Source organism: Amphiura filiformis, chromosome 16, assembly GCF_039555335.1.
Source record: "Amphiura filiformis chromosome 16, Afil_fr2py, whole genome shotgun sequence".
Taxonomy (NCBI): Eukaryota; Metazoa; Echinodermata; class Ophiuroidea; order Amphilepidida; family Amphiuridae; genus Amphiura; species Amphiura filiformis.
The window spans coordinates 64,340,025-64,412,113 of NC_092643.1; the positions used below are offsets into that span (position 1 = coordinate 64,340,025).

Consider the following 72,089-nt stretch of genomic DNA (forward strand, 5'->3'; position numbering starts at 1 on the left):
TCGGTATGCTGCCCCTAACTCCAAGTGCGATGCCGTGAATCTCAAGCTTCGAGATGGGGACTCCCGTTAGACGCGCCACATCTGCGACGCACCCATGGTATTTTCTCGTCTTTTCCCAGGCACTCTTTTGCAGATGGCCAGCCATCTTCTCAAAGCAGACGGTGGGGTCGAGGATAAAGCCGCAGCTTTTGTCCCGACTGACAAGAATGATGTCAGGCCGTAAACGGCTTCCATCGGTGTGCTTTAGGTATGTTTCCTTCTGTACATCCAGTGTCCGTGCCAATTCACTTGCTATTCGGTCACACACCGCATGGTGCCGGTTTCTAGTCAGCGGTTTCCCGTGGTCACACGGGCCTAAGACATGGCCCAGCGTTTCCTTGGCTGGCTGTGGAGGCTCGTCCTTTTCCACGCTGGGTTTTACACAACCATATCGACAATTGTCTGTGGTCACGCCGGCGAGACTTTTGACATCGTGCTGCCTCGTATTCGTTGGGGCAATATTTACTCGCAGTAACAGACCGGTTTTCCATACCTCACCGTTCATCAGCTTCCGTGGCGGGTTCATGATCCACTTATTGCTCATAGAGGTCTCGCCGAAGCACAGCACCCCTTGGCCAGCCACCTCCTTTTGGCTCCACTCGGCCCTCTCGGTCTTACGCCATTGACCTGTTTGGTAAACCTGCCTTGCAACAGGTTCACTCAGAGCAAATCTTTCAACTTGCTCGGCGATCAGCCCATCCACGTTAGCTTCCACACACAGTGAGGCAAGAGTCAAGTCCTCATCCTGTTTTGCAATTCGAAGTAACATCCCAACACGCAGTGAAGGGACCTGCTTAGCCAGACGGCACACGTCTAGCCCACCCTCCGCGGCTGTTGTATAGAGCAGCCCATCGGGCGTGCACATGGGAAGATGGCACCATTTCTTCACACTGTGCTTTATGATTAAGTCCATCTCATTCAGGGCGGCCTTTTGGCCTTTGAACCCTTCCACAAGTCGGAACATGACCTTCGGCAACAGATAGACATTCAATAGCTCCACTCTTTCGTGCATCACCAAGGGACATTGGTCCACCCTATCAAGGAGAGTTTCAAGCTGTCTTTTTGACGTCAATATGGCCCGCACCGAAGTGGGACCCAAGATACTGCGTGTACTGATCCTGCTCCAGAACAGGGATCCGTTCACCCTCAATGTGGTGTATCGCTTTTCCAGCATTATAGCTACCTTTCTTAAATGCCATTGCTGCACATTTGCTCACATTGAACTTCAAGCCACTGTCACAGAGGTAACGCTGGCAGCGAACGCGAGTACGGAGAAGCATCGTCATTGGGTGTTTTGCCCCAAGACAGTCCTTTCATACCAGCAAGTGTCTCAACCAAGGGGTCTAAGCAAATGTTGAAGAGCGTTGGACTCAGCGGGCAACCCTGCCGACCCCCCGCCGGATCTCAATATCCTTGGTGAATCCGGCAGCAGTCTTGACCTTAGTAGTCGCAGACTGATACAGTGACATGATGAGCCTAATGAAGTGGGGGAGGACCCCCCTATTAACAAGAACTTCCTGAATCAGGGTGTGGGGCACCTGATCAAATGCCTGAAGGAGGTCGAGAAAGACTATTTGCATCTCCGATTTCCGCCCTCTTACCAGCCTAATGCCCTTCCTTAGCATAAACAAATTATTGGCACAGCTGGTACCTTTCCTAAAACCCCTATCAAGCCTTCTGGCGAGGATCCTGCAGAACAGCCGATTAGCTAGAGGTCCGATGGTAAGTGGCCTCCAATTTCTTATTTTGCTTCGATCACCCTTTTTGGGAATAAGGATCGTGCGGGCATGATTAAATTCTGCGGGAACCTCCGCTAATAGGAGCCAGGCATTAAATACCGTGGATAGTACTGATAGAGCCTGTGGGCCCTTGTGGAGAGCCTCTAATGTTAACCCGTCAGGTCCGGGAGCCTTACCCTTGCCGGCATGATCAATTGCTTCTCTGACTTCGGCGGTAGATATGGGCTCCGGCAAGCCCGAGTTGTCAGCTACCACCATTTGACGCCATGCACTTGCGTCTATTGGGCGGAGGCTGTCCCAAATCTTTCCCGGAACTCGTGCGCTACCTCCTCTGACGGAATTTCACATTTACCTTCATCACTGCCCGACAGTATTTCGTGGGCATATCTCGACCTGACACCTGGCCGATTGCTACTCCATCGCTTCGAGTCCCTTACCTTCTCAGCACTCCGCTGCTCCGTTGCTGTGCCAGCCGGCCCCTTTTTGGTTTCCTTTCCCTTCTGTTGAGATTGATCTGTACCAACCTGTTTGACCTTGCTATGGTCGGTAACTAGGGCCAAAGCATCCAAGCTAAACTGCCCCAGTGGTGAGGGTGGAGTGCCCTCGCCGATTATACACTCTAGGTACTCTCAGACCTTCGGTTCAGGACAAGCAGCGGCAACCTTAAAGAAGGCAGGTTTAGCCTGTGGCGTAGTCTCGAGGGTGCCAAATTCTAGATTACCAATGGGGGATGGTACACCTCCATCCCTGTGCTTAATAGCATCCGCGATCAAGGTACGCAGCTTGCAAGCAACAAGCCGGTCCTGTCTATGATCTCCAGCACTCAACCACCTTGACTTTGTCTCACTCTTCCGCCGTTTTTTCGGAGGAGAACGGTTTGTCATGCCGTTTTCCTGTTCAATGTGCCTCGGCCTAAGACAAAACGTGCGATGCTGGCGCCATGAGGCAATGCATCTATTCTGCCACAAACACATGCTTCTAATCCCGCAAACCACCTCGAAGTCTTCACGGTTATGCTTCGTTTTGAGATGCGCTTCGCACTTCTCAAGACTCGATAGTGCGCTCCCACCGCAGGTACTGCACTTGTACGAAACTGTCAGCAGCGCGAAGCTGGAAAGGGCCCAGCTTCTTCGATCGTTCAGCGTCTACCATTATGCACCCTTCTTCCCCATCGTGCATATATTAAACAAGGTTGGACTGAGTGGGCAGCCCCAGCCTGACAAACACCGGTTTATTTTGATTTCCCTTGTGTACCCTGTATTGGTCTTTATCTTTGTGTACAAAGATTCTATTAGTTTAATTAAGTGAGGGTCGGCACCTCTGTTTGCAAGAGTTTCTAGGATGAGATGATGTGATACACTATGAAAGGCAGATTTGAGATTGAGGAATATTATGTGTAGATTGTTGTGTTTTTTCTTCGCCACCTTAATTGCTCCCTTTAGTAATTCAATGTTGTCGCCACACCCCGCTTCCTCTAGGAAGCCTTTCTGGCGGACGTTAAGGTTTACACAGCTGTTGATTCTGTGTGCCAAGATTCTGCAGAATAGTCTATGATGGCGTGACCTACACTTATGGGTTGCCAATTCGCCAGGTTGTTGAGATCATCCTTCTTGGGGATAAGCTTAGTGTGGGCTTTGTTCATGGATATCGGCACATAATATACTTATAGAGACTTGGGGTCTTTCTTAATATCCTCCGTCTTGATTCCATCAGGGCCGGGGGCTTTGCCCTTTTTCGCCTGGTCTAGGGCTTCTATTTCTTTTTTGGTTATAGGCGTCATGAGGCTGGCATTGTCAGCGTGACTCATGCCCCTCCATGTTTCGCTCTTACATTGGAATGAGTTAGTTTCCAATTTTTCACTGTATGCATTCTCAATTTCCTCCAACGGTATCTTACATTCGGCAGCTTCCGATTTGTTCAAAATTGTATGGGCTATCTCAGTTCTGGACCTTTGGTTTTTATACCACTTTTTCTTGGTCACTGCATATGTTATTCTCTTGGGTTTCTTTTTGCCTTTATTGGTGGTGCTGGCTTTCTTTCTCTTGCCATCTGGCTTTACCTCCTTTATTTTCTCGGAGGGTGGGGCCATGTTTATATTGTTTACCGTAGCCAGACTGAATTTGTCCAGTGAGTAAGCACAAGAGCCTTTTCTTAATATATGTTTCAGGTACATGTAGTCACCTGTTTGTTTTTCGGAGCAATGTTTGCCTATATCTAGGAATTTTTTCCTGTTCGCTTCGCTTCTAATGGTGCCATTTGCTGGCTGAGGTTGACTCTCTTGCCTGTTTGATAAGACGTTTCTAATTTTCATATTAATCTCGTCTTCGTCTGTCCCTTTAAGGGGGTAACTTGGTTTGAGTTTCTTGGCCGTTGTGGGCCAGAGTCAGTTTGTTTACATTTGAGTTCATTGGTAATTTCAATTGCAGGTGTGGGCCACTCCTGTTTGGTGAATAACTTGTTCGGCCGTTTAAGCATCCATTGATTTGTTTGCTTGCATGTGCAATATTGCAGTACCCATTGCCCCATTAGTTTAATGGTTGCCCAGCGTTTGTGTTCAGTCTTCCTCCAGTTTGAGGTCCTATATTTCTTGCTGGGTTGGGGAGTAGCGAGTTTGTGTTTCCTGGTAACAACACTGTTGATTTTTAGCTTAGCTTAGACAACCTCCACCACTTAATGCAGAATAGGGTTGTTATCGTTGTTGAGTAGTTGATGTGAGAGGCCTACCTACAGGGCAGGGATGCCTGTTTGGAATTTCAGGATGTTAAAACCTGATTTATTGGAAGCATAGAGAATTCCATCAGGAATGCAAGTGGGTAGATTGCACCATTGCTTTACCTTGCGCTTGATCCTGTCAATGGTTACAAAATCTTTTTCTGTCCCTTCGCCACCTTAACCAGCCTAAAGAGTAGCTTAGGAGTAAGGAATGTGTTAAGCAATTTTATCCTCTTCTCATTGCTTTAGGTGGCAGTTTACATTCTTAATAAGGGTTTCCAATTGGTCTATGACTGAGATATTTTCCATATGTTTGGGCCGAAGGAAGCCCCCAGATATGTGTAGATTTCATCCCTACGTAATGTTGGGATATTTGCTTCAGAAAAGCTATAAATTGTGGTGCAGCTTATGGATAAGCCATGTGCGAATTCCCACGACTTGCTTCATTTAATACGATACCATGGTACACTCATTTTGACGCACAATAAGTTGTTTTCTTCACCTGATATGGGCAACGATTTATTTTTTCACCTGATATGGGCAGCATCAGGCTCTTATCTTTCCTAGATGTACCACACCACTTTTGGCTGTCACAAGGGAACGATTCGGTTTCCAACCGACTTTTCAGCTTCTACATTGAGCTTTTTATCTCTCTGTGATAATTTTGTGGGATCTATCTCAGTTCTGGATTTATTGCTCTTGTGCCATTTCATTTTTTTGCTCATTTGGAGATGGGGACGCCAGTAAGCCTTGCGTTGCGACGCAGTACCTGTACTTTTTGCTTTTTGCCCGTTCCCGCTTTTGCCTGTTTCCAGTTTCTTTGAACTGTTATCACTTGAGCTTTCTGCCTTTGGTTAAGATGGGAGTCAAGTACCTCCCTAAAGTTATAGTGCTCCTGGAGTAACTATTTTTTTACAATTTCTGAAATTCATGGCTGAATTACTAAAAAAAATTGCATGATAGGACCTTTGCGTGCCCATATGAACATGTTACAGTAACGATTTGTGTTTGCTGGGGTTTATAAAGATCAGTGGCGGTGCCAGGAATTTTTTCGGAGGGGCATTGGGGGACAAAGTAATTGCACCCCTATCACTTTGTTTTTTTGTTTTTTTTGGCTAGCGTTGCAATTATCGCTAATTTACATAGACTCTATACACTAATTATATGCTAATAGCGTGATTAGCAAAATTGCGCTAATACGCTAAAGGTCCAATCCCGCACCTTCCTCTATAATTTAGGTACGTGACAAAAAATTTCAACTCCATCCTATGCCTTTGAAGTTTGTATTGGAAAGAGCATGAAAACTGATTTAAAATGACACCTCAACCAATGTCATAGGACAAGTAGAAGCTAAATTATGGATTTTTGAAACACCAAATTTACGTCGAAAATTGGCACCTCGTAACGTACATGTATGGGAAACCACGAAAAAGGTGGTACCATTTTAACCAAATTTTACATAAATTGTTGTAAAATCTTTATTTTAAAAGATATTTAGATGGGATAAAAAGCAAACTACTGTGTAATATTTGAGGAACAAAGCTAACATGAAATTATTTTGACTGCTATTAATTATCAATTATTAAAAAATCAATAATTAATAATTAATAATTGATAATTAATAGCTGAATTCGCGAATTTGAATGAAAATCTCATCGGAAATGTGTAAAAATGACTAAAAAAAGTGTTAGCAAATCAGATTGGATTTTTACAACTAAAGGAAAGATAAAATAAAATTTATGTATATTTGAGAATTAAAAAATAGTAATTAATATAGTAATTAATAATTAATAATTCAAATCTGCCAATGACGAGTCCTTTTGAAAATGCATAGATACAACAAATGAGTTCTGAAAAATCCAACCCGATTTGTAAACACAAGTAGATAAAATTAATTAATCTACATGTACAATCTTCATTAACAATCAATTATTAATTATTTTAAATTAACTGCTTCCATTAGATTAAGAACTCTCTTATTTTGGTTTTGTACAACTTTGTAAATAACCATACCAACTTGCAACGAAAATACTTTCAGAAATATTTATTTACTAAATTGCATTATTCTGTTTCTTCACACATTAACACAAGTTTGAACAAATCATAATTGTCTTTTACAAAACATTTATAGTTAAAGGATTAACCTTGACACATTTTACATTTTTTTTACTTGAGGATTGTGCCAACATTTGTATTATAAAGCAATTCCCAAATTTTGCAAAGCTTTTTGTCAAATAAATAAACTATATTGATCTTTGAATTGTACACTGCAGAATGTTATATTATTTTGTTAAGGTTATCTTTCTGCATCACAATCTTGAATTTTATGAAACATATTTATATGCAATTTGTGGAATACGCCGAAAACTTGTACATTGCTTTAACTGGGACATGGTCAAATCGCCACAAATGAGATCGGCTGCCAATTCTGTGGCGCGCACATCAAACTCCTCTACATCACGTTCATACGTCTCTCTCTCTAACCAGTATGCAATTTGGTACTGTTTGTAGGTGTAGGGGTTCTTGCCTCTTGTTGCTACTTCTGAACATTCTTCAAGTTTTCCGAGGTACATTGTCTTGGTTTGTGTGTCGTCGTCATACCAAATGTGGTATATGGTCTGCCCAGTGACTTTGCCCATCAGTAGGTCGGTGAGTTGTTGTTTCGTTTTCTCCTCCAAATCAGGAAAGACAGTACCGATATCGGCAACCTTACACCCATTAACCTGCTTCTCCACTCTGTTGCGGTCTGTCGTTCTCTTCTTCTGAAGTTTCTGCTTCATTCTTGTGGCTATTTCCTCCTGTATTTGAGCAGCTTTCTTTCTTTGCTTCAGTGTGTCTTTCCGTCCTCTTGTTACAGCTACTTTAACAACTTTCGTTCTCTCTTCTGTTTCCAGGTTGTCAAGATACTCTACCACTTTATTTTTTCGGGCCCGGATTGAAGCTGACAGGAAAGACATAGTGGCGTTGGGGGCATGGTCTTTCGCTGCCGAGAACATCCCCATGACAGTCTCTGCGTCAATGTTGTGGCATCTTGCTGACTCGGTTTCCGCTCAGAGCACCTCCGACACATCAATGCCAAAATACCTCTCATACTGTCGCTCCAACACCTCCACCATCTTCAGTAAAGAGGCTTTCATCATCTTGCCAAACAGTTCAGCATCACACGGTGATTCCTGAAGAGACTTAAGTGTGGCATCATTGGGCAACTGGTCTCCAAAGAAATTGACAGTGGTAGTCAATGCGTCTTCAGGTTTAGATGCAAAATCCTTTGCTACCGACACGACGTCTCTTACCAGGCCGATGCCATCTACGTGGCTTATCTCCGACTTGTGAGAAGTGTAAAACTTGTGCATCCACGGGCCGGTCACAAGCTTCCCAAGAAGCCCAAACACCTGAAATTCAATTTTAGCAACAGGTGACTTAAAGTCGTGTAGCACATCTGGTATCAGCCCTCCACAGGTCAGCGGTGATTCGGTCAGGAGACTGGTGAAGAACTTTTCATGTTGGATTAGCTTTCCACTGATGTCGAACATGATGTGGAGTCTGGTTACCCCGGTATTTTGGCAGTGATCCCATCGGGAGCTCATGGCTTCTTAGTGTGTTTTTAAATCCTTTCGGATCCCCTTTACCATCTTTGAATCTCATCTTATCCATGTTCAAGATACACTGATGTGCAATGCATTCGTGGCCATACTGCTTCCGTGTCATGTCAGCTGGTTCTGTCTTCTTAAGGGAACTACGAACTGAACTTGCGATTGTGAAATCTGTACTGTAATATAGGCAATATGTATCGGTCAAATTGTTTATAGTGTCGTTGATGTGGGAGAAATAGTCATCTGCTGTTCCACCAGCCAACTCATCTACTGCTAAAACATGGCACTTGTTCTGTGTGGTGATGTGAATTTCATTCACATGTACCCCTTCTTGAGTTGTGGCATCAAAGCCCAAGGTTATGTTCTCCCCGTTGACAAGAACCTCTGCACTCATAAGATCGGACACGGTACCCAGTTCTTTTGCCATGAATTCAACCGTGTTTCTGTGTGGTATTTGGTTTACCAGACAACCTGCTCTTTTAGCAAAGTTTTGAATTAGTCCAGGTACTTTGTTGGTTGGGACATTACTGGTGATACAATCGTAAACAAACATTCTGGTAGGTACTGAGTAGGACTTGCTGTCTTTCTGAAATTGAGATGGGTGAGATTCAGCAAATTCAATTTGATCTTTCAATTTACAATTTTCATCCTCTAACCCTTCAATTTTGTCTTTCTTTACCTGTACTTCATTCTTCAGTTTCTCAACTTCACTTTTGAGTTGTAACATAGACTCTTCATGGTTCTTCTTCAGATTTTTCATACTACGTTTCTGTTTTTTCCTCTCATTTTTTAGCTTCTTTGTCAGTTCATTGATTTCTTTAGCTTGTTCTGTGCTGTTGAACTTTGATTTCAGCTTATTAATTTTTATGGCCTTCTTTTTTTACGGACTTATCTTTACGTGCAACTTTCCGATTCAGCTCTTTTACTGTGTGTATTTTTGGGTAATCAATTTTTGATTGAAACTCTTCAACCTTCTTTGTATGTTTTGCTTTCATCTCAGATTTGGTTTTAGTTACAAAGTTCAGTCTTCTCTTAAGCTGTTTCTTTCGTGGAGTGTCTGGCTCTGTTCGCTTGGATGAACGGATTGATAGCACTTCTTTCTCAGTCCTGGTACCTGTAGATTCTTCATTGAAGTCTGAAACATAATAACAATAAATTGTAACCAATTTACATTGGTTAAATTGTGCAAAATATTTGGTTTTAGCCAAATATTGTGTTAACACTGATTTTTTTGCAGGATCACCAAAATATTTTATTTTAAGGTAGGAGCATCGGATAATAGCAAATATATAACCAATTTAAGATAAGTCTTTACTCCACTTATTTTTAATGTTTCATGAAAATTTAAACATTTCTTATGTTTTTCATTATTTTTGAAAATTCCCTATTTTTTTCCACAAATAATTATTGCTAGCCTATAGGGAATGTGCTATGGTTTCCATAGTTTGTGGGGTGGTTAATAAGCCTAATACCTAAATTCTCTCGCCAGATTTTTTTGATAAAGTGGGTTTTTTTTGAGAAAAATTATTTTTTCTATTTGTAAATTAGGGAAATCCAGAAACACCCATAACTTAAAATAGAAACAATTTGTTTTAAAAAGTTGGCGAAAAAGTTTCTAAATTTAATAACCTTTCATATGACACCTTATTTGTTTAAATTGGCCCTATGGTTAGCTCATCAGACAATAATTATGAAATTGGGTCATTCAGTGTGTCTAGATCAAATTAAGAAAATTTGAGCAAGTACTAACATTACCTTCAAATATCCCCTTTATTACCGGCCAATATGTAGGAAAAAAGTCTCTAATAATATTTGGTAACATTTTTGTAATAAAAAGATCCAAAAAGCAGTTCTGTAAAGGGATAGAAAGGAGAAAAAATAATATCGAAACATAGTATCGATTTTCAAACTTTTACGAATTTTAGTGAACAAGGCTTAGTGTCAAAACCACTTTATGTACAAAGTCAATGGGGTTTCCTAATGATAAAAAATGGCATAACTCAAAAACGATTTGTTGGCAAAAATTTAAATTTTGCAGGCAAGTTTTTCTCACCCAGCTACACATCCTGTATCATTTTAAACCAAATTTGTGCATGACACCATAGCCGATGTTTCTACCTTAAATAACATAAAACATATACCTCAACCCCCCCCAACAAATGTATTTTTAAGCCAAAATAAGCACAAGGGATGGTCTGACAATTACCTATAGGCATAACAAACAAATCTTGGTCAAGCGACCACCCGCCAATCCATAAGGGTCCCCCCTGCCACTGCTTCACCAGCCGTATCAACAGGAATGAGCATTTTGCGGATGTTTCCCATTTCACCTATTTCACCTATTTTTGCTTGTGTGTCTGTTTCTAGTGAATCCCAGTTGGCCATAACTTTGAGAAGTAGTACAAGAGCATTGAATATGGGATTTATAGCACCTCGATTTGTTGGAGATTCCTTTATAAGATAGGGGGAAACATTGTCAAAAGCAAAATGCAGGTCCAGAAGATAATGTGCATATTTTTTGGTGAGAGTAATACAGCATGCATCTGCATGTATGAGTTAAAATATAATGGAGAAAAATATATTAGCAAAATAATTTGACTTCCAAGCAAATTACCATGATTTTGACTCATAACAATGGATTAATGTGATGAAAAAAGGTACAATGATACAATACAAGAGCAACTCCATTGTGTAAAATGTAATGATCATTGAAAGGCAGAAAGAAGGGAAGAAAGGAGGATTATCACTGTCAATGAAAAAAAAATGTGGCTACTTCAGTTAATTTTGAAAGTTAGTGAACATAACAATAATAACATTTAATTCAACAAAGTGCTGCACAGGTCACAATAAAACAATTCTTGGTCCATGTATATGTTCTGTAAATGATCTATGTAAATAAAACCAAATATCATCAGGAATGAAGCACCCACCTGATTTGGTTGCTCAAAAAAAGGGCATGGTGATTTTCAGAAACAGAGGATACAATTTGGCATTGGGATTCTTGAGTTGCTCATATATTAGCTCAGACTTATGCTTCTGGGGTTCAGGTTCTTTGTTTGCTTCTTTATCCCGGTTGTTACTTGTCCACTACTCTTGCTTTGTTGTTTCAGTTTCTTTTTACTTGTCATATATACTACTGTGCAATAATTATTTCTTCTTGGCGAAACATGTGTCCAGAAAGATCAAACTGCTTGGTCTGTGACTTGGAAGAACTGCTGATTGTGGACATAGTTGTACTGATCTTCTGATGTCAAGGATTACTTCCCCCAAGTTTGAGCTCAATCAGAGTAATTTCAGGAAAAAATGGACAGAGCTTTGCCATGTACAGGGGCTTTTGAGAAAGGGCCCATGGAAACTAAGTGCAGAAGGTAATCATATATGCTAAAGTCCCAACTCTTTCTGGTGTAGAAAGAATTAGGAGAATATACCATATGCCCTTCCACTAAATGTACACTTTACATGAAACCATTATATTGCAAAGATTTTAGTAACATTGTCATATTAGTTAGAGTTTATGTCTACACGCACTCCACATTTGACCCCTTAATGACCTTTGATATCTACCGTCTCACCTCCAATGTAATCGGTACATGAAGCCTATATTGCAGCTATCACCCAAGTTTTAATTTCATAGGGCATCCTTATTTCTAAATGGCAGCAAAACTTTTACCTATAAACTTGACCATAAACATTGTTCAAGCGAGACAAGAATTGCAATCAATATAGATTTAATTTGTTACTCACCTTGTGGCTACATCATTAGAATATTCCTTGTTTTAAGGCCATACTCTTCTTGCAGCTTCCTAACATCTGACTGTCTAAGGCTACTTTTCTCCAGATAATACCACACGTCTGTTAGAATGTCATCAACTTGGATGGCCAAGCATTTTGCCCCTTTTCTATAGCCGACAAGTTTATCAAGTGACATGGGCACCCCATTATGTATATATTTGCATTGTGACGCTTTATATGTTTGGTAACACCATTAAACCGTCCTACCATTACCGAGGCATTATCAGTCCCAAAACATAAACAATTGGACCATGGATCGTTCAGAAGACAAAAATATTTTCTGCTGTAGATCGATCCTTGCACTCTTTCAAAGAAAGAAATTCGCATTTTACCATGCCTGTGCTATTATTAAAAGTCTTTACAAGCACTGGGTATAGTTTAACTGTGTCCGTACTTCCATCTGTTGCAATGCTAAACGGATCATTTCTCATTCTTGATGCAAGGCCTCTTGATAATTTGCGTAGTTTTCGTTCTTGCACACAATGTACCCCGACACCCAAGGTGCCGAGCAGACTCCAGTCCGCTCACTCACCATATAGGGATGTCTGGTAAACCTATCCTGCTACAGGCTCACTAAGTTGAATGTGATTCACCTGCTTCTCTATCAAACTACCCACATCAACTCTCTCTGTCAAAGAGTGTAGGACAAGATCTTCACACTGATCCCTGATGCATAACAACATTCCCACAGGCATAAGCCAAGCCCATCCACGGATGCCGCTGTGTACAGAAGCCCGCCAGGTGTGCATTGAGGAAGGTGACACACTTTTTGACCCGATTCCTAATTATCCAGTCAAGTTCTGCCAGCTGGTTCTTCAACCCACACAGCCTTCTACAAGGCTACCACAAGGGCCGCACAAATGGTGTCAGTATCTCTGGCACCCTCCAATCCAGATTCAGAAAGGTGTTCTAAATAGAAACAAAAATAGTCTTATAGTCTGTTGCACCCACACAATAGGTGCACAAGGTAGAAAAGACTGCTCAGCCAGGAGCACAGCTAGAAGCACAGCTAGAAGCACAGCTCAGCTAGCAGCCATTGGTAAATATTATTTCGATCAGATACAGGTACTTTATTGTTTTGTAAAATGTTCACCATTTGCTCATATATATTTCTTGGTACACCGTGGAGTGAACTTTCTGTGGCCATGATCGACATCACTATCCTCTCCATGACTGTCTTCTTCACTTTCATCTTGATGACTTTTTGCAGATGCACACCTTGAGAGTACAAGTATGAGTATCAAGAGAGATTCCAATTTGCACTTTCTCCCGAGCCCAACTAAAATCAAGAAGATTGAGAAGTATTGGGAAATCCAGTTGACTTCATAAATGGGTCCACCTATAAATATATAATTGAAGAAATATTTAATTAAATATTGTTGGGCAAAATGATAGGGTCATAGTATGATCTGGAAGAGTCAGTCCATTTTTGAAAATATTTATTATTTATAACTGATGTGATAAAACAAAATGTGGTACATTTAAAATACTTATAATAATATGAAGTGTAGCAAAAAAAAATTAGTATTAATTTAAAGCATAGGCTTTGTTTAAAATGTTGATATTAGAAGCACAGCGGGAATCAATGGGAATCCTAAGTTCTGTGCATTTTTTTAAAGTTAATTTTTAGTGTTTTTTTGTTGTTAAATAAAGTGATATTTGGCCCATAATTTTCTTAACATTTTTTTTCATAAGAATCAGAATCAGATTTTATTGACAGTCATCTTACAACATGATATGGTCAAACAACAGATACAAATAAGTATACAAATAAAGTACAAGAACAATAAAGTTTACAACTATCAAGAATAGTACGGATATTGTTATCTAAGGAACATTTCATAGTGAAGTGAAATTTGTCCTCAATTTCATTGAGATCACAATATTTACAGATTCTCCGTTCTGGAGGCAATTTAGGTGAAACATATCTATCCATTTCAGTCCTTAATTTATGACAACTAATTCTTAATTTACAAAAAGTAGATCTCTGCTATAATGTAACTTAATTTTCAAATAAAATGAACGTTTGAATGCAAGTTTGAAGTTAAGTAATTTTCTAATCTGTGTATCAACTTGGTAGATAGAGGCAATAAAAAATGTTTTATCCTTCTCGTCACAAGGCAATTTTCAAATTTTGTGCCGTACTGCCGTTATCGTTTTTCAAGCAATAGTCTTGCTTTTTTCATGTTTAGGGGTACATATTCTTCAACATTTGAAGTCCTACCAGTAGATGCTTAAGCTTTTCTTCTTCTTTTTCTTTGCTGACATGCTGACACCTTTTATTCTTTTGAAAAATAATATTCAAGGTTGGTCTGAACCCTGGAATTATGGAAACTTTTGGGCCTCATAACTGCTAAATTGTTAGTCTAAAGTATATAAAAGTATACATATTTAGAATGGCAAAGACTTCATAAGTTCATCTGTGAGGTCAAATTTGGACCAAAATGATTATTTTTGGCCCGAAATCCCCAAAAACATGTTTGTTTTTTTGTTATTAATTTTTAAAACTAAATAAAAATAGCTAGGAGCCGCTTTTTTATTTCTTTGAATTTCGACCAACTTTGACAAATTTGCACCAAAAATGGCCAAAAAATGCTGAATTTTCAAAAAAATCATAAAAAAGCCAGATTTTTGCCCAAATTTCAAATATTTTTTTTTTCAACCTGCCAATTTACAGCACTTTCAGGGATGCTTTCTGCATTTGCTCTCTGGTTCACTGTCACCAAAAAGACGCCCAACATATGCGTCCATCTCTTCATCCGATGAAGGATTGAAGACAGCATTGTATAGTACTACTCTAGACTCCATACTGACTTGGAGAAGAATGAGAGGAACATACCTTAACCCCCTGGACACTACTGGTCATCTAACAGCATTTCTGATTGGTTGATAACTTGAAATGCTCATTTCAATTACCAATTATGACTTGGGCTTTAAACTATTTATGTTCAAACTTGCATTTGCAGATGATCTTATTAATACCCTCCTTGATTGGTTCAAAATTGGACACAATATTCATTTTGGCCAATCAGTAGGTAGTTCTCATGGGTTAATAAAAGAGCTTATAAAGTTTATCACTCTTATTGTCATGCAAATTACTTAAGGAACTTTGGTGCAGAGTGCTGATGATATCTGAAAATATACACCAGTCCCACACTCTGTTACTCACCAACATGCTTCCAGGGTTAAGAGGGTACATGTGCGCCCCCACAGAGAATCAAAGATAGGGGTTTCTGAAGGCTCTGGGGTTTGCGCTAGTGTCACAGCGAATTGGGAGGATGTGGTACTTTCCTGTAAAAACTTGGTGGGCAACAGCATTAGAGGTTTCAGAAGGATCTAGTACTCTAGTAAAATATTCACCATTGGCGTGTAGGGTTATGCTCATTTTGTGGTAGCAGGTCACAGTTGCCAAATATAAGCCAAACAAAGATAGAAGTGGACCTTTTCAAGTCTTCCATTTTGGTTTAAATAATTTTCCTCTATTGTTCAGAAACTAAAAATCAATGCCAGAAAGCTGGAGACACCTACCATATAGTTGAAATGTTTTGAATAAAGTTTGCTTTTCCGTATGTATATTTTATATGAACAGTTTTTTTTAACCCAGGTTACTCATTCAGTGGATAAAACAAATAATTCTCTGTTTTTCCACGAGGCCCAGAGAAAAAACCTCTTACATCCATTGTCATGTTACCAAAAATATCTCTTTTAAATGGTTGAATATTAAGCTTAAGCATATAAACAATCTATAGTTTAGTTTGGTTCAGTTCAGTTTTATTTATACAAACAACATTGGAGGCCTGTCGAGTGCAGATCCGTCCGAACATGATTTTCAATACGGAATAAATGCTAACCTCATTGTGACATCCAAGCAGCAAAGTTCATTTCCCATTGAAAAAGCATTATCCGACGGATCTGCAGTCGACCATTCTGATTGTGATGTGATCAAGCAAAATCAGTCGAAAGTTGGAAATATTGGTTTGGAGATATAGCCAAACAAATGAAGTATTTCCTTTTGTTCCTTATTGTTTTGTTTTGGAAACTCTTAACTGATATCTTTTGAACTGCAATTCTGGTGGAAATTTGTTGCCACACCAACACGCAATCAGAGCTAAAATATGATAGTTACGCATTATCTTTGTATAATAGTTGCAATTGCACATTCAGCTTACACTCCCTTCCCCACCCCACCCATTTTTCAATGTTGGACGACTATAATGTAGAAATGATGACAATTTTGTCCCAATCAACATTGCAATAGGGAGTGGGAAAGGATGTTGGCCAATTGAAGCTCTGGTCTGGCAACATTTTTCGCTAGGATTGTGGTTTTCCAAATTCAATGAGGTTTTCTGCAAAATGTAGCTTTGCAAATGCTGTTTACAATCCTATAAGAAACTAAAAAATTGAATATGTCCGACTTTGCTTGAACACACCACATTAGGAGCTATTAGGATACAATGTAAGTAAGGGACCGTTCACAAACACTTGTTAGGGGGGCCCTGATGCAAAAAGGGGGCCCTGAAAAAATGACCAAAAAAATATATGCTTTTCTATGGGGTTGACCCATAATTTTCATGTCAAAAAGGGGGGGCCTGAAATTTGAGGTCTGTAAGGGGGCCCGAAAAATTTTCGCGATGAATTTTTTTTGCATCGGGCCCCCCCTTATAAGTTTTTGTGAACGGTCCCTAATTAATAGATCTATAGATGTAAGATACATGGTCAAAGTATACATGAGAAAATATATACCATGGATGAGATGATGGATGAGGACACTGCTAAACACTGAACATGATATGGATTCATATGGATTTCAGCACTATGATACAGGTGCATACGGTCCAATTTCTTGAAGCTTGGCTAGTGGTCAGGCTTCCTAAGCCAGTAGACTAGCCCTACCAATGTGGATACATTTTATTGATTTATCTTTGTAGGTGATGTATGATGTGATATTGTAAGCACTGGTAAATATGACTAATTGGTTTAGGAAGCCTGACCAATAGCCATGCTTTGAGAAACCAGCCCTAAAAGTATACACAAGTGTTAAAATATCATTGTTACATTTGTAGGAAAGTAGATCTAAGGTGTTTTGCAGCAAAATAACTTTAAGAACCACATACTATTCCACCACATGCAATGTAATAATTTGTTTCTGTACACTTTCAAATATCTACAGCTTCAGGTTTGTCTCATGTTCCCCTGCACGCATTGGATTTCTGATGGTGAAAACGTTCAAAATTTATATCACAATTGTTAATTTTTTTTTAAAATGAAGAAAAATTGCCATTGGCAAAACATAGCGGGCCAAAACCGGTGAGTTTTCAAGGCCCTGAACACCTGATTTATTGATAAAATAAAAAATAAAAACGCATACCACATTAGATTTCAAACTCCCATGGGACATGAGACAAATCTATTTTTCTTTTGGCCTTAGGATGAGGCATTTTAATGAAGCACTCAAAATTACTTGTCTGTTTTGATTTGAAACTGACCAAAGTATAGGTTAGGATATGATTTATAGGGTCCCAGCAAACACAAAATGTTGTTTTAAAAACTGTTAAAGGTTAGGAAAACTTGTAAACAATTGTCAGTGAGAGAATAATTTCAATCTATTCAACCAGATTAATCCAAAACGTACCTTGGAGCAACCAACGTTGCAGTCAGTCAGTACCACTGACCTTCAGCTGGGTTGTGGTGTTATACACCTTCAGAACTGTACCTCGCCAAATGACGTCATCGGGTCTCAAGGTGTATAACATCACAACCCAGCTGAAGGTCAGTGGTACTGACCGCAACGTTGCTCCAAGGTACATTTTGGATTAATCTGGTTGAATAGATTGAAATTATTCTCTCCTTGTAAACAATTACCGGTACATGTATGTGTGAATAATGTTTTCAAATATTATTGTAAAATATGTTTTGGAAAATAAGATTATGTTACTGTGTTTCAAAAATGTTTTTTAAAGGCCTATTCAGTGATCCCAGCGAAAGTGTAAACAAAATGAAAATGATGTATAAATTACTTGATTGGGAAGGATAAGTCATTAAAATAGTCATTTGATTATTTTTGAAACAAAAATTTGGCACCCCCCAGACAATAGCAGTATTGACAAAGCCCCATTCAATTTTGTCTTTAATACACAGCTTTCGGCTTAACCACTTGCAGGCTATGTTAGCCCATCTATGCTACTAACAAAGGTGCAAGAACTGAATTTTGATTACGATTTTTCCCAGGTGATTTTTATGATTTTCTGAATGAGCAAATCGCTGAACGTGTTGAATAGGCATTTAATGCTTTATGACAACCTTTGCGTGCCCATATGAACATGTTACAGTAATGATTTGTGTTTGCTGGGGTTTATAAAGATCAGTGGCGGCACCAGGAATTTTGTCGAGGGGGGGGGGTTACTGGGGGAAGAGTTCTGACTGGGGGGCATTTTCCCCCATGTCCCGCCCCTGTGGTGCTGGCACTGATAAAGATCAAAGGGAATGTGATATTGTGGCAATTGTTGAGAAATGTTGGCAAGTTTCAAAAGTAGTTCTTAAACAATATGGACAAAAGAGTATGACTATTTCACACCAGTTTTTGTATTTTATGAAAGAAAATAAAGATTTAACTGTAACAAATTTGTTGAATTTTGTGCATACACTGACAGTCTTGATGATAGTCTCAGAAAAAGTTTTGAATACTTTTTATATCGTAATGAATTCGGCAGACAGTCAAATCCTTATTCGGCTTTTGGTAAATTCATGTTACGCTTTAATTATTTTTGAATTAGTGAACAAGGGATCAATTTATCTGAAGAGGGCAGCATATAAATTTTTAACAGTGATCATCCTCAACCGTTCTGCGCTGCACCAATAGCTAACCCAGTAGGCTGCGCTCTTTCACTTATCATGCTGAACACTTAAAAATTGATATGCTGCCATCTAGAGCTAAAATGCTCAATCTCTTGTTCTCCAATTCAAATTAATTCATGCATTTATCAAAAAGATGAATCTGGATTAGGTCATCTGCCAAATTCATAACGATATGGTATATTTAAGACAGCAATGCAGGACTAAAACCTAAGGCAAGCCATTGGGCTGTTCCATTTATTAAAATCCACACTACTCCTCTGGAAGATTTTGGAAATATCTTCTACAAAGGGAGTATGGGTTTCAAATGGAATTAACACATCAGCTCCATTTGAAACTCATTCTCCCTCTGGGGAAGATGCATGTTGAATCTTTCTCAGAGGGTGTATGAAATTCAAATGGAGTTGCCTAATGTACTCATTCCATTTGAAATTCATACTCCCTCTGGGGCAAATATTTTCAAAATCTTCCATAGGGGTAGTGTGGATTTTAAATGGAACAGCCCATTGTGGTTCAGGGATGCCACTCGCCATAAGTTGACACTGAGAGGGACTTTTAATCTTGGGTTTTCGTTTTAGCACCACCCTTCTGCATGAATTCCCAAAGAATGTGCTTTAATATTGGCAAAGTTGTAACAGTCTATAATATCGAATTGATTAATTTGAATTAAACAATTCATCGAGTGGCCATGGGCAGTGCCATTAAACATGTTACAAGACTACCAAGTGACAGGTGATGGACCGTACACACACAAAAGAATAGGCACTTTTTTGATAATTTTCACCAAGGTTACTCAAAACTTACCTAGCTAATTTATTATACAGCAGGGGTCTCTGTCTTTTTAATATGTTATGAAAAACTTAATTTCAAAATATTTACCGACGGAAATAAAAATCCATCGACGGATAGTCTTGTTATGCTCTCACAAACTTGGAAAAAAATCTGAAAAATCCAAAATTTTGGTCTAAAAATTGGCCAAGGTTACTGCTGTCCCATTCAAAAGCACAGGAAGACCACCTACAGCGTTGAGGTCAACTTTCTAGACTTCCTGTCTACTGGCAGTAATGGCTACTACCCAGTACTAACATCAATGAATTGTTTAATTCAAATTAATCAATTCGATATTATAGACTGTTGTAAGGAATCATGTGTGATTTCAAATGAGGCAACTGACTCGAGTGATACGTGACTTGCTAGTTGCTACCATGAAATGAGTGCTAAGTCGCAAGTTGATGGTTATGTGACATCCTGGCTGCCGAGTTATTCTTTTCAAGCCCATAATATGTCCTTCGTGAATGGCCCATTGTGCCCCCATTCACAAAGGACATGCATACTATCGGAAAGAAAGAAAACCAACACAATATGTCTCAAAACTACCAACTTGCTACTTCACACTCATTTCGTGGTATAGCAGATTTAACCCATCGTGGAACATTTTTCAAAGAAATTCAGGCTACCGGGTGATCATGCATATTATGCTAAAGATGTGGTACAGATGGTTGAGCGGCAGCCTGGATTTGTTGGAAAAACATCCCACAATGGGTTGAATATGCTATAGTGCACGGCCCTGCAAGGTGCTAACACTTCTAAGTGTTCATAGTTCTGGTCGCTGGGGTTCAAATCCCCGCACAGGCATGGAATCCTACGTAATATGTATCATGTTCGCTTCCATCTAGCGATCAATAACCTGAATAACCATTGTGTAATTCAATTCAATGCACAAGCTCATACACATGTGGTTCTTTGATGTCAATCGCATACAATATAACCTGTGATCAATAATGAACGTTGGTCAAAAGACGAGCTTACTGAAGTGAAAAATTATGTACATGCAGATTCATCATTTATGCATATTGCCTTGAAAATCATAAAAAGCGATTGCTTGATCAACCCAAATGATTTTATTAGCGTTATTTCTAAACCAAATTTCAAAACCACAAAGTGTTTTACCTGACTTTTGACCCAGAAATGTATGAATTTGATGAGAAATTGTGATGAAATAAAATATTTTACAAGTCAGATTCAGAAAGAGAAAATCTCATTACACATGTTAATTACATCGCAATCCAAACGTAGATGGTCAAGTTCATGGAGAATGTTACAAACTGTTGTATGTTTTGCCATTTTGTTTTTCTATCGGGAATGATGTTTTATCGTTAAAATCGGACATAAAAACCTATCAAAAACACAACAAAAACGTGCATCGCTATTTGTTTGGATAAAACAAATTATAAGAATTGTACAGAAGTGACCTAACACTTATAAAGGCTGTATCTTGAGAAAGCGAATGGTCTGATGCTAGAATCTTGGCAAGGACACTCTGGTGAAATAAAGAAAAATATATCTGATTGATTTTGTGTGACTTTTGAGCGTTAAATGCTTCAAAATTTAAAAATGAACAAAATGCGAGTAAGTATGATGTCATCAACATGACAATCATATTCATGATAAATAATTATTGCTCCCTAAAACAGAAATGGTTAACAAATGGTTTGAATACCATTGCACCATTGAAATTGCACGACCTTATAGTAACTGTATCTAGAAATTTGTGCAAGTTACTTGTAAATTTTCACCAGAAACGAGCTTTTTCTACGGTTACTGACCAGCTCATTAGCGATATGGGATATTCTTTACCTCGAGTTTACTGCCCTCTGTTGACGATAGGGCTTCGAACTCTTATCAGGGCGATCTAAGAAGTGCAGGGCCGTGAGTGGGTCATGTATATTCAGTGAATGGTCCTGTTGAATTTGAGCAGCGACTCCAGTGATTTAACTTTGATTACTTCCTGGTTCTTCTTGTATTGATGAAGATGTAATGTGTACAATGTAGTGTGACTGCATATTAAGGTGGTGTTAAAGGCAAGGTTTAGGGAAATCATGAATTCCAACATTTTTGCAAATATCTCCAAAACCTTTCATGATACAATCTCAATCTTGTACTTATGTAGGGATATGTTGGCCATGTTATGAAGATAATAAAGCCATTGCCATGGTAACCAAGCAGTTGTTATTGGCTTCTGACCAATCACATTGAAAGTTGTTTTTTCCTATTTTTTTGCAAATCACTTCATTTGTCCCAATAAAAGTATTCTCACATGTTGAATCATGTTCCTGCGCACCTCCACTGATTTTCCCGTAAAAAAATCCCAGTGGAATTTCCCGCTTCCCATATTCAGTGAATGGTCCTGTTGAATTTGAGCAGCGACTCCAGTGATTTAACTTTGATTACTTCCTGGTTCTTCTTGTATTGATGAAGATGTAATGTGTACAATGTAGTGTGACTGCATATTAAGGTGGTGTTAAAGGCAAGGTTTAGGGAAATCATGAATTCCAACATTTTTGCAAATATCTCCAAAACCTTTCATGATACAATCTCAATCTTGTACTTATGTAGGGATATGTTGGCCATGTTATGAAGATAATAAAGCCATTGCCATGGTAACTAAGCAGTTGTTATTGGCTTCTGACCAATCACATTGAAAGTTGTTTTTTTCCTATTTTTTTGCAAATCACTTCATTTGTCCCAATAAAAGTATTCTCACATGTTGAATCATGTTCCTGCGCACCTCCACTGATTTTCCCGTAAAAAAAATCCCAGTGGAATTTCCCCCGGGGGGGTCAAAGTGAAATTTTTGTTTTTGGCCACAGATTCCATATTACTTACAAACTTTTTATGGGAAAATCAGCAGAGGTCATTCGTGATGTTCTTGAACAATTTGACACCATTCTAATATTTATTTGGACATGTGCAATTTCAACCATATGAGGCAGTATCCAGGTCCCTGGAGAGCAATAATCAGAGGAGGTAGGGTGCTGAAAACACTGCCAAAATTTTTTAACAATTATTATCTTCTGTGCCAAAGATGAAAACGATCCATAGATCTTTAATTTGCATTTAAAACCACCTTAAATGTTGTGTAACCATTTTTTGATGTTGCCTTTATGATTTGTGGTTGATTGACTTGTCCTTTTGTCTTTGTCGTCGTTGTTTTGTGTTGTTTTTGTTTTGTCCTTTTGGTGTTTAAAAAGTCATAAAATCAGCCATAATTTATTTTGTGAGAATTTTTAATAAATCATAGACAGTAACACCATGGCTGTCGAAAGATAAAAAAAAAACACTTTGACTCCAGCTAAATATTATACCAAATGACATGACCATATTTTTTGTATACATAAGGACCAGTGATTGCACTGACAAAATTTCATTGATATAGCTCTTTCACTTCTGGGCAATTTCATAAACTTTTTGATATCCCCTCGTAGGCTACTTGATAAGCTGTAGTACTAGTATAGTATATTGACCTGTCATATTTACCTCAAGACTTGCCAAAAATATGTGACAGGGAAACTCAAAATTCCCTTTCAAGGGGCTATAGGGTGTTTGCAGCAGTCCGCACCCTCCCCTTACCAAACAATGTGTCCTCAGTAGCAGAATCACCTGTATTATAGGTTTGGTTGAACTTTGCCCACCTCGCTAACATTCCTACCGCCTTGAGACATTTCACCACACCGCAATTGGGAACAAAAACTGCCTAACTTTATAGCTATTCATATCAGAAAGTTAGGCACATTTGTCATCTCCATAGAGTACTGAAGTGTGACATAAAATTTTCTTTTTTGCATTTCAGCATTTTCATGACCATATTTCAGTAGAACATGATGAAAAACATCCAGAGTCCAAATTTGGTGGGAATCGGATCATGAGGGCCCGAGATATGGCCGCATGAATACCTAATTAGCCCCATTGAAATCAGTGTAAATTGGCCTGGTTCGTAACTGTTTGCAAAAAAAGTTTTCTGTGACGTCATCACTTGGGTACTCTATACAGTAAGTTGCACTTTCCCAACAAGAGCTGCAGTGAAACAAAATAACATACTTTATTAGGCCAAAAGCTATGCTTTTTTTCCCTTTTACAAACAGGCTGTCCTATGTGATATTTTGGGTTTTTTTGCAAACCTGTTTCAGGGGCTTTTTAATTAGTAAAATGCCACCCTAAGTTACATGCCTTATAAAAACATAGTTCTAACTATTCTAACCATCACCGCCTAAACCGCTAACCTATGCTAAACCCTAAACTTGGGTTGAATATGCTATAGCTGGTTAGGTTATTATGTGTCTGTGTGTCTCATCTCAAGTTGAGAGTAAGGCCATTTTGGAATTCGCAGTGGCAGATTCGAATTGTTGCGTTTACACAGTTGTCGTCACCATACAGTCAAATCACCGTTCTACCGGTGTGTCATGCCCCGCTGGATTATAGAGCATGATTTAAATCTACCACTGCAAAATCGAACATGGTGTTATATGGGCAAGGTGGAAGCTTCCCCCCGTGAGCAAGGCTTGAAATAAGCAGGCACCCAGGAGCCATTTACCCCAATGGTCATAACATTTTGGCTCCTGGTCCACACCAAAATCATATTTTTTAAATTTTATTTATAACATTCGGCCAAAGGCTAAACCCAATAGTGCTCAGTGGCTACTAAATTCAAGGGATGCCATCCGGATATGACGGGACAGGGATATGGGAAGAGGTCCGATTTTAGATGCAGGAGGAAAACCGGAGCACCCGGAGAAACACCTGTGAGGACGAGCATGGATCGGCAACCAAACTCACATGTGGCACCGCGGGGAATTGAACCCTGGCCACAGTGGTGAGAAGCGAGTGAGAAGACCACTACACTAACCCGCCCTCCCAGGCTCTGCATTTAAACAAATAGAGCCTGGTAGTTAAAGCAGGTGTTTATACTTAAGGGTATACGAGGTATAGTTGGTCGAAGCAGCCAAAAAATTGATTTTCATTATCTGAATCAATATTATTATTGAAAAATAACACTTTGGTGTTTTGCAAAAGTTTATTCTACAAATCATATACAGTACTTTGAACAGTTGCTTAATATATTGTTGTTAATGAGTTGTGTACGTTTTACAAAAGTGTTGTTGTTTCAGCCCTCTTTACAACATAACTCAAGAACCACAGGACTACAAAAGTATATCTGTGATATTTGAATTCTTCTACACGCTCGCTATGAATTGAGCAATGTAATTTTTGCTCACTACCATTCGCAAGATGCTGTGAACTACATTTTTTTTGCTCCTTCGACCAACAATACATTGTATACCCTTAATGTGTATAATTAAAATCAAAATGACTCCTAGCTCTTTAAAAATGGCTCCTGGTTCACTAGATAATCACAGGACCAGGAGCCGCTTTTTCCAAATGTGTGGCTCCTGGTCCACATGGTCCAGATCTGCTTACTTCGAGGCTTGCTCGTGAGAAGTCTTCCCTTGAAAGTTGCAAGTTGCCTTTGACCACCCACCCCGCTGATGGAGTAATTGAATATCAAAATATTATTGATGTTGATTGATTGATTGATTTAGTGCCAGTGAGTGAGTGAAATGATTTAGGTGAGTGAGTGGATTGGCTGATTGAGTGATTAAGTTATTTAGTGAAATGTGGGATGTGAGTTATTAAATGTGTGATTAATTGATTGATTGAATGAGTGATTGATTGAATGAGTAACTCCAGGGTATAATTGCATGCTTGAAATGATTGATTTATTAAGAGGTTGATTGAGTGGTGATTAATTTTTTGATTGATTGATTGATTGATTGATGGAACATGAGGTGAGCCTTGTGTGCAGTGAGTGTGTGTGTGCAGGAAGTGAAGGGGTGAGCAATGGTGGGTGCAGGACGGTGAACGAGTGAGTGAATAGGCCTATGTATCAGATTGATTATAATTGATTGGTTGATTGACTCATAATTGATTGATCATAAGCTGACCAGTCTAGCTAAATAGACACTTATCTTTGCCTTATCAATAGAGGTGAGAATGCCCAACCACAAATCCCCAAGCATCCCCCTTTGACATAGGCCTACCAGGCAATAGTTAAAGGAGGATTTCGTGATCCTAGCATCCTCTTTTTATGACATTTTTAGGTAGATACCCAGCAAACACAAAAAAAACCCGTTTTAATATATTATATTTTGGCTTTTGGTTTAGGTAAAAACATTTTAATAACATTAAAATGTCGGGTTATATAAAGGTCATGATAACGTTCTAAAACGTTTTGTATGAAAACACACTACGACAATATTTTTAAATGTTTTCAAAAATGTTATTGTAAACTATTTTTGCAAACATTTTTGCCAAATATTGTGTCAATACTTAAATAACATTATGTTAAAATATTTGAACCCAGCAAACACAGAAATGTTCTTAAAATGTTTTTTCAAAACATTTTAATAACATTTAAATGTCGGGTTATATAAAGGTCATGAAAACGTTTTTAAAACGTTATTGAAAATATTTTGGGCAAACATTTTTCGCAAAATATTTTTCAACCCCAAAATAACATTCTGTTTAGAATGTTTTGTATCAAGTTTTCAAGAATGTTTTTGGAATGTTATTAAAACGTTTTGTATACCCTTTAAATAACCCGACATTTAAATGTTTTCTGTAAAACATTTTGTTTGCTGAGCAGTAGATTATCAAAAATGTGGTTATGAAAACGTTTTATACCCTTAATATACCCTTTATATAACCCGACATTTAAACGTTTTCTGACAACCTTTTATAACCTTTTGCGAATGATGTCGAAAACGTTTTGTGTTTGCTGGGTATCCACGAAAAAAACTTATTCCCAAAACACTGCTCCATAGGCCACTGTTGTGGCAATATTTTTGCTAAACAAATTAATCTGCAAGAAATATCTGGTACATAAACATTATGTAGCCAGAGGTATCCAGTGGTATAAAAAACTCAACTTTTTTTTGTTTTTGGGGGGGGGGGATGAGGCTGTGGATCACGAAATGCCCTTTTAACTGTGCTTAACATTTGATTTATAATAAACAATGTGCCAGAGGTTACCCAAGCTCAGTGAATCTGACCAGGAGGGGCAATTATCAATCAATATTAGTAATTACTGGTTTTGGCCCAAAACTTTTTAGATGACCCTATAATGCTAATTCTTGTGTGCTCCTGAAGCACTAACCCTCCTGGTGCCTCATTGAGCACTGAAGTTATAGTGCTCCTGGAGTATTATGTGTTGACGAAAACTCAATTAATCCCACCATTACGGCGCGGTGTTCAAGATTGCCGCGGCGTGAACTTTTACCTTGACTTTTAACCAATGAAACGGGTTGTTTTTACCAAAGTATGAATTAAGGACTCAGCTCATTAGTCATGTTTTCGCGATTCGTCGCTAGCGACGTAAACAACATCATCAACGAGTATGAATGGCACCCTGGAAAATGACATTGCGGCAAATCAGCAAGGGTTCTTAGTGTTTCGTGATTTTCTCAAGAGGAGTATCATTGATTTTAAATGATTATAGTGATTGATTATCTCATTCTTTGTTTCTCAAGAGCCAGATTCTGCCCATCAGCAGCTACCCTACCACACCATGGGGCATATCGGCAAAGACCCAAATTGCAGCGGCTGTACGGTAAGTTGGCTGTGTGGAACATGAGTTGTGGAACCAGACAAGTTGATGTGTAGTAAGCTTATTCACGACTTTGATTCTTTCTATTTCTTCCTGTTTTTTCAGGCGACTTGTTTATCCATAGGCAGGGGATGTCTAAGGGAGATGTTCTCCCTGAGAAGTTGGAAAATGTTACAAAATGAAGGTCCATCTGAAGCCATCATTGGTGGACTTTTCTGACACTCTATAGTTAGGGCCTACCAGAAGAAAAACTTAGAAAATGTGTGTGCTGAAAAGTGAAGGCTCAATTGAAGCTATTCATGGACCTTTTTTCAATCACTAAGGGGTGTTCATAAATAATTTGGTAGGGGTTGGAAAATATGTGGGGGGATAAAAAATTGGTACTAAAAGGAGGGGGATAAAAAAAATCAGTCCTGGCTTAATAGGGGGGATTTAAAAAAAAATTGAGGGTAAAGGTCTGTTGTAAAATGTACGAATGTTGTGTATTTCAATTGTGTACTCTTAAGCTTTAAAATTTGCACACTTTACAATTTGGGTGTAACACTATGACTTCAATGAATAATAAAGTTCTCTAAACGGTAATTTTTGGCTAATGAGTTAATAGCCTAACATATATTTTGGGTTTTTTAGGTCATGAAGGTGGGGATCAAAAAATATTAAACCATAAAAAGAGGGGATCAGACCACCACCAAAGTTAGTGCCGTACTATTACGCTGACTTTCGTATTCGGCGAGGAGGACGATTACTACCTCCTGGTTTGTTTACAAACAGAGAGGTAGACAAAAGACCGTTCCGCTTGTCCAAACACTGAAGTATCAGAAGGATGGTCCACAATAGCGTGATTCACGTAACATGAATGGGATTATAAAAAAGCTGTCAAGTTGAACCATGTGCTTCTTTTGTCCTATTTGCCATCAAGATTTCATATGGAAACAGTTCAGACCCAGAACAGGATCATGTCAGAAATTAATATTTTGTTCTGGGTCTGATTATTCGGACTACACCAAAGTATTTATGAACACTCCCTTTTTTACATTGTAGGCCTACACTGACACTTTATATGACTTCAGATTCGCAGTTTTACAGGTAATTAAGCATGCATAGGATCGCTGTTGAAGTCTGAGCAATGAGTCCATGACTGTGTCCCCTCCACACCTAGGGACATATATTTTAATTTTATGTATAAGTGTAATTTGGCATATGTGTGCAGGGGACCTAAATTGCTTCCACAACCGAGGTGGATGTTGCCTCCTGAGAAGTTGGAATGAAAATGAAGCCCTAAACCATTTGGTGCACATTTTAAAACTGTTATTGCTAATGGTAGAACATACCTCAAAATATTTTAATACATGCTGCACTATAATGTTGTACTTGCTCGAAGTCAAACAACTGATTAAACAATGATTAACCTTAACACTGAACACGTCTTTTTGCTATCGGAAGATAAAGAAGAAATGAAAAAGGAGAGTAGGTGAACAAAGAAGTGACTTGGCACCCCCGAGATTAGAACCTTAGACCCCTCGCATGCCAAGCCCACGATCACCGGCTGGTAGCCACAGGGGTTTCGCTGGCCTGGCCAGCGATTCCCTGAGTATATGGCACTGTTGTGTTATCACATCGCCTGGCATTCAAGTATGCACAGTGGTTATCCTCGTGGTATTTTGTGGTATCTATAGGCATGTTAGGGTTTTAAAAGTGCAGAATATAATTGTAGAAATCATTTCCACCCCTACCTGCTTTGCATACATATATGTAGGTAGTGTATTTGTGACTATGCAGGCCTGTAACGGGGGGGGAGCAGATGCCCCCCATCACCAAAGGCCCAAAGTGTCTTGTAATTCCACCTCAATGCAACCACCCCAAAACACTTGATAAAAATGCCGCCCCCCCCCCCAAATAAATTACACCATCTTGGGGCAACAATAGAAATGGGATCCTTTTGATTGTGAGGTTCCTGTTGAGGCTAATCGCTCGCTCGCCTGTCAGTGCCGCAATACCTTTTTATGCCTCGTCAGAAAGTCATTTTGCGCTTTATTGAAAGCTTGGAACATTTTCTCATGCCGTTGTCTCTTGTGTAAAAATACTTCATGCAAACAGTGCACAAATACTTGATAAGCTGTAGTACATTGACCTGTCATATTTACCTCAAAAATTGCCAAAAATATGTGACAGGAAACTTATAATCAACGTTCAAGGGCTAAAGTGTGTTGCAGCACCCACCCCCATTAAACCATGTGTCCTCAGCAGCAGAACAGGCATGAAAATGTTCAGCGGTTTAGCCGATTTCAGCAGTGGCGTGTGCAGCACATTGAAAGTGGGGCGGGGGCATGTTGTTCAGTTCCCCCGAATGGAGTCGGATTAGGAGTGTAAACGAATTTCCCCGAATGACCAACAAAATTGGGGGGCATGTGCCCTCCCTGCCCCCCCCCATGCGCACGCCACTGGATTTCAGAAAATGGTAAATAAACATGGTTTTCAGGGTTTTTTTTAGCTTTCATGCCTGAGCAGAATCATCTGTATTATAGGTTTGCTTGAATCTCGCTCACTACTAACGTTTCTACTAACGTTTCTACTAACGTTTCTACTGCCTCGGGAGACATCGTTTGGGAGTAAAGGAACCACAACATCCCACCCCACCCCACCCCAACCATGTTTCAATTGGGAACAAGAACTGCCTTTAAAAACAACATGATTGAGTTACACACAACCACACAAATAGAGTTGTAAATGTGCCTAACTTTATAGCTATTCATATCAGAAAGTTAGGCACATTTGTCATTTCCAATTGTTCTAAAATATCTAAGAATGGTTGTTTTTTTATTATTACTAGCGGGTACCCGCGCTTCGCGCGGGTACCCGCTAGATGAGTAAACGGGAGCGGTTAGTAACGGGAGCGGTTAGCATAAACGATGGAAAATGGTAATTATGACAATTGGTATCGATTTAACAGCTCAATTATTAGGGCCTACTCGGTCAGTGATGTGGTACCATTTGTTGCTTCCATTTTGCACACGATTTCCTTTAGCATAATCTTTTGCGTAATTTTTGTACTAAACACCCTTTTGACTTATTTTTTCTTTGTCTTTCCTTTTTTTCTTTCAGTTTCTCTCTCTATCTCTTTCCATTTCTTGCTTTCCCGTAGTGGCGTGCGCCTTTGTTGAAAGGGGGAGGTTGTTCAGTTCCCACGCATGGAGTCTGATTAGGAGTGTGAAGGGGAAATTTTTTGCCCGCGAATCCCCCGAATGACCAACAAAAGTGGGGGGGAATTGCCCGCCTGCCCCCCCCCTTTTTGCGCACACCACTGCTTTCCCGTTATTTCGTTCCATTTCTCTCCTTTTTATTTTCTTGCTTGTTCCCTTTCTTTCTTTCTCTCTGTCTGTCTCTCTCTCTCTCTAGCTCTTTCTTTCTTTCTGTCTCTGTCTGTCTTTTTTTGTCTTTCACATTCTTTCTGTTCGTTTCTCTCACCCTTTCTCTTTCTTGCTTTCTTTCTTTCATTCTTTCTTTTTCTTTCTTTCTTTCTGTCTGTCTGTCTTTCTTTCTTTGTCTTTCTTTCTTTCTGTCTTTCTTTCTGTCTGTCTTTCTGTCGTTGTCTTTCTTTCTTTCTTTCTATCTGTCTTTCTGTCTTTCTTTGTCTTTCTTTCTTTCTTTCTTTCTGTCTGTCTTTCTTTCTTTGTCTTTCTTTCTTTCTGTCTGTCTTTCTTTCTTTCTTTCTTTCTTTCTGTCTTTCTTTCTTTGTCTTTCTTTCTTTCTTTCTTTCTTTCTTTCTTTTCTGTATACATATGTAGGCCTACATGTGGCTTTCTGATTAACCACATATTTGGCCATACTAAAAAGTGCCCATTTTTGTGTTCTTTGTGCGAATTTGTTCCACTTTTGCACGCATGTATGTGGCCGTTTCTTTCTTTCTTTCGTTCTTTCTTTTAAATTTGTTTCTGTTTCATCAAGTAGGCCTATACTACTATAGCAACATTGGGTTTCAAGAAGGTTGAGTTACATATGAGGCGTAACTTCAGGTGGTGGGGTGGGGGAAATGGTAATTATGGCAATTGGTATCGCTCTTTCACCAGCCCAATAACGCGTGTTTGCATATTAGAATTTGACCAAAACACAAATCCATTTTGCGTATTTTTGGTAGGCCATACTTTTTAACTTCTTTCTTTCCATTTGTCACTTCCCTTCCTTTCTTTTTTTTTTTTCTTTCTTTCTTTCTTTCTTTCTTTCTTTCTTTCTTTCTTTCTTTCTTTCTTTCTTTCTTTCTTTCGTTCGTTCTTTGTTTTCTTTGATCTCTTTTCGACACATCCTTCCGTCCTCACATTCTTTCATTCCTACCCTTTCCCACCATTTATTTATTTATTTCTCGCCAGGGCTCCTTGTCATTAAACCTTTCTTTCCTTTCCTTTCTTTCTTTCTTATTTTCCTTCGTTCTCAGTCCTTCTATCTCTCTTTACTTTTGCTCACATCATTTCTTTACTTCTTTCTCATTTTCCCTCTCTGTGTCTTTTTCCTTCTATCTATATCTCTTACGTTAGGTTTTTCTTTCCCTTTCTCCTACTCTGTCTTTCTTCCTCTATAGGCCTACTCAAGTTATAGTCAAACGCATCAAAACTCAAAATTTATTTTCAAATTACAAATTTACATACCTTTAAATCAGTTGCGTGTAGCGTGATATGGACAGGCATGTGCCTCCGACAGATCTGAAAATTTAGAAAATTCCACAGGAAAATTGCCGCAATTTCCCACGAAGACCGCAAAACTGCGGCCATCAATCCCCCCCCCCATGGTCGGTGACCCTCCTCAATATGATAACTACTTAAAATCTTCTAACGGTAATAGCATTTACTGTCGCAATTTTCGTACCGTCTCTGCCATTTTTGGGTCTTGAGGTTGACGCGTCATCGCTCGCTGGGTTGTTATGCGTGTGTGCGTATTAATGTGCGTAGGCCTATAGCATGGCAACGAAATGACGGGCCACCATTGGTTGATCCACCAAATAAATCCAAATAATTATTTGTATTTATTAATTTATCTATCTATCTATCTATGCAATTACCATGCATCTGGAAATGCTAGAACATATTTATTTATCTATTTATTAATTTATTTGTCATCTATAATCTCTGACATGATACCGATGGATCGATCAGTTCCTCTTCAAAGTATCGATTATCGGCAAGTTCCTCTTTAATAGTATAGATTTCTTTTTGAATTTTGACCAACTTCGCCAAAAATATTTGAAATTTGGGCAAAAATCAGGCTTTCTTATGATTTTTTTTTAAATTGAGCTTTTTTTTTTACCATTTTTGGTGCAAATTACTCGTAGTTGGTCATAATTTTAAAAAAAAAATTGGCCCAAGAATTTTTTGTTAACGTTGACCAAAAAAATCTGGATCATATCAAAACCTTTCTATGTGAAAAAGTAACATGTTTTTACCCAAAATAATATTCACTGCACAATGAAAAGCGAGCGTGATCTGGATCAACGCGAGCTCTGTGTGAGTCATGCTAAAAATAGATCGTGAAAAAAACGTAGTCTACGCAAAGTCTACGCTTGGTCACATTACACTATAATGAGAATTATGCTGCACCCATATTGGCTGTGACTAAGACCTGCGGACCTTGCGACGACCCAGCGAGTTATCGAAAGGACTGGAATTGACTTCTGATTAGGGGGTACCCATAGTTTTTTGTATGCGACGAGACCAAACTCAGGTCTATCATAACAATTTTTAGATGACCATTAGGGAAAAGGTCTATACAGTCGATAAACCCGAGGACATTTTTAATAGGGTAGCGCTATTTCGAACAGGGCAGGTTTAACACAAAAACCCAGAAAAACTTGATTGCACGCAGGAAGGAAACCAAATATAGCAAAAAGACGGAATAAATAAAAATTCACGGCAGGTTCGTGGAAGCACCTACAGCTTCAAAAAATTTATTTTAGGGATAAGGAATATCTCATGGTCATATAGACTTGGGCATAAAATTCTGAGTTCACTAGTTCGAAATTGACGGCGATTTAAAGAAAAATTGGGCCATTTTAAACCAGTTTTCTGTTGCGTTTTGAATAGCACAAGTCTGCAGTGGATTCACTGATTCTGAAATGTTACTAAAGGTTTTGATATGACAATGAACAGGTAAAGGTAAAGGTACTTTACTGAAGAGCACCGGTGTGTCCAGGATCTTTTCTTGCGGGGGCCTCAGACTCAGAGGGGCTTTCAGAGTTATGCGGGGGGCTTAATGGCTAAAATCGCCAAAAAACGGGTGATTTTACGTGAATTTTAACAAAGTGCGCCCCCAGGGGGATTCAGCACCCAAAGCCCCGCCTGGACACGCCACTGAAGAGGGCACTCAAGTAAAGTAAGTGGGTGGAGTCAATTAGGCTTGTGTTTCAGGCCTACTTTTGTAATATCGTTACGCCCATGCCTAAAGGAAATACCACACAACACTACAATCAATGGCCGCTGCCATGAATATATCTCGAGTGAAGCCAGGTGAATAAATACATGTATGAAATGTTATATCTATTGGTTTAGTCCATTTCCTGTAGTTTGCAATACTATTTTACATTGGCGACGAATGCGGAAACTGTAACCTACGCTACAACACAATGAACAGGTACGATCTTTAAGCTTACCTATACCATGCAAAGTCCAACAGTGACTACAGTCAAGACAGAGTCAAGAGTGCAGTGACGATCGTCAAATGGAGTGTCAGCTAATATAACTACGACCCTGTACATGAATATCGCCAGAAATCTGTTAGACTATTTATCTGCTTATCTGAATATTGCCATAAGACTGCTTAACACGTATATTTTAAGCACAAAACTGGAGTTAATTGACACTTGAGCTGGATAAATATAAACAATAAATCATGTCATCGTCAATGCCCACCCTACCAGAATTTGATCCACACTCTGATCCTGCCAGCCTATCCATACGCTGGGATAAGTGGGTCAGCCGGTTCAAGACAGCGATGGTAGGTTTCGATATTAACTCAGAAGCTAGACAGCGTTCTCTCATGCTCCATTATGGCGGCGAAGCTCTACACGATATCTTCGACACACTACCAGACACTGGCACCGCAACTGAGCTCAAGCCAGCAATCGATGCGCTTACGAAATATTTCAATCCCAAAAAAAACATAATATACGAGACAATCATGTTTCGGAGAACGACTCAAGACGCCGATGAGAGCGTCGATCAATTCTGCACTCGTCTCGCATAAGTTGGCCATCCACTGTGACTTTGGTGATAGTACTGAAAGAGAACTAAAAACACAAATCATTGCCCATTGCACCTCGGATACCCTCCGTAAAAAAGCACTAGAGAAGGACGTTTCTCTGGAGAAACTCCTTGAATTGGCCAGGACCCTTGAACTCTCCACAACCAGGGCCCTAAATCTCACATCGCCTCCACCTAGCACAGTGGCTAAGGTAATTCAATCCGCCACTGCAGCAAGATATGCTCAACCCCGCAAACCTATGAACTCATCCAACAAACTCTGCTACTTTTGTGGATACGATTACCCACATACAGGTCAATGTCCAGCCCACGGCAAAGAATGCACATCGTGCGGTAAACTTAACCACTTTGCCCGTGCCTGTCAAAGTAGTAAACGGACAGATACAAGATCAAGTAACTTTAAATCTAAAGAACCACAAACAGGAGAGACCAGTAGTAACAGAACACAAACACGGAGAGACCGAGTCAAAGCTCTGAATGATAATACAGGTAAGCGGGTTGATGAGTATGATGATATCCACAACATAAAACAATACAGTTCAGAATCAGATGGCGACAACTTTCATGTGTTTTCTCTCAGCAGCATACATACTGTGAACAACATGCACAATGACCATGATGACATATCAATGACAACAGTCAACATCAACAAAACACCAGTACGCATGTGTATAGATTCAGGCAGCAAATGGAACATAATTGATGAAGTAACATACAGCAACATTAAACATAAGACAGCACATAATATACAGCTTCAAGACACAGACATAGAGTTGACACCATATCGCAGCACTGACCCCATTCCTATCATAGGTGTATTTCAAGCAAGTATTCATACCGGTGAACGAGAACTTGAGGCAGACATATACGTTGTGAAAGGTAAAGCTAACAATCTTCTTGGACAATACACATCAAGAGATCTCAACCTTCTTCACATCAACACAGTACACAACATCAATAATGATATTGCTAAACAATATCCAGAGGTCTTTAACGGAGTAGGAAAGTTGAAGGATGTAACTGTTAAACTCCATATAAATGAGCAAGTACAACCTGTTGCTCAGACACATCGCAAAATTCCTTCCAACTCCGTGACAAGATAGAGAAAAACTGCAAGAACTTCAAGACCAGGACATAACTGAAGATGCCACTGGTCCAACACCATGGGTATCCCCATTAATCGCGGTACCCAAGCCCAAATCACAGGACGACATCAGGCTCTGTGTTGATATGCGTGCTGCGAATAAAGCGGTCATCCGCGAGAGACATGATACACCAACCTTGGATGAAATTGTGGCTGAGTTGAATGGTTCAAAGTACTTTTCAAAACTTGACTTACGATCGGGCTACCATCAACTCGAACTAAGTCCTGAGAGTAGATATATCACTACATTCGCAACTCATGTTGGCCTCAAAGCGTTACAAGCGTTTAAACTTTGGGATATCTTCAGCCAGCGAAGTATTCCAAGGCGCCATCAGACAGAGTTTAGAAGGCATACCGGGGGTGTTGAACATATCTGATGACATACTATTACATGCACCCACACAATCAGAACATGACACCAGACTCACACAACTGCTACAAAGACTAGCAGATAAAGGACTCACACTCAACAGGGAGAAATGTGAATTCAGTAAAACACATCTTGAATTTTTTGGTCTGACCTTTGGGGAACATGGTGTATCCCCAGACCCCAAGAAAGTCGAAGCACTCAAACATGCCCCACCTCCGCAGTCTGCTGCTGAAATCAGTAGCCTACTGGGCATGGCAACCTTCAGTGCAAGGTTTATACCTGACATGGCAACAATTACTGAACCGTTACGCAGACTAATCAACAAGGACACACCCTTCACCTGGACAGGAGAACAAGATGAAGCTCTGCAACAGCTCAAGAACGCCCTCTCTAGTGAGACAGTCATGTCCTATTATGACACAAACAGACACACAGAAATTTGGGTGGATGCCAGCCCAGTAGGACTCGGCGCTATACTGGTTCAGATCGACGAGCATGGTGAGAGGAGAAATGTTTGTTATGTGAGTAGATCCTTGAAACCAACCGAGACCAGATACAGTCAGATAGAGAGGGAAGCCCTTGCCATAGTGTGGGCTGTACAGCGTCTTCATCTCTATGTGTTTGGGAAACCATTCACTGTAATTACAGATCATAAGCCCCTTGTGCCGATCTTCAGCAAACCAAAGATCGACCCATCAGCTAGAATCAAGTCCTGGCTACTGAAGGTTCAAGGTTATGACATGCAAGTTCGGTACAGAAGCGCCGGCAAAGACAATCCTGCAGACTATATGTCTCGCCATCCTGATCCAGCAGGCAAGCCAGGTAGATCGTCAGAAAGAGCTGAAGAATATGTAAACTTTGTCAAGACCAACTCCAAACCACAGGCAATAACACAAGCTGAAATACAAGAAGCAACAAAAAATGACATTGGACTCCAGATTGTCATAAAGCACCATCGTACAAACACAATGCACAAAGTCAAGGACACACACAGGTGTTATTGGAATATAAGAGATGAAATCTCAGTGACAGAAGATGGGACTGTCCTCAAACAAGACAACATCATTGTCCCCGAGTCCCTGACAGATCGTGTTATCCAACTCGCACATCGAGGACACCAGGGAATAACTAAGGCGAAAGCCCTTCTGCGTACCAAAGTGTGGTTTCCCAACATGGCTACCAGAGTCGAACAGAAAATTAAAGAATGCATTCCATGTCAAGCCACGACACCAAAGGTGCAAAGATCCCCACTGCAAATGAGTCCTCTACCAGACTACCCATGGCAGAAAGTAAGCATCGATTTCTGCGGGCCGTTTCAATCAGGTCACTACATTCTAGTGGTTGTGAGCGAATATTAAGCGCTACCCAGCGGTAGAAATTCTGACATCGACATCAGCGAAAGCGACAATACCAAAACTAGATAAGATCTTCGCTGAGCATGGAGTCCCGAAGTTGTCAAAAGTGACAATGGACCCCCATTTCAATCAGATGAGTTCCACAACTTTGCAGAACATCTGAACTTTAAACATAAACGCATCACCCCACTTTGGCCTGAAGCCAATGCGAAGCTGAAAGGTTCATGCGAACACTAAAAAAGCAGCACAGACCTCAGAGACTGATGGTCAACCTTGGCACAGAAATATCTGGACCTTTCTTAGACAGTACCGTGCCACACCACATGCAACCACTGGTATTGCCCCAGCAACAGCACTTAATGGAAGACCTATGCGAACCGCTCTTCCACAAGTCTCAGCTAAACTTCAACCAGTCAACCATTCAAGCACACACAAAGTGATCACACAGAATGATAAGCAAAAAAAAGAGGGATGAAGGAGTATGCAGACAAGCACAGACACACCAAAGAATCTGACATCAAAGTAGGAGACAGGGTACTTGTCAAAAGCCAACAACAAGGGAAATTGATACCATTCTATGACCCCATGCCCTTTACTGTGATGAATAGAAAAGGATCACAAATAACAGCCACAAACAACACTAAAACAATCACAAGAGATGTGTCACACTTCAAGAAAATAGAAAGAAGTAAGGATGCATACAGGAGAGATGACAGGGAAGAGAAGTGTGAGGAAGTGGCATACACAAGTGATGAAGAAGACACACAGGAGATACGGTACCGGTACAAGTACAAAATAACAACAATAAGGCTAGGCGTGAACAACGACGTGATACACGGACACCGGCACGACTAAATGATTACATAACATAATACCATTCACTATATATGCACACAAACTTGAGTCATGTAGTGTATTGGTGAATGAAGAAAAACTAACTGAACCTTGTTACACACATGAATACATGTACTTACATGTAGCAACTGACTGAACTTTTTACACTTAATATTGGTGTGCACCATTTGTTTACACATCAGTGATAGTTGGTTATTATTGGACTTAGACTAGATGCTATTATACAAAGCAACCTGTTGACATTAGACTAGCTGCTGCTATACTAAGCAATATTTCTGTTAAGGGCATGTTGATCATGCCAGCGTTGTTGTTCTCCACATACATGTATACTTCTTACGCATCACAACAGGTGATCTACATTCACATTACATTCATCCATGTTTGCACAAACACTCTCTATTCCATTTCATGCTCATGAACAACGACTCTCTCAAAAAGAAGGAGAGATGTAATATCGTTACGCCCATGCCTAAAGGAAATACCACACAACACTACAATCAATGGTCGCTGCCATGAATATATCTCGAGTGAAGCCAGGTGAATAAATACATGTATGAAATGTTATATCTATTGGTTTAGTCCATTTCCTGTAGTTTGCAATACTATTTTACAACTTTTAATGCTTTTTAAGTGTTTTTTATTGTCAGGTAATGCTTCTTTCCCTTTCAAACTCACTGTACTCTCATTCATCTGGGTATGTTAAAATTAAGGTTTGATTTAAATCTGATCAACCACGACCCAACCATGAACGACCGCATGTTGTATAATATAATTGTCAAAAGTCCAAGTATTCAAGTTCAGAATCAATACATTTAAGGGGGTACTACACACCTGCCCAATTTTGTGCCTATTTTTGCATTTTTCTCAAAAATTATAGCGCACTGGGGACAAGTAAGATATTTATATTATAGGGGCAAGGACTACAACTACTGCACTGGAAATTTTATTTCAGCACAGACAGTTGTGGAGTTACAGTCAAAAATGAGGGAAAACCAATACTTGATCAATAAATCAATAACTACTTGCTTTGAGTTGCTGAATTTTCAGTAAAGTAGTTGTAGTTCTTGCCCCTATACTATACATATCTTACTTGTCACCAATGTGCTATAATTTTTGAGAAAAATGTAAAAATAGGCAAAAACTTGGCCAGGGGTGTAGTACCCCCTTAAGAAATCTAAGAGAATCAATTAACTTGTTGATTCAGCCACTTGGAGAATTGGAATTGTGAAAATTAATTTTGCAGGAATTATTTGATTCTTGCAAAGTCTGTTTGCTGGAGATTTAAAATTATGTGAAAATCAACTTTGATTCATACAAATTTACAAAACCTGTTTTGTTGTTTGCAAGAATTGTTCTCAGATTCTTGCTCAAATTTAAAGCAATTTGCATAAAGGATAGATTTCTATTTCAGTGTTTGTTTTCCGACCATTGTCTCCTTTTCATTTCGAGCCAAACAAAGAAAACTGCTATTTCATTCCAGCACATATCATATTTGGTCAGTACAAAATAATTTTATTTCGGCAATAAATTTTCAGTTATGCTCAATTCAGCCATTTGCTGGCCTAACATGTATACCACGTTGTTTTCTTAATGTTATTTTAAAACCGTAATGTGTGATTGTCTCGCCTGATAAGGCAGCAGACTATGTAATCACTTTTCCGTGTGTATTTGTGTATGTGTGTGACAACCTAAATGCAGAATCCAGGGAAGAGGGGTACTCAATTAGTGTACACATGCGCGACCAGACAATTTCAAAACATGCCCTAAACAAGATTGCTCTTTTGTGCAAAAAACACCCCTAAACAAGAATTCAGAATGGGTTTTGTAACAAATTTTACCTGCTAAAAGGATTTTATCTGAAAAGGTACTATAAATTTACATAGGCACGTAGCCAGCCAGAATTTTTTTGTGGGGACGGATTTTCCAAGTACAAACCTTTTCAAGATAAATCTTCATTCTTACCAATAGTAGACCATTATCCCCTCTGCAATTTGTTTTGGCCCAATTTTGCTCATATTTATAGACAAATTAGACCTTTTGCATATTTGTAGGGGTACATCGTCCCTTGACCGGCTAGGGGCCTCCCCTTACAGGGTTTAAAAAAAGAAAATTAGAATATTTCTCTTTTTTTTTTGTGATGGTCTTGATGCAACTCAAAAACATAAACTTTACAAAACGCACTTTAGGTACACTAAAATGATACCTAAATGCCAGGAACGTAACTGGCTTTCTTGGTCGGGGGGATCCAAATTTCATTGGCAGAGATGAAAAAGTATCCCGGTTGCATCATTTTGACCCAGAATTTTCAGTAGGCATTATACATTTTTTTAGAGAGAATGTACATTTAAAGTATTCAAGCTTTATTGGGAAAATGTGTGCAATTTTGTTGCATTTTAGAATATACTGTGCAATGATTGGGATGAAATTTGGTGGAAATGGGCTCCTTGCCCTTTTATTTTCCTTTGCCTTCCCATTTTTCTCTTTTTGTCAGAGGGCAGTTTTCTCTTTCATTTTTTTTTATCAGAGGGGCACTTTTCTCTTTTATTTTTTGTCAGGGGCGCACTCTACCCCCTGCCCCCACTGGCTACACTACTGCTAAATGTACCAACTAGAAGTTCAAAAACAACCCTTTGCTGAAAACAGAGGAGGAGGCTTACGCATCATTCACTGTAACATGGAAACATTCAAACATTACAACTAGCGCAAGAGATCAAATTAATGATGCTTTTAAGCATCATTAATAACGATTAAAATTGTTATTCTTAATACATGTATATCAATATACAGGGGAAAGAAGAATTACGCATCGCACACTAGCACATTTAAACATGAATTTACAAATGGAAACATAACATGCATAGGCATTTATGCCAGAGAAAAAACTCCGGACATACCTGCCTGTGCGGGGACTTGAACCCCAGACCTCTCACTTGTCGGACGAGCGCTCTAACCACTGAGCTACACAGACTGTCCCTGATAAACAGGACTCTAGTCTGGTACTTATGGATATGAGCAGTCAAGGGTGAACAGTACAAACAACACATTACACACCAGTGTACGAGATCAATTAATGATGCTTACCGGCCAGCCTAATATAATCATACAAACAGAGGAAGAGGCTTACGCATCATACACTGGAACATGGAAACATTCAAACATTACAACTAGCGCACGAGATCAAATTAATGATGCTTAATCAGGGACAGTCTGTGTAGCTCAGTGGTTAGAGCGTTCGCCCGACAAGCGAGAGGTCTGGGGTTCTAGTCCCCGCACAGGCAGGTATTTTTTCTCTGGCATATCTGCCTATGCATGTTATGTTTCCATTTGTAAACCTTTGCTGAAACATGAAATGGTAAATGTTACTAGTTTACTTACTAACTGACTAACCATTTGGTCTGAAATGGACATATCTCTAAATGCCACAAAGGTATGACCCCATGAGTGGTGTCATATGAAAGAGAAAAACATAAAATATATAATAAAAATATTTCCACACCCGGGGGTGCCACTCATAATGAGTCCCAGGTCAATATTCATATGGGTCCTTTTCATATCTCAAAATGCCAAGAAGGTATAACCCCCCCGAGTGGTGTCAAATGAAAGAGAAAAAAGTGAAGAATATAATAAAAATAATTTCCCCACCGGGGGTGACACTCCTAATAAGATCTGGGTCAATATTCATATTTTGGGTCCTTTTCATATCTCAAAATGCCAAGATGGTATGATCCCTGAGTGGTGTCAAATGAAAGAGAATAAAGTAAAAAATATAATAAAAATCATTTCCCCACCGGGGGTGACACTCCTCATAAGACCTGGGTCAACATTCATGTTTTGGATCCTTAAAATGCCAAGAAGGTATGATCCCCCAAATGGTGTCAAATGAAAGAGAAAGAAGTAAAGAATGTATTACAATCATTTTGACACTCAGAAAACCAGGGTCAATATTTCTATTTTGGGTCCTTTTCAAAATCCGAAGAAGCTATGACCCGCCAATCCAAATAATTTCCCTACCGGGGGTGCTACTCTTCATAAGACTCTGGTAAATATTCCTATTTTGGGTCTCTATCTTGAAATGCCAAGAAGGTGTGACCCCCGGGTGACAGTGGTATACCCCCGGGTATACCACAATATACTGCCGAAGCCACATGGTTCAGCTATGGTGCAGTAACCGCTCTAGTTCTAGATACAATCATTTTGACCCCCTAAACGTGATTTAGGTTGATTTTCTGAAAATGGACCTTGTTTCATGTTTTTCTGGTCATGCATGTGTACATTGTGAAACTTGAGTGGCCCCGGGAGCAGAATACTTTGCAAGCAGGTACCACTAAATATGTTAAACAGAGCCCTGGTCTGCAGAGAGCATGTCCTGGAAATGATGTAATGAACGGATACAAACAAGTTCTTAAAAGAAAATAGGCTTAACCAGATAGTTAAACACCTGTTATAATTTTTGTTTTTTCAGTTTGACTCAAAGCCATCAAAGGGTAAAAACGCAAAGGTAAGGAAGGAGCTTTTCAAACGGAAAACAGATATGATTGCTGCCGGCTCAAACACAAAGATGAGGAAGGAGCCAGTGAAACGGAAAACAGATATGATAGCCACCGGCTCAAGACAAGATGTGATAGCTGCCGGCTCAAGACAAGGTGCGACAGCTGCCGGCTCAAGACAAGTTGCGAAAGCTGCCGGCTCAAGACAAGATGTGATAACTGCCAGCTTAAGACAAGATGTGAGGGCTGTCAACCCAAGACAAAATGCGATTGCTGTCAACCCAAGACAAGATGTGAGAGCTATCAGCCCAAGACAAGATGTGAGAGCTGTTGGCTCAAGACAAGATGTGATAGCTGTCAGCCCAAGACAAGATGTGATAGCTGTCAGCCCAAGACAAGATGTGATAGCTGTCAGCCTAAGACAAGATGTGATAGCTGTCAGCCCAAGACAAGATGTGATAGCTGTCAGCCCAAGACAAGATGTGATAGCTGTCAGCCCAAGACAAGATGTGAGAGCTGTCAGCCCAAGACAAGATGTGATAGCTGTCAGCCTAAGACAAGATGTGATAGCTGTCAGCCCAAGACAAGATGTGATAGTTGTCAGCCCAAGACAAGATGTGATAGCTGTCAGCCCAAGACAAGATGTGATAGCTGTCAGCCCAAGACAAGATGTGATAGCTGTCAGCCCAAGACAAGATGTGATAGTTGTCAGCCCAAGACAAGATGTGAGAGCTGTTGGCTCAAGACATGATGTGATAGAGGTATTGTAAATTTGTAATTGTATCCAAAACTTGTACTTAGAAACATTAGAATTGAAACAAAATAGTCAATTTGAGAAAGAAATGAACTTACTTACATTTATCAGATATGGTAAAAAATGAAAAAGTTGATGTAATCACTCCTCCCTTCGCCATATACATAAATTCGACCAGCCCCATTTCCCTAATATGAAATTTAAAAAAAAAGAAAGGAAAATTCAGTTTGGCAGAGGTGGGCCTTAAATCCACGCCGCAGCTGGCCGCTATCATGGATACACTACACTTCCAGCGCCTTAGACCAGTCGCCCACCTGACCTACTGATGGCAAACTTGATATTTGAACATAATGCAATTTCAATAGGGCCTATACCGTGTGACAGAAAACTTTCATATTTTTGGAATTTTATCTGCTTAAAAACACTAATGTGTATTATAGCGCTAAAACTGTTGATAGCTGTGTGCTTCTACATATATATGACGATACATGGCCCTCCGACATGCACAATACATGCATCAGTGCAATGTATAGGGAGCCTACCATTTTTCTTGTATCTAGACAGGTTTTTTTTTCATTTATTTCCATTTCCCACATAGAACCCCTAAGTTTATTTCAGAAAATAAAAGATTAGATTACCATAAAAATGAAATGGTAATCTTTGGCAGGGTTCTATGTATTTTTTACATAGATTTTTCACAATCTTTTCAATATTCATTTTCACTAAATTCAAAAAATATTTTGGCGTATATAAAATTGAAATAAAATTCTCTGATTCCTAAACTACATCAACTGTACCATAATTGGGTATCACAAATCATTATATGTGTACATCCATATCAAAACGATGCACTTGTCGGTTTACATGTGTCTCATTTCACATAACAGCTAGGAATAAATACCAGACTCATCTCAAGTGGAGGTTACTTCAAACCATCCCTGAAGTCACATGGTTAAGGAGTGTTATCTGTATTCATAAACCATGTGACTTGGAGATGATTTGAGGTGATCTCCACCAGAGGTGAGTCTGGTATTCATTCTTAGCTATTATTTAAAAACAGACTCATGTAGCAGCCGACAAGTGCATCGTTTTGATATGGATGTACACATAGATATGATGTGCAATTAATATTTATATATTCTTTTATACATAGTATGCTTCAGTTTTTACATTAAAAATATTTCATTGAAAACCCTCCCACTCGGCGATTTCAAAAAGGGAATCGGGCTTCCTTACCATGTGCAATAAATTAGCATTAAAATCAAGTTGGTTTTGAACACATTCTAGAAACTCATACAGTATGGCGTGCGCTGCTGTGGATTTAAATCAAGCAACCCTGTTGTTGAGTTCCCTGAAGACTCAGATGATGATGAAGAATGCAATGATGATGATTACAGTCTTGAAGAGGGTGCAGCTGGTCCAAGCCGTAAAAGGAGCCGCCCTAATGATGTTGATGTTGAGGGTTTAAGTGAGCAAATGCAAAGACTTACGCTTCAAGAGAGGCAGATAAAGGTGAAGATCATTGCTTGTGTTTGGAATAATATCACTAATCTAATATAAGAAGAAAATAGGCCTAAACCAGGTGGCACCTTTTTATGTTCATTTTTCAGATCAACTCAAACATGCCTTCCAAGGTAGAACAAGAGGCCACAAAGAAGGCACTTTTGAAATTGAAAACACGTGTGGAATTGCACCGTATGGTCGCTGCAGATTCAGTAGTACAGCATAAGGTAAGGAGTGTTTAGCTTCTGACATTTTTTTATTGTTTTTTTTTCAACAGAATAATAATTTTGTGCATTTTAAGCCAAAATAATGAAGGTGAACATGGTAAACTATCAAATATTCATACACTCCTAGATAGTGAGAACCAATCAGAGCAAACGTTAGTAAATTACTAGTCGTGCATAAATATTGTATAATTGCACTGGGTAGTACATGCAGTACTTTTGGACGCGTTCATTTTTCTTGCGAGAGTATATATTTATTATTTGCTTGTATTTTCCAACATTTTCAGGGACAATTTTGTTATAAAAATAGCAAAAATTGTCTCTAAAAAATGTTGGAAAATACGAACAAATATAAATGCATCAACCCGCAAGGAAATGAATCAATCCTACGCGATGCGAATGCGTGCGAAAGCACTACGCGGAGTACGCGCCCGTGTATATACAATATTAATGCACTCCGCATATATTTCTAACGGTTTTTCTGATTGGCTATGTGGTTGGTTCTAAGAGTGTATGAAATTGATTTAGTAGGCTTATGTTCGATTCGGACCCCACATGCGATGCTTTTAAAGCATCACGCGACGTCGCACGATTCTGCAATGTTTTAAAAGCATATGGCGTCTGCATCTCCTTGGTAATTCTGCTGACCTTGATTTTCCAGCAGCCAATCACAACCATGCAGCGCGATGCGATAAAGTCGAACAAAATCCAACTCCATCTCAGACCAAAATTTCCACCGTGCGAATCGGAGTCTGAATCGGACTTTACACTAGCTTATCCAAAATAATCATTTAAAAATGATTTTTCATTTAAAAAAATCCAACTCTCGGTGAAGGCAGGTCCCCCCAGACATATCCCTGCATTGTGCAAGTGCAATGCTGGGTGGTAGAAGGCCTACGGTAGAAGGCCTACGCGATGGCAGGGCAATGGCGGCTTCCATGGTTTTATTACTTTTATCATAGAGTGACACTTCCCAATCTGTTCTTCCCTGATAACAAGTTAACTTACTTCCAATCCCTTTATACAGCAAGTGAAAATTGAAGTGGCAAGTCTGTTACGAAAGCGGCAACAGATAGAAAACCTCCTTGAGAATTTTCCTGCGTCTTTCAAAGAGGCAAAGCAATACTTGGCACAGGCAACCACGAGAAGATTGGCACACAGACGACAAAGATTGGCCAGAAGCAAACGTAGAAGATTAGCAAACAGAAACCAAAGACAACAAGATACAGAAAACAATCGCGATGTCATATTTCTATGTCATATTAAGAGCGAACCCGCTGAGCTTGTTGACTTACGTTCCCCAGCACTGCTGCGGACCAGGAACATATAGCCAGCCTAGATGATGTGGACAGCAGGATTGGAACCACTTCTCCATCAACTTGATAAGCCCATCTTAATTTTATAGTTTGTCTCAAAGCCCCTGCGCATATTAGCAAAATTGTCCGCTTTTTGCGTGTTATTCCCGCTGGATTAGGTACATTTCAGTTTTTTCCGCTGTTTAATTTTTTTTTCTAAATCCACATCACAAAAATATCAGGTCTGACATCTCCAGATGTCAAAATAGCCTAAATTGTAAATTTCAATAAATTCTTCATCAATGAAACCTCCTTGACAGATAAAAAGGTAATCTATTTTTGTCAAAAAAAACTCGCACTGCAGATAAAGTAGAAAAAAAATACTAAAAATAAATGCATTCCGCATTATTTTTTCAACTTGGGAAGGGCTTTGAGACAAACTATTAAATTTGATGGCCTAAAGATATAATGTAAAAGATTATTGTTTATTTGTGTGACAAGCTCCATCAGTGCTATGGTAATAGTATCTATATTGTATGATGTGAACAATGAACATTTGGACTTTTGGAAAGCTATTGATTTTCTAAGTGTTATTGCCTTATTTATTTCATCTTATTTGTAAACAAATTATGTAAGAGAAATAATTTGAAAATATATTTTTTTAGACATTGTTCGCAGAAATGGAATGTTTCATATTCTATCTAATTGGCACACCAGTCCTTCATAATCATCAAAAATGTAACTGTATCAGCACAATTCAAAACTGGAAAATTTTATTCTTTAAACCCAAACAATGCGTCCGAGGCAGTAAAAACATAAATAATGGATGAGGTGCAGGCGAACCCATTATTTATATGTTTTTACTGCTGAGGAAACATTATTTCGGTGTAAAGAATAATGCTGCACCCTTTATTTCTATTCTATTACCACAAAATAGTGTGATTTAAAGAGAAAATATAATTTTTCCCCAAATATTTTAGGTTCACTTCAAGGTTGAGCGCGTTTGCGTCCTGACGGCGCATATCGCGGAAATATTATACATGTAACCAGGTGTAATGCTATGTGTAGAATATGTTACGGTGCTTGACCCATTATTGCGACCCATTATTTTGATTAATGAGTTGTGAGGGTAATAGAATTAGATAAAAAGGTACATTGAAAAGGGGCGCTTAGAAAATGGTCACTTCAATTGCATTTGTGCTTGTTAGGGAAGGTGTACTAATTAGGATGAATATTGTACATGCTTTGCAGGAAACAAATTAATTGTTATTTATTTAGCCTAAAAGGTTTTCATAATAATTATGAGCTTTTCATAAGATTTGGATGGACCAAACAGAGTTTGGGCCTAGATCTGATTTCATGGCATCTTCATGATCACTTTGTAAAATATGTGCCCAAAAGGGGGTTGTGATTGTAAATATTTTGTATGTAAATTATTAGGTTCTGCTTGTAATTGGCGGGCCTTATGACATCATAGATTGATATCAATATATTTTTTTAGAGAATTGTTTTGTGACATCTCGCCAAAAGCATCACAGATTATTAATTGAAAGTCCTATATTGTCTGCTTTCTTTAACATGCGAAATATAAGATCAGACAGGTCAAATATATCACTCTTAATGTCGGTCTACTTTTCGGTGTAGTGATAAAAGCCTATCAATTCCTGCCGATTATGAGCTGATCAAACTATATATATGTCACTGTTATATTTGTTCTTATAAGTGCCTTCCCATGATTAGCCATGCTAGACCTAAATATTATCAGCTGCAAGTTGTCTCTATATACACACCACCCATAGTACATTTATACCATGGATAGAACTAGAAATTTCTGAATGAAATCACAGAAAATTCTGTATGGGATTAGAGAAGATTTCACTTTTGACAATTTAATTCTTTTATGGGTGTCATTTTTGTTTATTTGATATTAATTGACATTTCTTAGTAAACATAATGTAATGATCAGGTCACTAAATAGGTCAAATACAAACTGTATCAAAATGATTGGTACCCATCAATTTTCAATGAAAATGGATCAGCCTGACACATCAAAATTCAACATAAGATCCAAATAATTTGTAGATTGATTGTAAAGCAAGTCATAAACTTTACATTCTGGAGCAGGGATGTAGCTACAGTGGGCGGTGGTGGGCGGCAGACCCACCACTCAGCTGCAGTTTTAGCATTGGAGCCCACCACTCATAGTCCGAAATTTACAAATTTTGTTGAATTAGTCAAGAATTTGCTATTTTTTGACAAATTGCCAAATATGCAAGATTTTCATCAAATGCCACCCAGCGCTAAAAATGTGCTGGCTACAACCCTGTTCTGGAGTATCCAACATTATATTTGGAAGAGACAAGCATTTCAAGAAACATCAACATTGATGGGTACCAATCATTTTGATACACCCTGTATCACACCAAAACATAGCAGTTGGAAATCCACATTGATAGATAAAGAAATTGACCTTTTTGGTAAATCCCATAAGCCTTTGCGAGTACACCTGAGATGTCATCATTTGACGTCACGCCGACTTGCAATGTGCAGTAACGATGTTCAATAAACGATCGGCGCAGATCAGCGTGATGTCAAATGACAACATCTCAGGTGTACTCGCAAAGGCTTATGGGATTTAATGAAAAGGTCAATTGTGTATGACAATAGAGAAAATGATGTAGAATGCAACATATATTTGATTATTTGTCACATAAAGCCAAATAAAAGAGGTTCATATCAGGAGCAATTAGAAAAAGGCACAGCATTTTGCACTTTTTTTAGTAAAAAGGGCTTTGCCAAATTTTCTTATTTGTTTCTTAATTTTTAACAAAAGAAATCAACATATGCACACAAAATGTGCTAATTTCAAAAGCTACAAGTGCAGTCTCCTGAGAAAAACTCTTTTTTTATTTGTCCTAAAAATCAGCAGTTCTTTAACTTGGTAGGAAATCATAAGTGAACATTTTTTGAAGATAACTTAACTGATATAATAATTCAGATATGTAGTCCAATAAAACTACTCACAGTGTAGTGTGGATGTTTTAAAGCCTTCCGAACTCCTTCTACACCAGAGTGAGTACTGTTTTACTGCTGAACGAGTAGCGGAGTATGAAATGAGGTTTTTCTGTGTGTATGTAATGGTGACAGTAGGCTAGCGTTCACCAAGTCATTCAAAGTGAGGACAAGATATAGTTTCCCACATTCAAAGTGAGGACATCTTGGCATAGCGAGGACACAAAATCCCAGTCCTCGCTTTGTGAATAGGTGCACTGGATGACACTCTTTCTGTAGGGGGTATGGGTGATTTCCTCTCTTTGAATGTGCTATTCAGAGATGTCCTTGCTGTGAAAAATGTCCTCACTTTAAATGTGTGAAACTCACTCTTGTCCTTGCTTTGAATGCCAGGACAGACGCCCTTTTATACTTATACACACGCTTATACACACATCCTCTCTTTGAAGGGGTGCGCACATAGGGAATAGTGTATGTTTGCATAGACCATGAAGACATGGATGGTCATCTGTGGCATATCCTTTAAAGCTGGTCTCGCCTGAACACAAAGACAACATAGTGTTCAAACAACACAACTCTCGTCCACTCAATTGCATGATCAGTTGCAAACCAATGGAATTTGGCATACCAGAGCCTTGATAATGCAAGTTTAAAGTTCATTCAATGTCAGAATTACAGTTAGAGAAATTGCAGTGGTGAATAGGCCTATAGGCCTATGTATTTATTTTTGCAATTAACTTTTGTATTTACCATCTTGTCAACTATAATTGTTTTGCAAAAACTGATTTTATATTGCAGTTGTATTGTGTCAGAGACAAACAGCGTGTTTATACTGAGCACCTTGCATTACCACGCTTTCCCCCCTTTTAATCCTCTCACCTTCATTGGGTCGTTTCTACTGCTGCACTGTAAATGTAGGGTAACGATTCACTACCCACGTATTTAGTGGGGAGAGTGGAAGTCCAAAAAGTAGTTTTTGTGACCTTCAAGGTCAGATTTTGAATATTCACACTGTACTGTAGACTAACTTATGGTGCCACCAAGGCCTTGCCGTTTAGATTTTAAAGGCGAGTGGTTAATCACTCAATTGCTAGCGTGATGCTAGGCGAGTGGTCGAATTTTCACAAATACCATATATAGAGTTTCGATTGTAAAACAGTATTTATGGGTTTATGTTGAAATGTGTGTGAAGCGCGCAAAAATTTGTGACTTTCTCCGCTTGGAGGGGGAACAGAATCAATTAAATGCTGAATTGGCTGATTCGATGACTGATTTTGGGGGATTCGCAGCGAGTGATATTTAGTGCCTATGGCAAGTGGAAAATCGCTCACTAGGAATCGAGTTTGGGTGAGCGGTGGCGATCGCTCGCCTCAAATGGCAAGGCCTGGTCACCTGCAAAATTGTCACCTAAACTGTTTCTACTGCGAACGTTACTGCATATTCACCACTATTAACTGAATTTAACCACCTCAATTGACAGATTCACTCGTATTACCGCACATTCACCTTCACTCGATCTGTTTCTGCTGGGGCTGTTACTGTGTATTCCTCGCATGAGTCGCATCACCCCGAATTCACTTGAATTCTCCCGCAACCGTTTGCTCAGTAGAAACACGCTATAAAAAATTTCCCTTTAAAAGGGAAAGCCAGCCTCAATGTAGGAGAGGTCTTGTAATTTATAGTTTTGGTCAATGTGAAAGGCATTTTTAGGATCACGCTTACATCCATGTTACATGATAGTCCACCAAACCATCAACGATGAGAACATGTACACTGAAACAGCAGAAAACATTAATTCCTAATCTCATGTCAACTCTTTATTTTTTGTTTGTTGTTGTTTGTTTTGTTGTTTTTTGTTGTTGTTTTTTTGTCTTTTCAGCTTTTAGGATCCAGATGACCATCCATGTCTTTGTGGTCTATGAAGCTCTATGATATGTGTGACAAAAATGTCAACCCTGTATTAGGTAGCCAAACATTTCCTCTTCAACCCCTTGGCTGATCTAACCCAAATTGAGTATAACTTCATAAATGTATTGAGGATGTCTAAGGTCACATGTACGAGGCAAAGGTAAACTTGGGAAAAAGGTCAACCCTGCATTAATAAGCTGTTCAATAGGAGTGGCCGACTGCCTCAGATTTTATGTTGTAGGGATTTTTTTAAGCTGTATAAAATTAAAAACAGCAGTTTTGGGCCAAAATTGATTTATTTTGACCACTTAATAAAAAACACAAATGAGATTTTTTTCCAGATTTTTCAAGCTGTTGATTTTTCAGGGTCATTTTGCCTCTTCCAGAAAAGAAAAAACCCAACCCTACTTTGCCCATAGAGCAGATTTTGTTGCCATCTGCAATAATGAACTTATTTAGTAATTTACTTGTTTTGCCATGTTTTGGTGTGATGGGTCACATTATGTACTTTGTTATTATTACATGTAGAATAGATGTTATGTTTCTCTAAATTATGTGCACAAAAGCTACTTCAACTTCCATACAAATTATGGTACAATTTCATGAAGTAAATTCTACGTTAAAATGCACTTACAAATGTAATTTTGTAGTATATTCCACAGTATTATGATAATATCCTGTTTTGTGGGCACCGCCAGTCCGCCATCATTGTATTTGAACCAGGAGACAAACTTTCGATTTTGCTCTGATTTGTAAGATCTTTATTTGCCTCTAATAAATGCCTTATTTTGAAAAATTGCACGCCCTGGGCATTTATTACAGAAAATACAGTAATTAATATGAGACCCAATCAAATATAATGGACTATTCCATTTAAAAACCACACACCCCTTAGCCATTTCAATTCCAATAAGTTTTCGTCCATAGTGGAAAATCTTGGAATTAAAATAAAAAAGGATAATAAATGGTACAAAATAATAGTCCCCATGGATTGCATATCAGCATCATATTCCACAGGGGGTGTGTGAATTTTTAATGGAACAGCCCAATTGCAAGCTATCTGATCAAACAAAACCTGAAATCAGAAACTTGAAAATGCCCAGTGTTTTTGCTAGCCTCATATGCTCATAATTTTTGTTTTGGGCAGAGATTTGCTCCTGGGACAGACAAAATTGATGCATGTCACATGCTGTTATAATTATAGTTATTGAAAAATTGTATTGAAATTTAAAGTAGATGAGCTTTACAAAACAAGGCTGTATTGCAAAATATGCTTGAAGTGATATTAGCATTGGGCTGTAAAAGTCTGAGTTTATAATTGTGTAAAACTGCATGGAATTAGCATAGCACAGAAATCTTCTATTGAAACATTATATAGTTAATTCTGCAAACTGCTTAATCCTCATGGAGTGTTTACAACTTATGATATAATCACAGAATTAGAGAAGGCAAACCGGGACTTGACCACCATCTTGATACAGGCATGGAGCAAAAATTGGGGGTATTCGGTTTCCCTCGGAATGCGCACGAGACAGTTGTTGTTATGCAAGCGCGACATGGATGATGGCCGCATTTGAAAGACCCACTTGATTCGATCCGCATGTGAGTACCAAGACGCTTCAGATGAGACACAGAATTGTTTTGTTGTTCGTCTTCGCGCACCGTCTGCAAGGACCTGAATACCCCCAATTTTCTCCCCATATCTGACAGCGCGATTGTATGTGGTGGTATAGAGAGTTCCGGTTCTCCTTCTCTAATTCTGTGGATATAATACACCAAGGATACACCTGTTTCAAAGGCCAAATTTGAATGGGCAATTTCATTCATTTAACTGTGTAAACCCCTTATTGGGTATCAGGGGACTTGACATTGACAAGGGGGTATCATCCTTGAACATCGACTTTCAAAAGGCACACTAAACACATAAAAGCATTAATCTATCTGAAATTTCAACCCTAATCAAATATGGCAAATGTCATATCTACATTTCTATACCCTTAACAAATATTAGCAATATCCATAATCCTTCCCCAAAAGTAAGTAAATTATCAATTTCCTCACCGCCAAACTAGTAATTTTGGACACAAATCCTAGATTATACAACTGGAAACATTCAAACAAAGGTCATCTTTTTTCTCGAAGGAATAGTATATTGAGCAAGGAGTACCTTTTTTCTCAAATTTGCTTGTTTTAGATACTCTATCCATATTACATACATAGCTAGTGCTTTGATCTGGCAAATAATCCTTTTTACATGAATTTTTGTTCAGGGATGATACCTGGAGTGAGTATGTAAATATATACCAAATGACCAGAAATTGTCTTGTAATTTCACATTTTGTTGTAATCATCATGTTCTCTATACAGTTAACTATTAAATTTTTGAAATACAATGATCATGAACGATAATGGTAATTTTTATTTCGAGTCCTACTTCTATGAACGTATGATTTAGGTTTCCCTTGATTTTCATGTCCAATCAGCAACCTCCTCCAGTTTTCTTACTCCACATGGGAGATTTTCTGTAAAATGCTTGTTTCATGGGTAATGCAGGGTTGAGATTTTAGTCACAGACATACCCCAACTCACACACATGCATACAGACTGCTCAATTGTGACCTCCTCCCATGAAATCAGTGTAAAGTTGCTAGTTGTGAGCTCCAAGACGTTTTAATTGTTGAGTTGCTGTTCTTTGTTTGAAGACACCTGTATAGTCAGTGGTATATCATTTATGATTTGGGACATTATGCTGTACTCTATTCAATATTGTTTTCAGAACACCAACTCAAAAGTTGGAACGTCTCAAAACTCCCAACTTGCAACTTTATAATAAACTAGATTTCGCGGTTCTCGGGTTGGGTGGTTCTTGTGACTATCTCTAATTACCCAACACCCGTTACCCATTATAGGCCTACTTGCCCTGACCTTTTCAACTACTATGATATCGTCTCTAGTTTTGTAGCTGTGATGCTTACTTGGCTGTAATCTGGAAACCCATCGTTCGCCTCTTCTCCTGCTACCACATATGAGGGCCCCCAAATACCCCGAAATTAGTATCTGGATGTAGGCTGTTACAAAACATGATAAAGTAATAAAATCAATCGGGATAAATGTGAACGCAATTGGGGTGATATAACGGGTTACAGGTTAGGGTTTAACTACGGAAAAAAACATTGCTGCCCGGAAATAGTCATGTTCTGCTACTAATAGGCCTCTGCAGTGTGCCGTTTTGAAATAATATGTTGAAAATAGGCCTATTGATCCGATGAGATGCACCTGCATAACCACACTGTAATGCTTTCCGATGCTACTTTTCGCCCGTCGGTACTCCAGCACTACGTGATAGCGCCGCGATACGCACATGAGCCATGCGCCGCGATAAGCAGCAGCGGACAGAGGGACGGACGGACACGCCATAATTAGTATTAAGATAATAATAATAAATTATAAATACTCATTTTGTGGGAGAAGGTCACATTTCATAGTCCCGTAAAATAATTTTAAAACAGTGTTCTTGTTTGGTTTGGTGCAGACATGATCGGCCATCATTATCAGGTGATGCTGAGACTTGACTGCTTGTGGTTAGTCTGTGGTGCAGACACTCCCCAAAGCCTTGGGCTGGACCCAAGGCTTTGCCCTGCTTCTGAAAGCCCCAGTCAGTAATCAGGCCGTAGCCAGCCCCCTGAGTTAGGGGGTTCGTTTTTGCAGATTATGTTAACTGATGAGTAATGGCCGCGTAGCATTTCTGATGTGCCCCCCTCAGAAATGGGAGAATTTTGAAAAATGAAGTCCCAATTGAAGGCATTTGGTGCACCATTTTTACACTATTATCAGAAATATATGGTTTCAATTTATTATTGCAAAGAGGCAAATTAGCACGGTTAAAATAAGAAAAAGTTGCAAATGAGGCACCGGGGGTGTCTGAGCTTAGGGGATGTGCCCCCTCAGAATTTGATTTATTTTGAAAAGTGAAGTCCCAATTAAAGGCGGTGCACCATTTTTACCTTATATAGGCCTATGGTTTCAATATATATAGCAAAGAGGCAAATTAGCGCAATTAAAACAAGAAAAAGTTGAAAATCAGGCGCAGGGGTGTCTGAGCTGAGAATTTGAACTATTTTGAAAAATGTAGTCCCAATTGAAGGCATTTGGTGCACCATTTTTACATCAACTTATGGGCTCAATATATTACAGCAAAGATGCAAATTAGCGCAGTTAAAACAAGAAAAAGTTGCAAATCAGGCGCAGGGGGTGTCTGATGAGGGGGATGTGCCCCCTGAGAATGGGAAGAATTTTGAAAAATGAAGTCCCAATAGAAGGCATTTGGTGCATCATTTTTACATTATTATCATGAATATATGGATATATTATATCAATTATTTTCTTATTTTCCTATGTTATATCACTACCTTCATCTATGAACTAAGCTTTCTCGGTTATCGTTTTTTTCCACACCAAATAATTTTTTTTTAAATCTTCAAATCTAGATGAGACAAAGAGCCAAATAATTACTCTGCTATATTTATCAAGTCATCATTTATATTTTCCATAATAGGCCTACATAAACTGGGCGATGGGGGATTTTTCAAATCATCCCGTTAATCTGATCCTAAAATCAACAGGAAAAATTTGCACGAAGCGTGCGGAAAATAACAATATTTGTGCTAAAATGGCCATTTCAACCACATTTCCCATGTTCTCCTCTTTTGTGTCAAAATTTTAGGGGGTTTGATCGAACACCCCCTGGATACGGGCCTGGCTAATGGCTTGCAATAGTTAAAGGCACCCTCACTGATTTGCATCAGAAAATCTTAAAATTATCACTTAATATCATATTTTTGAATTTTTGAATTATTACAGGTTTGACAACATACATAAAGTGTGTAAATTAGACATGGAAAACTACAATACTATAGACATCCTTCACTTTTTAGCTATCCTTACAAATTTAAAATAATTTTTTCTTTGCATGAATCACTGATAGCGCCTTTAATATGAAAATCAGGTCCCTGTCTTTAGCATTGATACATAGATCTGTTTGAGTTTTAATCTTTGAACAGGTCTATGAAACAGAAAAAATGACTCACAAGTCCAAAATTGTAAACTTCATTGAGGTTGAAAACACGATTTATTTTCCCAAGCACAAGTTATTGTGTACAATAATTGTAAGTTGTTACAACATCAAGTATATTCAATACAATTATTTAGCAACTTCAGGTAGCCACATTTCATGGTACAACAGATTATATAATGTAGGATATCACTGATTATTTGTTGCATTACTTCTACTCCCCATTCCAGAAATATACAGCACTAATTTTTTTGAGATAAGAAAAATATTATCCTGTTTTGCCAAATGAAACATAGCTAAATCCTAATCATTCAGTTAGTTCTAATTGGCAATAAAAGTTAAATTGAACTATTTGGCCAAATTTATGAATTAAGGTCCAAACACCATGCATTTTTAGGGTGTTTTTCACATGCTGTGACAATCTAATATGTCTAATTTCAATTAGAGCAAAAATTTGGAATATATTCAATATTTTGATTAATAATAATAATAATAATAATACATGGGATTTATAAAGCGCCCTACGATGTAAAAACAGCCTCAAGGCGCTGCACAGAATCTTAAAAACTACATACACTAATACAATATCAACTAGGGCCTACATGCTGAACAAAATAGTATACATGAAAAATAAGCATGATAAACTCATTATACACACCATAATATACTAAAACATAAAATAATGTACAAGTTACACAATCAATAAAATACCGTAAGCTTGACCAGCAAACTACTGGTATATAAAATTAGTCTACACTCTGAAGACACAAGTTTAAAAAGTAGCAAAATGAATAAGATTAAAAAAACGCTTTTAAAAAGGCAGTATTTGCACAAACCACATGCCACCTTATTTCACACTTCTAAAAACAATATAATTCAGAACCTTGCAGAAATGAAATTGCACAACTGAAATGAGATGAGCGATCATATTGTCTAACAAGATACATTGAAAAGATGAGTTTTGAGTCCTTTTTGAAAGAGTTTATGTTTGATACTGAACGAAGCTTGAAAGGCAACTTGTTCCATACCTTTGGTGCAGCTGCGGCAAATGATCTTTCGCCCGTAGAACTTGGTTTTACACTTCTTTGGAGAGCGTGTACAAAGGAGAGCTTGTGAAGCCGATCGTAGAGTCCGCTGTGGCTTATACTCCTCAATAAGATCGCTAATATATCTAGGAGCCAACCCGTGCAATGCCTTATAGGTAAGCAATGCAATCTTGTATACAATCCGCTGTTGCACGGGAAGCCAATGGAGGGCTCTAAGAACAGGCTTCATGTGCTCATCCTTTCTGCACTTGGTAACGAGGCGCGCCGCAGTGTTCTGCACTCTCTGTAACTTTGCGATTTCATTTTCTTGAAGTCCGTACAAAACAGCATTACATGAGTCTAAACGCGAGGATACAAATGCATGTACCAACCTCTCCACAGATGACTTGTCAAGATAGCGGCGCAGCTTTCCAATACGGTAGATTGCAAAAGAGGCTGCACGGACAACACTCTTAACATGGTCTTTCATGTCCATAGATGAATTGAAGATGACGCCGAGATTCCTTGCGACCCGCGATACCTCAATTTCAGATGTATCAATGGTGAGTTTGGGAAAGGATGGAGTTTTCACAAATTTTGAACTTATGTGAACCACCTCAGTTTTTGAGTCATTCAAGACAAGCCTGTTTCTGATTGTCCATGCTTTGATGTCGCGAAGACAGAGTTCTAGTCTCGGGATGGCGAAATTGCGTTCACTTGGGTGAAGAAGCATGTACAGCTGCGTATCATCAGCATATGTCATGAAGTTGATGTTATGGGCGTTAATAACATCACCGATGGGGGCTGAGAACAGAGTAAACAAAAGGGGACCATTGACCGAGCCTTGAGGGACCCCGTCATTAAGGTCGAGACTGTCCGATAATTCTCCATTGATAACAACCGACTGAGATCTGTTTTGAAGATATGACTCATACCATTTCAGTGCCGTTCCTGTTATGCCGTTGCTTAGACTTGTTCCAAATCTTTGATTTTTGTGACTTGATTGTCAGAAAACATGCTGAAAATGCATGTTTTTGGCTCTTTTTTCAAGAAATTGGTAAAATTTAATGATTTTTTTCTTTTATCTCCAAATAGTACTAATTGAATGATTAGGATTGAGCTATGTTTCATTTGACAGAACTTGACAGAATCCTTCAAAATTAGTGCTGTTTTGGGGGAATTGGGAGTAGCACCATCTTAACTTGGCTTTTGAGTGTTCAATTCATACATCAAAACAGAGTGACACTATTTGTTTTTAAAATACGAGGGGCAGTCAATAAGTTCGTAGAACAAGGTACTTGAAAGAGTACTAGCCAAATTATTTCTATCTCACTTTTGAACATGGTCATTGCCTTAATGCACCCATCTCAATTTTTCTTGAAACATTCTATGTCATCTAAATGGAAGTCTTCTGATTGCTCCATGGGCCATTCTTCACTGAAGGCTCACCAGCATTGAGCACCATCAAACCTGATATTATGAAGGTAGGACTTAAAATTCTAAAATATGTTTCGCTATCTGGGGGTCATGCCTAGACCACAATATGGTTGTTTTGGTTATCTGACCTCTCTGTCGTGAATGGCAGCTTGACAAACTGAGAATAATGCACAGGACACAATCCCAGAACAGGCCCATTCCTACCATCAACCTTCTCCACTTGATGGCTTGCCTCAAATTTCCTATCAAAATTGTATGATATGTGCATATTATTATACTTTCATTTGGCAAATGATCTGTCATCAAGACTCTCCCTGAATCTCAGAAAGCAGGGATGAAGACCTTGACCTATGTGACCGAGTGATGATCTTCTTAGGGGTGGGAGATCCAGGTGCTTCCACTGAATGGACTCATAATTCTAATGATTAATGTATGTCGTATCACCTTTAGCTAAATACATAAGAAACTTGTGTTGGTCCTCATTCTAGGTGTATAGCAGGTGCGGACCCGATTAAGTCAACTTGCATCATTTTTTTGCATGAAGATTCACAGACCTTCATCTAGAAGGCACCCTGGAATACCCAAATGTTAATTGATTTTATTTTAAACACTTTCATCAGAGTTGTTATACTTTGTGGCTATCTCATCTTTCTTGTTTGGTTCTTTATTTATTACCAATGTCACTGTACCAGCCCGTATGTCATCAATGGTGACGTCAGCAAGTGTTTTGGACCTTGGATGATCTTCAAGGACGCTCATTCCATTCTTGAACTCTAAGAACTATTTTGTTGCTGTTGAATATCAAGCACTTCGTTACCATTTACAGCAACTGTACATTGTTAAATTTCATTTGAGTTTTCACCACCGTTCGGAGGAATTTCCATGATGACCCTGTATTCAATTCTGGTAGTACCTGTGAATTCATGGAGGCAGGCTGCCTCTGAAGAGTGTCCTGCCCATATACAGTGATGCAAAAATCTAATATCTATGCAGTAATGTTGTGAAGGAACAAGCTTTCAAATGAGACCAAACTCAATACCGTGCGACAAAGTAGCATACCGAGTTCTACAAACTTTTTTTACTCTATTTAATCATTAACCTATTTATGAAAAACAGAATGGTAGAGGCAAAATAACTAATTCTTGATCATGAGAGGATGAACCTTCTGCATCAACATACTTTTCATACAACAACACGATCGCGTGACCAACATGACCGAACCTTGACCTTGTCTAGCAACGACTGTGCGATTGGTCAATTCTCAAAAGCTCTGTTTGCACTGTAAGCGCTGGTCTTTGCGTAGTGCGCTTGATGCAAATAAAGTGTGACAGGTACTAGTAGTTCATGCCCTTCTCCTAATATCAGGGTGTTTATCAATGCCCTATATCTGCTGCTGACATCTACTGCTGATATCAGGTGGTTCTGCAGATGAACTACCTGATATCAGCAGTAGATAAGGGCATTGATGAACTATCAGGTAGTTCATCAATGCCATTTATGTACTGCTGATATCAGGTAGTTCGTAAAAGCCCTTTATCTACTGCTGATATCAGGTAGTTCATCAATGCCATTGATCTACTGCTGATATCAGGTAGTTTATTAATGTCATTTATCTACTGCTGACATCAGGTAGTTCATCAATACCCATTATCTACTGCTGATATCAGGTAGTTCATCAATGCCTTTTATCTACTGCTGATATCAGGTAGTTCATCAATGCAAATTATCTACTGCTGATATCAGGTAGTTCATCGATGTCATTTATCTACTGCTGATATGAGGTAGTTCATCAATGCCATTTATCTACTGCTGATATCAGGTAGTTCATCAATGCCCATTATCTACTGCTGATATCAGGTAGTTCATCACTGCCCTTTATCTACTGCTGATATCAGGTAGTTAATCAATGCCCTATATCTACTGCTGATATCAGGTAGTTAATCAATGCCCATAATCTACTGCGGATATCAGGTAGTTCATCAATGCCCATTATCTACTGCTGATATCAGGTAGTTTATCAATGCCATTTATCTACTGCTGATATGAAGTAGTTCATCAATACCATTTATCTACTGCTGTTATCAGGTAGTTCATCAATACCATTTATCTACTGCTGTTGTCAGGTAGTTCATCAATGCCCATAATCTACTGTGGGTATCAGGTATAGTTCATCAATGCACTATTTTCTACTGCTGATATCAGATAGTTTATCACTGCCCTTTATCTACTGCTGATATCAGGTAGTTCATCAATGCCATTGATCTACTGCTGATATCAGGTAGTTCATCAATGCCATGTATCTACTGCTGATATCAGGTAGTTAATCAATACCTTTTATCTACTGTTGATATCAGGTAGTTCATTAATGCCCATTATCTACTGCTGATATCAGGTAGTTCATCAATGCCCTATATCTACTGCTGATATCAGGTAGTTCACCAATGCCCTATATCTAATGCTGATATCAGGTAGTTAATCAATGCCCATTATCTACTGCTGATATCAGGTAGTTCACCAATGCCCTATATCTACTGCTGATATCAGGTAGTTAATCAATGCCCATTATTTACTGCTGATATCAGGTAGTTCATCAATGCCATTTATCTACTGCTGATATCAGGTAGTTAATCAATGCCCATTATCTACTGCTGATATCAGGTATTCATCAATGCCATTTATCTACTGCTGATAGCAGGTGTTCATCAATGTCATTTATCTACTGTTGATATCAGGTAGTTCATCAATGCCCTATATCTACTGCTGATAGCAGGTAGTTCATCAATGCCCTATATCTACTGATGATATCAGGCAGTTCATCAATGCTCTATATCTGCTGATATCAGGTAGTTCATCAATGCCCTATATCTCCTGCTGATATCAGGTAGTTAATCAATACCCATTATCTACTGCTGATATCAGGTAGTTCATCAATGCCCTTTATCTACTGCTGATATCAGGTAGTTCACCAATGCCATTTATCTACTGCTGATATCAGGTAGTCAATCAATGCCCATTATCTACTGCTGATATCAGGTAGTTCATCAATGCCATTTATCTACTGCTGATATCAGGTAGTTAATCAATGCCCATTATCTACTGCTGATATCAGGTATTCATCAATGCCATTTATCTACTGCTGATATCAGGTAGTTCATCAATGCCCATTATCTACTGCTGATATCAGGTATTCATCAATGCCCATTATCTACTGCTGATATCAGGTAGTTCATCAATGCCCTTTATCTACTGCTGATATCAGGTAGTTCACCAATGCCTTATATCTACTGCTGATATCAGGTAGTTAATCAATGCCCATTATCTACTGCTGATATCAGGTGTTCATCAATGCCATTTATCTACTGCTGATATCAGGTGTTCATCAATGCCCATTATCTACTGCTGATATCAGGTATTCATCAATGCCATTTATCTACTGCTGATATCAGGTATTCATCAATGCCCTATATCTACTGCTGATAGCAGGTAGTTCATCAATGCCCTTTATCTACTGCATGCTGATATCAGGTGTTCATCAATGCCCTTTATCTACTGCATGCTGATATCAGGTGTTCATCAATGCCCTATATCTACTGCTGATATCAGGTAGTTAATCAATGCCCATTATCTACTGCTGATATCAGGTGTTCATCAATGCCATTTATCTACTGCTGATATCAGGTATTCATCAATGCCCTATATCTACTGCTGATAGCAGGTAGTTCATCAATGCCCTTTATCTACTGCATGCTGATATCAGGTAGTTCATCAATGCCCTTTATCTACTGCATGCTGATATCAGGTGTTCATCAATGCCCATTATACTGCAAAGCCTCGTTGAATGGAACAATCCATATTTCACCTCATGAAAATATTCTTAGCATTGAACTCATAAACATTCAATATTTGTATATTGTTGAGATCCTATGTAATTCACATGTTGCACTCCTAATTTAGCAGGGTTTGTGGTTCTTGTTTTTGCTTTGTTGAATCCAAGTTTGAAAACCTCAAGACCTACCAAATTGCAACATTTGAATTCCTTGGCAGGTTTACTCTACATATCAAAAGGTTTTGCTACAAAATGATTCTCTTATAAATGGATCTATGCACAGTTTCCACCTCAATATACCTGAGTAAACAAATTTGTCCAAGCAAACTTTGCCTAGCAATACCTTGTCTCTACACAGTCTGTGTTTACACTACATGGTTGAGTGCATAGCATCACAAAAGCTGTATGAGCTTCTAGCTGGTGACTAGTGGAATATATGGCATCTGTGCTTTGTTTTGATCAAAACCCTGAATTTTCCCTTCATACAATCAGAAAAGTTTTATTATTGAACGAAAGCTAACACTTCCCGCTAAAACACTCAACAGATGATGCAATTCAATGTTTATAGCAAGGCGAATCTGGTAAATCTGTTGAAAACGGCCTACTCATGCACAATTTTTGACCAAGATGTAGGTTTTAAAAGTCAAAACACCTGTTGATCCTTGCAATATTTTGCAAATTTTATTGTCCATATACAAGATTCATTTCAATGAGCAATGGCCAATTCTCTTTAAGGCCAGAGTAATGGAAGACACATTCATCCACGCCCGAATTTGAGATTTCTTGATATTTATCAACACTAAGATGTATTCTTTCACTTGAAACTGAATACAACTTGCTAATATTTACTCGTATTTTTGCTTGATTTATTTCACTCTTTTCAACTCTTAAAAGTCACATGGCTCAAGACAGCTTAGTAAATTGGCGGGAAATAATGAGTCAGAAATGTGCTAATGCAAAATATTGTGATTACGTGTGCGATTCGCGTCACGTGACGCGGCGCAACTCTGCGCGTATGTCCAACACAGTAAAGGCGCATTCAGTATGTTGTAAACGCCAGCAAATGTGGTGTAAACAAAACAAAAATTTGCAGTCAAAATGCCACTTAGATTTGTAAATTATTTTGCATTTCGGCGCACTAAAAGCAGACATTATAGATTCATTGGTGCAAAAAGATGCATATTTAGACCATGCACCAGATACAGCTTTTACAAGCATGAAAGTCTTACCGTTTAAAAATATAAGGACGTTTTGTGCATAATGTTGACATTTTTTAAAACTAAAACATCGATTTCTCAGAGTTCACTTTTGACAATATTGCACGATTTTTGTGACAAGATAACTCGAAAAATATTCAAGCAAAAGGTAAACTTTTTGCACTAGTCTTTAGAGTACATCAAAGTCTAGGGAAGGTTTTCTCATTTTTTCAAAATATTTGTTTTTAACAAAAATATACACCATTACGTGCAATTAATAGAGTGACAAAATTGCTTTTTTCACATGTTTTTTTCAATATTTCGAAAAGAGACGAATTTCAAAAAAATAAAAAAAACCTTCCCTAAGTTCATATCTCTTCTTCATGAAAAGCTAACTGATTTTTTTTTTTTTTTTTTTTTTCTAAGTTGGTACAAAAAAATTGTTATAAAAAAGTGAATTTTTGTGATTTTTTTGAGGCAAATTTACGTCACCATCAGATTCCTTGGCTCATTTCCTTTCCAAAAATGTATAGTTTTATATACTTTGGACATACAATTAAGAAATAATGATGCTCGAAAAGGTCCATGTTCTCTCCCATTACTCTGGCCTTAAATTGCAAATCTTGTGCAAAAAGTTACTATTTGTCATACGGTTGTAAAATCAATGAAAAATGTCTTTGGTTAAAGAGTGCTTAGATATTGATATGACACAGGAAAGATATCTTACACTTCCCATAATGCATTTCTCCCATTTCAATTTTCTGTAATGATTTGCTATCCATGGTTACATGGGTTGTTATTGAGGAAATGTGTCTTAAGGGGTACTACACCCCTGGCCAATTTTGTGCCTATTTTTGCATTTTTCTCAAAAATTATAGCGCATTGGTGACAAGTAAGATATTTATATTATAGGAGCAAGGACTGCAACTACTGCACTGAAAATTCAGCAACTTAAGGCAAGTAGTTATTGATTTATTGATCAAATATTGGTTTTCCCTCATTTTTGACTGTAACTCCACAACTGTTGTCTGTGCTGAAATAACATTTCCAGTGCAGTAGTTGTAGTCCTTGCCCCTATAATATACATATCTTACTTGTCACCAATGCTCTATAATTTTGAGAAAATGCAAAAATAGGCACAAAATTGGGCAGGGTGTAGTACCCCTCTTAATTAATGGACTGAGTACATTCAAATCTTGGAAAATATGTTTATTTCTTGATTATCGACCCATGTTTAAAACCAGTCTATTCTCAACATGAAAACAAAGGGAACCTGTATAAAGTAATGGGAGTGAATCCTATTACAAAGGATTCTGGGAAGGATAAGATATCGTTTCTGATGCTAACACACACAAAGCTGTTTTACCCATTTTGCTCCCAAAAATTGTCAAAACACTTTCAAGAAGTGCTGTAAACAACCAATTTCTGTAATTGGCATTCGTCTGATGGGTCACTTGAATATAAAAATGTTTGCATCCACGTCAATCAAAACTGAAACAGGGGCTGGATTTTGAATGTACAGTTTCCTCCATTTAGGGTATGTTTAAGGGTTTGTTAACATGCATGGGTAATAGCACTTCTATATGTGACATGATCAAGAGGAATGAGTCGGATGTCGCTAATATTGTTTTAGAGATATTGGCAAAAACAGTGTTCAAATTCTTTTGTTTTATATTGTTTTCAGCCATTGATAAATTGCTCATAACTTGGTAACCAGATGTCCGATTTTGACGGGGTTTGCATCAAAATGTAGCATTTATAAACTGCCAGAAAATGATGTAAAAAACTTCTAATTGAAAATTGCCGACATGTGACTCATTCCCCTTGATCATGTCACATATTTGAGTGACCCCCAGGTCTATGTCTTCATTTGACTTTATCCATTATGATGTCTGCCACTGTCTGGTGTTCCTTTAAACGGGGATATGGTCCACTGTGACGGTCATTAAAGCAACTGTACCACTGCATAGGCCTATCTATAAACAAAAAAACAAAGAAAATGTTAGAGTTGTGCTTTAGACCCAGTACCAACATGGATGCTGAAAAGCAATCGTCAACCTTTTGTGCCTATAATAACAAAGATCATCAACAAGTCCATTTCTACTGGTGTTTTTCCTGATACTTTGAAGCATGCTGTTTTGAATCCTCTTATTAAATATCTCTTAACCCAGATGAACTCAAGAACTATCGTCTCGTGGCTAACATCAAGTTTTTATCAAAGTTGATTGAGAAGCGTGTGGTTAATAATATCAGTACTCATATGCTCAAATTTAACCTTGTGATGAGTTTCAATCAGCATATTGCACTTCACGAAGTACAGAGACAGCACTTCTCAAAGTGAAAGATGAAATCATGAGATTTATTCACAACCAAAGAGGAGTTTTCCTTGTAATGTTAGATTTAAGTGCCGCCTTCGACACTGTAAATCATGAAATCCTTTTTAACAGGTTGGAGAGCGAGATTGGACTTACAGGAACAGCCTTAAAGTGGTTTAAATCTTACTTCACAGGTCGAACAATGCGTGTTTTGATAAATGGAGAATATTCTGCTGTTTGTCACATGGAATATGGGCTCCCGCAAGGCTCGATTGTTGGACCTAAATCATTCACAATATACACCATTCCCATTGGCAGAATCATCAAAATTCACAATTTATCTTATCATATATATGCTGATGACATTCAAATTTGGACCAGCTTTATTCCTTCGGATTTAACATCTATTCAGTCAGCCCTGGCGGTACTTGAGCAGTGTATCAGTGAAGTTAGAACTTGGATGGCCGAAAATATGTTAAAACTGAATAGTGATAAAACTGAATTTTTTGTTGCAACTTCTCCCCATTTTAAGAAATCTATGCCTGCAGTTCATCTTCAGATTGGTAGTGATATCATTTCTCCATCCAAGACAATACGTAACCTTGGTATCATTTTTGATGATGTGATGTCAATGTCTGAACATGTAACATCTTTGTCATGCAGTGTGAATTACCACTTACGTAATATCACTCGTATTCGCCGGTTTATGGACTTGGAAACATCCAGCAATATTGTTCGTTCACTTGTTTTATCTAGGTTGGACTATGGAAACGCTCTTTTGCTTGGAATAAACACCTCTCAGATTAACAGAATACAAAGACTTCAAAATTGGGCTGCCAAATTAGTTTTTTGTGCTAGAAAACGCGATCATGCTACACCATATTTGCAAAAACTTCACTGGCTTCCAGTAAAGGACCGTATCATTTTCAAAATATTGCTCTATGTTTTCAAAAGCTTGAATGGACTGGCACCAGATTATTTATCATCTTGTCTCACATTGTACAGTCAATCTCGTTCTGGACTTCGCTCATCATCAGATATCACACGTCTCACAGAGCCCACATTATCTCACAAATCTCTCAACTCTGCCGCTGATAAATGTTTTTTTCGTCGCAGCACCAGGTTTATGGAATAAATTACCCATCAGTAACTGCACTTCTAGCTCATTACACAGTTTTAAAAAAGGTCTCAAAACACATCTCTTTCAATAGTAACTTTTTCACTCAGATTGTTGATTATTTCTTTGCTTGTAAATATTATGTTGTTGTTGTATTTTTATGCACTGTGGTCTAAATGAAATAGCGCAATATAAAAGCCCAGTGTATGTATGTATGTATGTATATGATAACTACATAGTTTTATCTGCCTTCTCCCCATCTCCGGGAAATTTTCTCCAAAGTGGGAAATACTAATTTGTATTCTCTCAATGCTGAATTTTTTTATAAAATGTCTGAAATGTTTGCTAAATACTCCATTCATTAGACAAGGTGATGTTTAAGAATTTGAAAAAGAAGAAGACATTTTATCATAATAATACTGTTGTATCATTTTGAATTAAAAAAAACTCACATTGCACTAGATGCAATTATTCAAACCAAAGGGGGAGTGTGGGGGAGGGGTGGAGCTGTGCCCCCCGAAATGATGATCTGTCGGCACATCGGATTCAGACAGCACATCAGAAGAAAGTGATAATGACCATGCTAAGAAAAGCCAGCAGACTCTGACTCCACAGATTTTGCTCAAAATACCACACCAATTGTAAAGAAAAGTGATGACCCATCATCACCATCAGATGCTAGTTCAGAAGAAGAAGATAGCAAAACAAAAGAAACCAGTACCAACAAAAAGCACCTGTTTTAAATGGTAGAACCTCAAGCTCAATGAAGAAAAGTACATCCAGTCAATGGCAAGGCAGGATCCAGCGATAGCAACAGCAAAAGTTCTGACAGCGAATATGAGAAGGCAACCGAAAACAAACCTGCTCATGAATCACATGACCTTAAGGGATCCAAAATGAGCGTTTATTGCGTTTCGACAGTATTTTTTATGGGACACGAGAGCACCTCAGACCTATCGAATTGCATTCTGAATACGAAGCATGTCTTTCTGATATCAAATAATTTTCATTTTGTTAAAATCACAATATAATACAAATTTTATGACAAATTATAAAAATTTGATATTTTTCAAATTTTTGATATATAACAGTCCTCGAAGTAAATTATATAAATCTAATGATATATTCTTAAAGTGTATGTAGCAGGGAGGAAAAGCCGACGGTCAATTGAAAATTTTGACCTTTCATATTGAAGATATGGATTTTTTCCCAAAAAGTCCTAATTTTTTTTGGTGTTTTGGGAAAAAATCCATATCTTCAATCTGAAAAGGTCAAAATTTTCAATTGATCGTCGACTTTTCATCCCACCACTACATACACTTTAAGTATAAATCATCAGATTTATAAAGTTTACTTCAAGTACTGTTAAATATCAAAAATATCAATTTTAATGATTTGCCATAAAATGTGTATTAAATTGCGAATTTCAAAAATCAAAATTATTTGATATCAGAATGACATTCTTCGTATTCAGAATGCAATTCGATATATCTGATGTGCTCTAATGTCCCAAAATAAATACTGTCCAAACGTTCATACCCCAGCCCTTAATTGTGAATGTCAATAGTCTGATTGTTTTAAGGGACTATAGCGAATTAGACCCGCAGGTTTTTGCGGGTCGGACGATCAAGCTAGACGAATACATAATCGGGCCGTGTTCTTTACATCATCGTCCCCTGGAATCACTGAAGATTGAAAAGGTCACATTCATAAACCAGACAATTCAAGAGATGAGCGTCACGACCGCCCACCGTGAGAATCGATCTTGTAAATTGCCGGTACTCGATGCTATTGTTATAATTGGTAATAACTTCTAGTCCAGTTAAGCGCTTCACAGACTCTGAGTATTAGACGTACAATATTGTATGTAACATATCTACGTTATTTAATCTATTGCCATTCTATTTCCAGTCATGTTTAAGTTCTAACGAATGCTTGATGACGAAAAATCGATAATATGTTACATATATTATCTAGCAGAAATATATTATCGATTTTATGTCATCAAACATTCGTTAGAACTTAAACATTACTGGAAATAGAATGGCAATACATTAAATAACGTAGATATGTTACATACAATATTTTACGTACAATAAAAAGTCTGCATACTGCTTTACGATCAATGTAATCGATGACCCAACTAATTGACCACTTGAACAAAGCACTTGAAATTGGTCACCGCAAATTGCTGTTTGAATGCACGATCGATCTCGAGGTCATGTTTCTCCGTCCAGGTCTTTGAATTTCATCGGGTAGCTAAGCTTGTTTCGTCCCGGGTCGTCCCAGGCAGCTCTATCGGGTCTAAAACGCAACTCTCCCTAACTGTTGACTTTCAAATCACAACCAGAAAACATGCTACCACAGGCAAAGAGTGAGATGTCACAACTGTAATGTTCTCAGTCACAACTTCACAAGTCTCGTCATTGCAGAAACACAAATTGGCTAACAGTTTTTGCCACAAATATTTTGAGGCAACATAACAAAAAAAAATAAAGTTTTCGAAAGGTAGATATAAATATCTAAGAAATGCTTTTTTGGGTTTTTTTTTAAATTTTGACCGACTTCACCAAAAATGGTTGAAATTTTGGTGATAATCATTTGCTTTTATGATTTTTTTTTTACAAAATTGAATATTTTTGCAACAATTTTTGGTGAAAAGTTTTGTCATGGAAATTTCAAACTAATATTCATCGAATGTGGTATCGCAACACAACATAATATTGTTTGTGGCTTGTCAACACTGCACTGCAAATATATCCTAATATATTGCAAAGACGCGCAATTTCACATCTGTATTTATTTTTTTGATTTCATTGATAAAAACTTGAATGACCGCCCTCTTTTGATGGAAGGCATCCTGATTGCAGTGAATCAGAGTAGCCTCTTCACAGACAGATGGTGGATGTTCATTTATTTTATCCTAGGCCATTTCAGGACAGATGCGCATGCGTAATTTGACGAAACTTGCTTTAAAATTCTTCCTAAATTTATTTTATTGGTATTTAGTCTTTTATTTCTTTTTCACAGGGAACTTTTGTTCATTTCGGCCAAGATCTACTTTTGGCAAACCCATGGATTTATTCATTTGGGGAGTTAAAGGTCTTTAACTTTTAGCCAATCAGCAGGGCTTAAAACAGCTCTAATTATTCATGTGGTCCAGCGGCCAAATGATGGCCCTCAAAAAGGCTGCACGTCCAGCGGCCAATGAGATACATTTTTTTGGGCTTTTATGATTGATGAAAATTCGAGAAAACCTTTTTTGGGGCAAACATTTTGTTTTGGAGGAGTTTGTGACAAGGAGTGTTTTTAAACAAAGTTCCTGTTTTAATTTCAACAGTTAAGTGTCAAAGCATAGGTATATGAGTTAAAAAGGGTATTGAACCTTTTGTAGGCCACCTCCGGGTGTTGGAAATATTTTCATGAGTCAGCATGACTCTTATTCATCTTTGGATATTTGAATTGTCTGTATTTTACTCGCCAAGAATAATAAAAGCAGGAGACCGAATTTTTACACACGTGAACCACATTTATTAAAGAAAGGTGTGCCTCGCAACCTTTGCCAACCTTATACAATTGTCTTGATTAGAGGAGTGAGATAAATGTGAGAATAAATAAAACTCCAACTTTAGGATCACGAAATCATGACCATCGTCACATGATGTAACTATTTCATAAGAGATTTCATATTTAATAAAACCCCTTTCATTCACTCCCCTTCTAATGCATGGTAATCTTTGAAAAGTTCTGATGATCAACTTCTGACTTTATTGGAAAGTTAATTTAGGCCTGTTTTTAAAGTTCGGCAATTTTAGCGCTTACCACAAAGTTAGGCAAATTTGATATTTACCATAAAGTTAGGCAATTTAAGCTTTTGCTTCGATCCTGTTAATCTTGATCAGTGTCATAAAGTTAGGCATTTTTGGCTCTTGCCTCTTAAAAATAACAAAGCAACGCGTACTTCATTTAAATGCATGTATCCTTTTATGACATCCTGGTACGGTGTACAAATTTTACCAGATGTCTCTTTTTGGACATAAAAATTCCCCCTTTGACCATTGTCACATGATGTAACTATTTCATATTTAATAAAACCCCTTTCATTCACTCCCCTTCTTATCCATGGTAATCTCTGAAAAGTTCTGATGATCAACTTCTGACTCCTTTTATTGGAAAGTTAATTAAGGCCTGTTTTTAAAGTTAGGCAATTTTAGCGCTTACCTTTTAAGTTAGGCAAATTTGATATTTACCATAAAGTTAGGCAATTTAAGCTTTTGCTTCCTGTTAATCTTGATCAGTGTCATAAAGTTAGGCATTTTTGGCTCTTGCCTCTTAAAAATAACAAAGCAATGCATACTTCATTTAAATGCATGTATCCTTTTATGACATCCTGGTATGGTGTACGAATTTTACCGGATGTCTCTTTTTGGACATAAAAATTCCCCCTTTTTCTATTTTTGCTTTCAAATTACTACCTATTCATACCAGTCATTTAAATATTAATTCTGCTTCATAGCCCAGGGGGGACTTATGTAATGAAAGTTGTAAGCATCCGCGTGAATTGACTTTCAAAAATGACCCCAAGCAAGGATGTCAAAATTTTGGCAAACTAACCCTAAACAAGGATTTTACTCAAATAAAAACACCCTAAGCGAGGAATTGGTTTGAAATTTTCCCCTAAACAAGGAGATACATTAAAAAAACACCCAAAGCGAGAAATTTACCCCTAAACAAGGATAAACATTGCGCGTGTCGGTATGAGTGTCATTCTGTGATAATGGTCG

The 72,089-nt window shown here is 38.3% G+C and overlaps 2 protein-coding genes across 3 annotated transcripts; one reads left to right on the forward strand and one right to left on the reverse strand.

Moving 5' to 3' along the window:
• The first annotated feature begins 27,059 nt into the window (after nt 1–27,059).
• On the forward strand, nt 27,060–49,580 carry LOC140136661 (uncharacterized). 2 transcript variants are annotated; one of them, XM_072158335.1, is made up of 5 exons: nt 27,060–27,170; nt 42,598–43,383; nt 44,664–44,888; nt 44,987–45,106; nt 46,131–49,580. In XM_072158335.1, the coding sequence occupies exons 1-5, from the start codon at nt 27,129–27,131 to the stop codon at nt 46,431–46,433; spliced, it is 1,476 nt and encodes a 491-aa protein (XP_072014436.1). In that variant the 5' UTR covers nt 27,060–27,128; the 3' UTR covers nt 46,434–49,580. The 2 variants fall into 2 exon arrangements, with proteins under 2 accessions (XP_072014436.1, XP_072014437.1); XM_072158336.1 differs by lacking the exon at nt 44,664–44,888.
• Nucleotides 49,581–57,322: 7,742 nt separating this feature from the next.
• On the reverse strand, nt 57,323–58,177 carry LOC140172808 (uncharacterized). The gene has a single exon (XM_072195935.1). The coding sequence runs from the start codon at nt 58,175–58,177 to the stop codon at nt 57,323–57,325; it is 855 nt and encodes a 284-aa protein (XP_072052036.1).
• Between the last annotated feature and the right edge of the window lie 13,912 nt (nt 58,178–72,089).

Bases quoted from the DNA above. Each gene is read 5' to 3' on its own strand.
- LOC140172808 (XM_072195935.1), bottom strand. From the start codon at position 58,177: ATGACATATGCTGATGATACGCAGCTGTACATGCTTCTTCACCCAAGT.
- LOC140136661 (XM_072158335.1), top strand. From the start codon at position 27,129: ATGGGGCATATCGGCAAAGACCCAAATTGCAGCGGCTGTACG. The intron at 27,171-42,597 runs GTAAGTTGGCTG...TTGTTTTTTCAG, and splicing joins CAAATTGCAGCGGCTGTACG to TTTGACTCAAAGCCATCAAA. The intron at 43,384-44,663 runs GTATTGTAAATT...AACACATTCTAG, and splicing joins CAAGACATGATGTGATAGAG to AAACTCATACAGTATGGCGT.